Source organism: Micropterus dolomieu, linkage group LG13 (genome assembly GCF_021292245.1).
Source record: "Micropterus dolomieu isolate WLL.071019.BEF.003 ecotype Adirondacks linkage group LG13, ASM2129224v1, whole genome shotgun sequence".
In the NCBI taxonomy this organism is placed as follows: domain Eukaryota; kingdom Metazoa; phylum Chordata; class Actinopteri; order Centrarchiformes; family Centrarchidae; genus Micropterus; species Micropterus dolomieu.
The window spans coordinates 9633869-9690399 of NC_060162.1; the positions used below are offsets into that span (position 1 = coordinate 9633869).

Here is a 56531-nt window from a genome sequence, read left to right on the forward strand (position 1 = left end):
ATAAGCTCTCCTCCCGTCGTGCAGCGGGGGGAAGGCTACGTCGGACACTCTCCGGACTCTTTGCAGGGTGGACTGCAAAAGCATCTCCTCTGTGTCCTCTCGCTTCTGTCTGTTCTTCTTTGACAGGATCAATAACTTGTAACCCAGGAACAAGCAGTTCAGCAGAAGCAGAATGACCACGCAGGGTATGAGCAAAAGGACGACCAAAGTCAAATTTGTCACAGGGTAACCTTCAGTCTGATCTGATGGTGTGGTCTGACTTATTTGAGACATTTCATTCCAGAGGACGTAAAGGGTGACTTTTAGAGAATTGCTGGTCTCAACTGAGATTTCACGTTGTCTCTGAATGCGCAGGTGGTTTGGCGTGTCAATCAATGTGGACTACTTTGTGTTTTAAAGTATTTTTGATCTAATTGCAACATGCCAGCGTGCTTCTCCGATGTAAACAGTATCCAAACGTGAATATTGTCCTTTATGACCCTTGCCTTCATCATTGTAGATTGATACAGTCAGTGATAACAAAGCAAAAGCTTGATCAGAGATGACTAGCCTATCCAACGCGCATTCAGTTGGCAGCCACATAAATTACAGAGCAACAGGTGTGTCCTATTATGTGCACGATGTTTCGCGTTGTAATACCAACCAATTACCGCGAGATGGCAGCAGGTGGTCAGACTCCTTCATCACTGCATTGAGTTCTGCATGATTTTTGTGCTCTGTGGTACCATCTCAGGGACATGTTTATTGTATGTTTGTGACACAAATTCATCATTATTTGAGTTCATACAGGGTCTGTGGCATGGGTAAGAGCCAACATGGATGAGGAGGAAAGACACATTTAAATACAGCCCCAAATACCTTATTCTGCACTTGGTCAGAGGGGCACGCAGTAGTTGTCTTTCATTTGTTTTACTTTTGTGTAAAATGTTTGTTTCTGTGCCTTTACATGGGAAATGTTATAATTTTTCAGTAATTTTATTAGGTTTTGTATGTTGTGCTAATGTGTTTGGGCCTATTAACATACACTTGCTGGAGAAACTAAAATGATTGAGAGATGTATATTTGAAACTTTTTGTATGTAGCCTACTTATACTTATACTTGTTATAGTTTTCACGGTGTTTGTGGACAAATGAGATAGCGAGAGATAAAATAAATCTTCAAAAGACATCTGTATGATGCATGGCCTTTATTTCATGGGACCAGTGTAGTTACACTCTGAATTGTCATTTTATGAACTACAATGTCTAATACACTGGAAGAAGTATTCAGATCCTTTACTTAAGTAGAGGTATCTAAGAACTATTAGCCTACTTAAAGTATCAAAAGTGAATGTAGGCTACTTATTGTGCAGAATAATGCACTATATGATGATGTTGGATCAATATTCCTGCTGCATTAATGAATATGTTGCATTTTACTGCTGTAGTTGGTTAAAGTTGAGCTAATTTTAGCTTCTTTATATAAGGTAATTTAATCTACAGAAATGCACATTATTCTATAAGATCTTCATGTATTTGTAGTGTCCATTTATCTCTAAAGTCAAAGTATAAAGTTGCATATGGAAATACTCAAGTACCTTGAATTTATACTTCAGTACAGCACTTGGGACATTGTACTTAGTTACATTCCAGTTTGAGGACCTTTTTTGTAGTCCACCTATACAAGTATGCTGTCTTGCAAATACCTTATTTATCACAAAGAACAGTGCAGAACAGAAGTACATTTTTGTTTTTCTTTATTTTTCATGCTTTCAAACATGTCTCTATCAGGTAACAATACATCAATGTTGCAGAATATATATCTATCTATCTATCTATCTATATATATATATATATATATATATAAACATTTCAAATAATTCAATAGAACATTTGACAGATGAATCTCTCTTAGAGACAATGTTTTAAATTTTTGTACACAAAGTAGATCTTTGTACACAAGTACATTTTGCTATTGTAATAAATCAATGCAAAAGATCAGTCATATGAACACCATATAACTATAACAAAGTTGTTGTTTTTTTTTCTTCACATTTCTACCATTCCGGTTTAAGGAAGTCTATACAGACTTTATTAGCACACTGAGATCCTGCCATAGGTTTGCAAGTATAACAGTACATATTATCTTTTCATTCAAGAGAAAGGCTATTGAGTCAATGGACGCCCTCAGATACCAAAGACCCCATTCATCAGTTTTGAACTCACTGCTCCATGTAGCATCATAGTTGTTGTGCATCATGCCTAACACCTGCAGAAAGTCACTCCTCACTTAAGCGCTGCTTGCCATTTCCAAACACATAAGAGGTTGTGATTGGTTGCGATACTAGCACCTTGGGCAAGGCCGTGTTTTTGTGAACTGATAACAACACACACATGGTGAAGCTGCGTCAATCAGGTCTTTAAATAAAGCAGGCTAGCACTGGGCCAGGCTGTGCTTGATGATCTCGCGGGACTGTGGTGGGATCCTGTCGGGGAAGAGCACCTGGAACTCCACCACCAAATCGCCTCGCTGGGATGGGCTCTTGGGCAGGGGCAGACCTTCGCCCCTCAGCCGCCGGACAGCACCTGGTTTAATAACATCGCTGCATGGTAGAGGCATCATCCGGTTGTCAAGTGTTGGGACGTTTACTGTGCAGCCACAGAGAGCCTGGTGGGGAAAAAAAAGAAGACACAGTTAGTTCTGTAGACCTGTTATATTTGGGACATGTTTCATAACGCTTTTTGAGTGCCCTGACTGGGGTGAAGTACACTTTAAAAAAAATGAAACAATCAAATGCCTGATCTTTCAAAGTGTCAAGTTGCATAACAGATAAATATGGAGCGTCTGTCTTTCTTCTTTCTGTGTTATGCAACAAACCGGTGTTACAGATGTTATAATCGCTGCTCTATTCACTGGCTCTGTGTGGGAGTTAAGTGCTTTAGTGACTGAAGGGAGCCATAGGAAGATGGAGGAGCACTTTGAAATGCCAGTCTCTGTGACTGCTACCCTACTTATCTGTGTGTGGGTTGGTAGAAGTGAGAGCCAGCGACAGAGCGAGCCAAAAGAGCTGTCTCCCTGCCTGCCTTGTAGAGGCAGAGGAGTCTGTAGCACACATAGTAGCTGATAGGGAGAGTTAAGTGCGATTCGTGGGGGCAGTCTGTTCTGAGGCTAAATTTAGCTCCTGCCCTCTCTCACTCTGCAGGAGCTGATGAGGTAACAGAGGCGTTGGCAGGCTGCTGCTGCTGCTGTTCTGTTAGCGGGGGTTTGCAGCCCATTGTAAACTGGGGGCTCAGATACCCATAACAGAACATTGTGTTCTGTCCTAACATTTTACCCTCCCTGCATTTGGCACAGATTGTATTTTCTGCCCTATGTCTTATTGATGCCTTTCAGTAGTCCATTTTCTTTGGTATTTCAGAGAATGCATCATTCAGTGGTTATATAAAGGACAAGATGTGGTGGATGGATTTAGCCTTTCTCTGAGTAGGTGTTAGTAGTTGGCAGAATTGCATAGTATGTCTAGTTATAGACTCTGTGAGAGTGAAACTCTTAATTCTAATAGACCTTTAAGCCTTATGTAAATGCACCAAACTCACCTCTTTGAGGGTGATCTTGGCTGTGTAGACGATGTTGGAGCCATCTCTCTTGTAGTGGGTGTGCTCCTTGTCCCTGAGAATGAAGGTGATGTCTGCAGGGGTGCTGTTGGGCGTCTCATCTCCCTCCCTTGGGAAGGTGATCCTGGTCCCTGCTCTCCAGCCTTTCTTCACCACCACATTTAGCACCTTGTCCTCAGATCGCAGGCTGCAACCGTCTGGGTTGAGGCGGCTGCGGGCGATCTTCATATGCTTCGTGCAGCCATGCATCACCTCGTCTAGGGTCACCAGCAGGTCGTGCACCACCTCTTTGCCCTGCAGCCGCCGCTGGCCTCTTCGCAGACCGCCCTCATAGCCGGCGAATCCTCCCACGTGGCTGAAGGGGAACCGCCTGAAGGGGTTGAATAGGTCATCTTCGCTGTCAGCATCCGAGCCAAAGAAGATGTCAAAGTGGTCAGAACCATGGAAGAAGGAGGAGAAGGTGGCGTGGGGGTCACTGGGGAAATTATTGCGAAAAACGTTGCCTTGGCCCGCCATTGACATTCCATTTTTGAGGCCTAAAAACACAAAGAAAACAAAGAGTTAAATTAAATTAATTAAAATCTAGTATAGATGCACATGTTTAGCTGGTTTAATAGGAGTGGAAGTGTTTTAGTCATGATCCTCCCTCTGCACTTCAGTGTTTAGCCTTGATGATGACATGAATAGTTAACACACCAGCCTATGTTACTGTAATTAGCCAGATGGCAGTTCCTATTTGAGCTATTTATCCATGTATATGAAACAGTGTCAAAACTTCCTCTCACCTTCTTCTCCAAACTGGTCATATATGCTTCTCTTTTTGCTGTCTGTCAGGATCTCGTAGGCCTCTGCGATCTCTTTGAATTTGTCCTCTGCATCAGCATCACTGTTCTTGTCTGGATGGAACTTGAGAGCCATCTTCCTGTAGGCTTTCTTGATCTCGTCTTCATTGGATTCAGGGGAGACACCCAGGATTTTATAGAAGTCCTTGCCAGTGGGTTTGATGGACAGGCAAGGCGTGTCCTGCTCAGACTTGGTGCTTTCCTGTGGAAACAAGAACAATCAGGCATTAGACCATTTCCATGTCATATGCCATTGATCAAAACCTGGTCAAAGCATTTACTTTTTGGCAATTAGGCATGGACATCTTTAAATTGTTACATGCTGCTGCAAACTCTTTATTAATATGCAGAAAATCAGCCCCTGGCAAAAACACTTTCTGGGAAAACACCATTATCTCTGTGCCGCTGTGCAACTGCATATCCATGAATTGCATAAGCTGATGCACAGCACAACGTGAGAGAAGGGGGGAAATCGTGTGTGGGGGATTCGTGAGGGGTAAACAATTTACCCCCAACGACCGAGATTCTCTGTAGCAATTGGCTGAACGCGAATCAACGACTCTAGCATTTGAATGAATAGGCTACATAGCAACAGACATCTAATTCAACAGTGTACCAACACAGAAAGATGCCGGTACATCAACGGTTACTGTTTTACAGCGAACTTACTTATACAAATGCCTTGTATGAAACTTATGTATTCTATCAGCGTGCTTACCTTCTATAATTTGGGTAAATGATGATTTAATGAATGATTTACATGTTTCTAAATGACAAAAAGTTGAAAACAAAAACTCTCAAAAATGTACTTACCGCTGATGATGATGATCCTGAGCTGTCACCCCTGTGCATGACCCGCACTTTGCACTTGACATTGACATTTTTGTGCTTCATACCGAACTGAGTCCAGATGAGAACCATGATGGCTGTTAGATAGTTTGGGTTTTTTGGTCTACTTGTCGCTGTCCGGTCGCGCTGGTGCTGAAATCGCTTGGCTTTGTCGGGCTTCGCTTCGTCCTGTCTGAGCTCTCCTCGGCTCTCTGTTAAATACCACCGCGGCAGCTCCTTTACTATACACTCACCCACCCACGCAGCGTGACCGAGCTTTCCCCAGACCCTCCCATTTCCTCACGCGCGGCAGGGGATACCGGTGTTCTCAGTTTGCTCGGTGGAAAGCCATTGGTGCACCAGCGATGATCACGCGGATGTTGCAGCCTCCTTCTCCATCTCGAGGCTTGTTTCCGGAGTTCTTGAAGGCAGAGCCGAGCAGACAGTCACGACACGGTACAGAGAGTCCTTTTTGTGTTCACAGACGGAACAGAACAACCAGACATGCTGTTAAAAGACCCTGCTGGCTGCCCAGACAAACTCCAGACAGTCACCTGATTGAGCCCCTGTCCTCAAATAACTTTTTATGCACATTTTGTACATTTGAACATGAGCCCACGTGTTTTGAATATTAAAAAACCTTGATGTGGATGAGAGAATGCAGGGAATCGAACTACTTTTTATTTTAGTGGGGTTTTTTGGGCTACTTCAGAAAAGCTATTTTATGCATCTTACGAATTTAGTCAGACATGTGAAGGAGCATACTCTCAGGTGAGGCTATATGATCAATTAGTGTTTACATAGGGTTAACAGGATAACATAAACGCCTATACAGTTTTAATAAAATTCAATTCAATAGCAGCAGTGTTGGAAGATGTATTCAGACTCTTTACTTAAACAAAATGAGACTGTACCTTCAATGTGAAAGTACTCTATTAGAGATAAAAGTCCAGCATTCAAAATCCTATTTCTATAAAAGCACAGAAGTGTTATCAACAAAATCTACTTAAAGTACCAAAGTTAAAGTACTCATTCTGCAGAAAAAGGCCCCCATAAGTGATGAGACATTACATTATTAGATTGGTAATATGATTCGTCATTGTGTAAGTGGTATTTTACTGTAGCTGGTTGAGGTGGAGTTAGTTTTAACTGCTTTAGTTGGTATTTTAGTCCAGTGGTTCCAAACCTGTAGGATAATGGGGCAAGAAAGAATGACAAAACAAAACAATGTTTTGCTGCACAAATTAATATTCACAGTTTGAACTTTTCTCTGATCTTTTTTTGCATGATGATGAAACCATCTGAAAGGTCCAAAGGGGAACTTTGTCTGTGGTGGACATGCAATCAACTCATATATGAAATATGAAAAGAGGCTCCAGCTGTTGTTTTTCTGTAAGGGTCCACAAGCCAAAAAGGTTTGGAACCACTGGTTTAATCTTTAACAATTTAAAACTAAAATCTTAATCTGAAAAGAAAGTAGTTACTATCTGTCAAATAAATTTTGTAAAATGTACAATATTTTCCTCTGAGATGTAGTAGTAGAAGTATCTATATAGTACTGTACTTAACTACTGTTTGAGTAAATTTACTTACTTTCCGCCACTGAATAGCACAGCAATATATTATACTACCTTGATAAAATAAACATACATTGCCTTTTTTGGTTCTGTTGTTTTATTTCATTGTTGTTTTTAATTCCACTTCCCTAAATATATATATATATATATATATAATTTCACATAATCAAAAACAAAAAGTGCAACAATTTACAACAACAACATTTCCTTTAACTAACACTCTAAATGTGTCCAGTTTTATATGCTGTAGCTGAAATTAACTTGGACACAAACTGTTCTGTTAATGGAGTTTCACAGAAAATGTCAAGAGGCTTGACATGAATGGTTCCCAAATCCATTAGATTGTGCAGGTGGTCATTTAAATGCATCCACCCCCGTAGTTCTGCATAGAAACTATGTATAGCGCTATGGATAATAAATGCAATTGAATCACTTAATAACCTACAGCAAACAGCTGTGGAAGAAAAGGGCAGCTTCAAGTTATGTAAGTGAACGTGTTAAAAGCCTTGCGTTGCTTGGCAGGTGTTTGGTAGGTGTTCGAAAATCTTCCTCCTGTGAAAATTCAAGATATCACCTCAAAATCAAATTCACTGACTGATGGATGCTAATTGCCTTGTCTGATGTTGAGTCCATAATATTAAGGGAGTTTACAAATAGTATACGGCGTTGAACCTAACATTTTACATATTTCTTTTTTTTTTTAACGCAACTCCCTTATAACTTAGGCACTTTCAAGTTAAATAGGTTAATTGAACAAACATTTAACATACTCCAAATTTCACATATGGGGAAGAATTAGCAATTGCCATAAAAATAGGAATGTGCTTCCTTTTGTCAGAGCATCCCAGCTACTCTATATTTCTGATGTAGATTTTATTTGCCTCTCCCATTAGTAGATCGGGCTGGGTAGTGCTGAATAAGCATTATATCTTAGGAAATTACTCTATATGATATATTTTACTTTCCTGCAGTTCTATTATGAAGCAGAATAAAGTGAAGATGAATGTGGAAAAAATGACCCACTCTTTAAAGAGATAGTGTTTAATGTTAATCCCTACTAACTATAAAGGTCTTTGTCAATTGTATCTAAAAAGTGACATTATTGTTCTACTGGCAGACATACAAAATAATTATAGTTATGGCAAAATGCACCTTTATGATCCATGGTGCACACAAAAGGCCTTTTTCGGATTTAAATAGTTTGATCTATATCTTGTTTTTAAATAAAAACATGAAATAGAAAGAAAAACCCCTGCTCTCCCAAAACACTAAGACAACCCTCCCTTCAACTAAAAAACAATACATAACCCTTCCCCTTTTCTGAACCCACCTCAACTAATAATTTATGTACAGTCCCTATTCATCAAGATCTCTTGTGAGGATAAAAAAAACTAATACAGGAAAGTCCTTGAGGGCTTGTGTGATGATTAAGATAAATAATACATCTAAAAATGTCTCCCAGATCCACATCATCTTGTTGACTTAAAAATCATCACCACATGATGAAATGCAGCAAGTCATGTACTTGAATGTCGCTTTTACTCTCATGGAAAAACAGTCACTATTTCTATTTAGAGATGGTACTACAGGATTACGACACGGAGTCATCTCTGCAGCCGGCAGTGCAGCCATGGATATGGAAATCAGTGTCACAGGGAGCGTACATACATGGCTGTGCTTCCTCTGCTGTGATGCTTCATGCATCCAATGGGGGCTGGAGTTTCCTGCGGATTCTCCTTTCGTCCTGCAGGAAACGACAGACAAATTTGGTATGAACATGTTGAGCCCAGAGCGTCATGCACCAGATAGCAGCTCTTACATAGTATTCACAGACTGAGCAGGATAGAGTGCATCAGAACAAGCTCTTACATAGTGTTCATTCTTCCTGCCCACGGGAACAGTCTGACTGTGTGTTTGGCCTGTTTTTCACACATTCACGCTGTCGCTCTCACAGAAACACATACAAAGTTGCCTGTCAGTCTCGGTGATAATAATGCTAATTAAAGCACCAAGCTGCTCTGACACTATTATTGTTAGGTGGCGTGAAGGCGGACAGCTTACATACAGCATAGTGTTCCTGTGGTGTTGTTTGGTGTTCTCACATGCTTAATTGTAGATGTACTGAACATCTATATAGCAGCTTTGATCAACCTTGTGTAGGGAGTTGTATAAATCACTACGTGCAGACTCACCTACATGGCATACATACATACAGACAGAAGTACAATAAATAGAGATAAGTAAACGAGACCTAGTGTGCAAGGGTTGTAGCAATAATTTTAGGAATTATAAGGTCACGCGTAAGTTCCCCCAAGCAGACCCCTCCCCATTTTTTAAAATATGATACATTGATTTTTGGCCTTGTTAGTGGCATAGCTCTAGGGATGACAATGTCAGTCTGTTGGTCAACCACTTTGTTCCAGACTGAAATATCTATTACCTATTATCTATCTAAATAACAACTATTGGACTGATTGCTATGAAATTTTGTACAGACATGCGTGGTGCCCAGAGGATGAATCCTACTAACGTTTTGTGTAGAACCAGCATGCGATTCACCATTGACATTCATTGGATGGAGGACAATAAGGTTTGGTACAGACATTCTTGTCCCCCACAGGATGACTTTTTCTCTAGCGCCATAACCAGAACGACATTCTAATTTGTCCAATACAGTACTTTGGTTTATGACTAAACGTTTGCAAAAACAATGACCTGGATGTAGGGTTAGGATTAGGGCCAAACATCAGTATGTTGCCATGTTAGCGTTAGCATTTAGCTCCAAGCACTGCACCCCTGTGGCTTAGGGGTACAATGAACTGCAGTGTCCACATTTTGAACCTCTCCACTATTGCTATCTAATACAACGAACAAGTGATGCAACACTCACAGCCTAACCTTAACCTTACTCTTACAGAAAAAAAATTCACGCCGTGACACTCAACATATGTAGGATTTTATTGCCATGGTTGTGAACTCCCCACAGGTTGCCAGAATTAAATGCAGTGGACATAACTTAAGTGTCCGGAATGGTAGGTGATTACACTCATTTCCATCATCTTTGGACTTTCTCATACCATGATTTATATAGACCTACAATTGACCTACTTCTCCTGTTCTTGTGTCCTTTGATGCCCTTGGTATCTTCCCTCAGTTGATGCAGAACCATTTTTAAAAACATTTATAAAATACTTTGCCCTACATTGTAATTTGAGACTTGCTATTCTTAATTGACAGACGCTGGAGCAGACAGTCAGTACAGAGGCCCCAAGTGCATACTTTTTTCTCTGTGTGTATGCAGGTGTACGTGACTGTGTGGTGAGTTTTCATCCTTCACGGGTTTAGCTGGTTGGTGTGTTTTGCGGGAGCAGTAGGTGCTGCCTGTAGGGGACTCTGGGAGGTGAATCACTCTGCTGTGAGAACACAGCACTGACACAAAGGAAGCGGCACCAACCTCATCTCACGTCGTCCCACTGCCGACACTTCTGCTGTTCTTCAGGTCGCAGGATGAATCAACGTTGTGTAAAAAGGCCACAGAAAAATCCACTGATTAAGGTCACTTTCCCTACTGGCTACAGTGGATAAGAGAAAATACTAGTGGCAGCATGAGAAAAATTTCCCTCTGTAATGCTTTTAGAATATTAAGTAGAAACTGATTGATTTGAGTAGGTTTTGGGTTCGAATGGAGGGCGATGAAGATGCACATTAGACATTTAAGAAAAAAAAAACAAGTCATATTTTATTACCAGAGAATAAAATGAAATGTTCTCATTTTTAATTCTCCCCTTCACTTGTCTTGCACCTTCACCCCCGATGTACCGAACTCCCACACATGTCTGGGAGTGTGACTGTCTCCTATGTGTAGCACTGGCTAGACTAAAGCCATGTGCCTTGGTGTTCCAGATACACAGACAGGCAGATGGCAATACTAACACATTACAGATACTTACTCATAAATGTAAATATAAATGTAGACACAGACCCAGACAGAGCTGTGTTCATTTTATCAGCTCCCATCTTGGGAGCTCCTTTTCACACAGATCAGATCTTCTTGCTTGATGAAAAAGGAGAAAGGTTGTCCTCAAAAGAAGAGATGTGGACAGAAGAATAAGATAACGGCAGAGGAGAGAGAGCTTTGGAGGAAGGGGATGAAGAAAATGGATTAAACAAACTGAGGGAGATGCACAGCAAGAAGCCAAAACACAGGTAGAGAGAAACAATAAGAGAAAACAATAGGACAGATTGGAGCACAGAAGGCAGTGATACATTTTGCCTGGCAGAGAAGAGGGTGTTTTTGCTGGGGGGAGCACTTTATGAAATCTCCCCTAGAGATCACTGTGTGCACTGATGAAATGCTCTGCTGTATTTCAAATCAACTCACAACAACCACTAAAATTGTGCTGCTGAGACTAGAGGAAAGACAGTTTGCTTTGTAACAAATGTAAATAACACAAGACTCCCCTTAATATCATGTATATTATTGCTAACAAAGTTGGTTTACATATTGTATTCCTACATTCAAATCTGCTCAGCCTTTTTAGATTTCCAACAGTGGTTCTATCTTTTCTTGGAAAGTGCTGCCCTCTGCTGTGTAGAATCACTGTATTGCAAATATTTCTCACTGCAATGCCAGCCATTTTACATTTACAAATATTGTTGTGCAACAGAGGAAATACCAAAATTGTATATCACTATACTGTTCCTACATTTCAAAAAATTTTCACTCATAGGAGGTAAATGTCAGGACAAAAAGAGCATTTTCTCTAATCATACATAATCGTACATATTCACTGCAGCCACTCTCCACTGCCAATTGGACGTTTGGCTCTATGTTCTCCTTCAATGGGGCCTCTTCTTGGCTGCTGTTTTGCTGAGCTTTCTCTGAGGCTGTTAATTGTCACTGGTAGTGCCAATTTTCCTCGGGGTAGGAGACCACAAACAGAGGCAGTCTGCAGATGGCTGGGATCTTAGAGGAGGAAGATGAGAGTGGACAGGCGGAAAAGGCCATGTGTAGGCTGGAAATGCAAACTGAAAAAGGAAGTCATAAGAGAAAATGTCTTCATCAGTGCAGATCCTTGCAGTCATGTGTGCGCAGAAAAGTGCTGGAAAGAAACATATTTTACATTTTTAATGAAACATTCTCTGTGTAGCCACCCGAAGAAGGGTAGTGATCATTCTATTTGTTGATCTTACTACATATTAGAGCCAGAAGATGGGTTTGCCAAGTTTTGATATAGAAGACCCCACCAACGTCAATGCAGGATCTGCACCACAAATCAGAGAAAACCTCAATATTCCCCATGAAATTCATTATTAAATATCAAACAGATTTAAAAAGTGTATCAACAAACAAAGCCTATAGAGCATTATATGAGAAGGCATGCGATGGTTCATTCACCATAATGCCATGGTGCCCTTCGAAGAACCAAAGATCCTACTGTAGCCTCATCAGACATGATGCATATCAATGCAAATTCACTAGTTTTTTCATCAGACAGCATGCTAAGAGCAGAGCCTAACGTGGCATGGAAACAGATAGCTGGGCAGGAAAAAAGCAGGGCCAGAAGGATGAGACCGCCTGTCCAAGGACTGTGACAGTTGCACACCTGGCCAATACCAACTGGCAGCGACAAGAATAGCTGCAAACGGAAAGCCTCCTTTTACTCACCTTTTAAACAATTAGTAATTAACAACAACATTTAGTAGGGGTGATTGGCTCATGTAGCTGCAGCATGTGGACACACCAAAATATTAAAAGGGTGAATACTGGGAGGTCCCAATTGCTGGCAACTGAGGACAAAGCACTGGAGACCACCGGGCTGTGAACAGAGGTAGGAAATGGATTACTGATACTGGCAAACCTGTGTTTAAGGCAAACCATAACACGCTGACATTATGAAGGGCTAACTACGCACTTCAAATTGCAAAAGAACTTAAGGGGAGATGGATGTTTCAAGTGTAGTTTGAATAGTAATAATCTGTTCAGCCACTGTGGAGATATCAGTATCTACAGTCAAGAAAACTAACTTGCCTGCAAATTTGAGGACGTTGGTTTCAAGTAAAACATCAGTAAGCTGTATAAACTGTAGGTGGGTGATTTCAACATATTAAACCAGGAAATACACTGAACTTTTGACCTGGGGAAAAACATTGCATATGCAAAAAATCCTTTGACAGCACTCCTCAATGTATCATATAAAGAGGATATTGAGCTGGGGACAGGTCCCTGCATGGGAGCATAGAACCCTGATACATACCCTCCCACTCAGTGTTACTTTCAAGTCCAAGCCTTACATACGTTTATCATATTGACATTTCACTCAAAACCCCAAATGTCAGCCTCATTTTGGTGCCAGACGAAAAGTCAGGGATCATCAAAGTTAAGATAGTAGAAAGTTAAGACCCTTAGGCCTATACAGGATTCTTGCTTTGAAATGTCAGCTGGAGTCTGTGTTTTCAACCAGTGTATGGAGTTAACGTCTAGCTACCTAGAGTTGATCAAATCTGTCAAAATGGACGATTGCTGTGGCAAAGCTGCTTTTGTCTAATGTCTAAAATCAAGGAACCACTGATTCAAAAATAAAAGTAAGAATTTAAAGTGGTAAATCATCTGCCATTTTGCTGTAAATTGCTGTAAACTGCACATGTGCTGCATGGGAATGGACAGACTGACAGTAACTAAGGTGGGCAGGGCTTAGTGATGGGTCAGTTCTTGGGATATAGAGAAACAACTCTCCCTGGGTGAGTTTGAATGTGGTTCCTAACATTAGCTGCATGCAGTTGCCTTTGTCTCTTTCCAGCATATAGTATGCAGATGCCACGTGTATGCAAGCAAATTAATTAGATTAATTTTAATAAAACACTTAACGCAACATGGACATGAACACATTTGGCAATAACAGCAACCAGTACCAGATTCCACTGGCAGAGAAAACAGTCATCAGTATGCCGACCAGGGTTCTATTGTAGCCATATAAACCCACTGATACGGCTTCCCTGAGGTGAATGTGACAGATGCAGCCAACATGAGTGCAAAACTCAATTAAATGACAAACACACTATAAGAACAGCACAGTGTGAAAACTAAAGGAAGTGTAGCCCCAGGGAATATAAGTGGAAGAGACAGAAATTACTTTCTGGCTTCATGGTAGGAGGAAATTTTTTTTTTTTACAATGCAGTCAAATAAGGATACGGAGACATCATCTGACCTGTTTTGTCCCAGAAAGTTACTGTTCCATTCTATTCTTTTCTTTTTAAATCCAGCAGACCATTCAGAGCCCACTCCAAGTTCTGCAGGAAGAGGCCAACCGTGATGAGAAGCCCACTGAGAGACTTGTTGACAAACTTGACCTGAGACACCCCTCGGAAAATCCAGTCCAGCAGTTGGATTCCTGCAGCCTGCCCTGTCATAGCTCGATAATGAGTTCTTTTTGATCACATTACAAAATGGCTGAAAAGTCAAAGTGAGAAATTATATAATATTCAATATTAATTAAATTCATTCAAATTTACTACATGTGTACACTTTTGTGACTTGGAAGATTAGACGGATCATCACCTACATTTCACCCAATCTCCGCAGAGATGCATGTCCCAGGTCAAAAGCCCAACAGCTCTTTGCTGTAGAATTCACCACAATTGCTGAAGATATCAAATATCAGGTTTTCAGTAAACTACTGATATACTGTAACTGATTATATCAGCTTCATAATATTACTATTTTTAGCTATTACTATACTGTATATTTGACCACAATAGACATAATACTGTTGTCAAGGACAGAGATGCAGAGGTTGTGACTTACTCTGACTTTTCATTTAGCACCACGAGCAGGTCAAAGTTTTCTCTTCTCCAGCAACATTTTGATTCAAAGAGATGTATCCTAATCTTTGACAATCCCCTGACATGGGTCTATTGGATGGATTACCATTTTGTGCATTTTGTTCAGAAATGCCCCCCTTAGGATGAACTCTGATAACTTTGGTGATCCCTTTACTTTTCATCTAGCACCATCAAAATATTAATGTGTCCAATATGACCAAATACTTGCACAACTAATAACATCCCATCAGCCTCAGCTGCACTTTATGTTTAGTGCTAATTAGCTAATATTTGTATGCTCAATAGGTTACAAAGCCCACATGACCCAATCTCAAATGTTATGTTAATCAGTGTTTCTGCTATACTCATAATTTAGACCCAGATATTTTCAGATATTGTCATCAACTCTTACCTCTCAGATATTACAGACAAGCTGACGCCTCCCTGCACACAAACTAAATCCGTGTGAACATGATTCACTTTGCTCCTAAATGTGGAAACATTTCCAACAGAGAAGTGTGAGCTAAAACCTACCCTCACTGCCAGTTTGCCATATCGTTTTCTCTTCTTTTTTTATTTTTATATCTTTTTGAAGGCGCGATCAAAGCAGAATTTCCGAAGAGCTTCCCACTGTTACCGTCAACATCCCCAGTCACAGTTCTCTGCATGAAAGCCGGAGTTTGTTTGTGTTGTTTACTGAGCGGAGAACCTATTGATCTCTCAGCTTTGTCGGTAGCCTCTTTTATTCTGTGCTACAACACTTCTTAAGAATCAACAAATATGGGAGTTACTGAACACAACTCTGCAGTAACTTTTGTGATTTAATGTGTGATCATATAAAACAAAACCACGCTTATAAACTATGTCCAGAGGTAGTTCAGACCACAATACTGTTATCATCGAACCAGCATATTGTCATAGCTTTTCAAATCATTATCTTTTGATTGTTATTTTGTTGTGTGTTGTTTCCTTTGCTTGAGCATTTTGTGGCCCTTGGGAAATGTGTTTTTTCTCACAGTACTGCTGATTGTTGCTGTCTGTGTCAAAACTATGGTCACACTCATTTACTCTTGAAAACCAGGTGCAGGATAAAGATATCTTGTGGTGGCAGCACTGCTTTTAATTGTCTGCTTTTATGCAAAGTTCAGCCAAAATCTGGTTTCAACAGTGACTCTTCAATAAAAGAAAACAGCAACAACATCAAAGATCTGTCAGAATCACTTTGTAAAGAAGTTAAAAATCTGCTACTGGATGCTACTGATTTGTTGATTTCTGATTTCTTGTCAGTTTTAATGATAGTCAAGTAATGCAGTGTGTTATTAAATTAACCAGTTACATTTTTTAATTTCTGATTAATACAATGGGACTAGATAAGATAAAATAAGCCACACTGCATATGTTTTATCATTTAGAGGTGAATCCTTTAACTTCTAATATAATAAAAATAAACTTTTTTTTGGAGTTGAAGCTAAATCACAGCTTCTGTCTACCAGCTTCTAAGTTAATGAAGGCATACATATTTGATTAAATAAATCTGCATCATGTTATGTAGCCTGTTCTTGTCTATACTGAAGCATAAAAAACCCTGCCTTGAACAAAGACCAAAGTATCTCTATTCATCTCAGCAGCTAATCAGGGACGTACCAGTTTCACATGAAATTCTTGTTATGGCTGCTCATTTTCATGCATTCAAGTGGTTCATTGGTGGTATGCATGTACATTATATATGGCTTTATGATGTCTTGTCCTTTGGCATGTTCAAGCAAACAGTAGATTACATAAGAAACACATGCAAACATTTTAGAAGAAAAATAAATTGAACCCTCATAATATCACCTTTTAAATCAACTTCAATATGAATGCCACTATATTTTAAAGTCCTTTAATTCGACCAACTTCATGACTACATAGATATAAAATTATCAAGATCTCAGTTCATCTATCAGTAAGTGAGACAAGGAACAGTCTGAAATTTCAGTCATGCACAACTTAGTCTGGTTATCCTCTTCACAAAAGGAGTAAAAATACCATGTTGATGGTTGAACAAACACGATCAAAATGTAGGAAACATCAGTCTGAGGTGGATCCAAAGTAGGTTATGGTGGTGATGACTTTCCTTCCAGTTGTTTGAACATTTAAGCTAAAATTGTCTCAGTAACTACTGGGTGGGAGTAAAATACTGTTTTGTTTTCAATGGTGTTGATTTTATTTTGAAAATTTATAATGGGAAAGTGGGGGCCACTGGGGCCTCTTGTGCTAAAACTATATACCATGATCATCCACAAAGACAATGAATATTATGATCTCCATAATTAGCCTTATGTTGTGTTATTTTATCTTATGTTGTATGTTCTGTTTCATTTTCTTCTTACGTCACATCATTTTGCATCACGTTTGGTAAAAATCATTATAACTTACAATGTTTAGCATAATCAGCTAGCGTCTTTAAGAGATGATTAAACAAGTAGACACAATTGGGAAAAGGAAACCGACATCATATTATGCACACACAGTCTGAATCTTGTGGTCATAGTATATGCACAGAAACCGTACACATCAACACACAGACAGACACACATACACAAAACATACACTCACAGTGAAACACACGCTAACACACACACACAAGCATTCTTTGGAGATCTGGTGTCATATTTTTGTCTTGACTTTAAAGTGAGTCAACGCCGTGCTGAGTGCTGAACTCCTGGAAATCCTCTGGGATGGTGTCTGTGAAAGTTAGGCATCATTACACAAGCTCAGAATCTAAGTGAGGCCAAATTTATTCTATTCACAGCTGTTGTTTATTTGATCTTTAACAACAAGTCTTTTCAGACATGTTATAAAGGCAATTAAAAAGAAATGTATTAAAAACAAACTGCTTTGAGAACAGCAGAAAGACAAGACAAGTGCTCTTTAACACAGTAGGCTAGTTCAAAATACTTAAGTGTTTAAGTGTTTCCTTACCATTGCAGCGGTATTTCAAATTAGACCAGATGATGTTTTCTTGAGAGAAACAGAACACACCAAGGCGTCCTCCCCTCATGGTTGTGTCAATAGTCACTCCAGAGTCTGCCACCAGCTCAGTTCCCTCATAAAACCGTGCCCTAAAAAAAACATAAAAAGTAATTTTTGCTCATGTTGTGTGTTCCACTCTGGACATTTTGTGAAATACACGTATTCACTGTCTTTCAGAGTTAGATGAGAAGATTGATACCACTCTCATGTCTGTAGTTACTCTAAATATGTAGCTGGAGCCAGTAGCCATTTAGCTTAGTTTAGCATAATGAGTGGAAACAGGAGGGAAGGTATCAAAAAATTCCCACCAGCACCTTTCAATCTCCCTAAGTAACTAAAACAAATGATAGGTTTTTTAAATTGAAAAAAAAAAAAAACCTTTGCCAGGTGCAATGACTTCCTGGAGTTTTGTTGTCACTGTGTGGTTGCCAGTCAAGATTCCAGGAAGTTACTTGAAAAATAATGATGCGCATAATAACGCCATACTAAATGGTGCTGCGATATTCACAGGAAAACTTATATCTAATAGTTATTAACAGCAAATTACACCAATTTGAGAACATTTTACACTACAGCAGACAGCAAAAAAAAAAGCAGCCACAGCAACTACACAGTCAACAAACAGGAACTAATGCATGAGAACTGCAGGGAAATGAAGAGGGAGAGACAGCGCCTGGACAAGAAAGAGGTGTGAACCATGACCACTTCATCATAGTTTTTTTTAATAATGCAGCGCAGTGAGGATAGACATTTCATAGAGGAGACGAGCGTCTGTCTGTCACTGTGAACAGACTCCAGCCTGCAGTGTAGTTTATACACTTCACTGATGAAGCACAGAACTGCAGAGTAACATTAGGCTTCATGATCCAAGAAGGTTTTTCTATCACATCCACTTCTATATTTGCATGCTCCTTCTCTCTCGCCCACCTACTTGAGCTCTCTCTCTGTCTTTTTTTTTTAAATCAATTGATTGTTTTTATAATGCCAGAGGGGGCTCATACTTCTCGTGTCCATGTCTCTACACATTGGTTGAAATAAGCACTTTATTTTAAAAGTGCGTGAATTGTTCGATTTTTGCATGTCAGACGGGGTAAGGTCGCCAGTGCACGTAACCCCCTGTAAATTGTCTATTTACGTTTTTACAGATAAACAAAATACACCCTGTTAATTAGTGAGCTTAAAGGTGCTGGTTGATTTTAAAGGTGCTGGTGGATTTTGTTATCATCAGAGGGAGTCAGGCTTGCTGGATCCCCTCTTTCTAGTCTTTATGCTGAGCTTAACTAACCGGCTGTTGTAGCTTCATATTAAACAGACATGTAGTATTAAACTTCTCATCTCACTCTCAGCAAAAAAGCGAATATGTGTATTTCCCCAAATGTCAAACTATTTCTTTATCAATATGTGGACAAATATACACATTTTGTCGTACCTGATGTATCCAACCTGTGGCCGGTGCTGCAGGTACCAGCGGTAGGACACCTTGTCCTTCCAGCCTACATTTCTTGGGTCCTTCCACAGCAGACGAACCTGGTCGTTGGTGTCTCCTGTGTGCCATAGTGAGTTTCTCAAGTGCTCCCCGGGGCCTGATCTGGACTTCACAGCCTGACGAACAGTGACAGAGAAAAGTGAGGGGGGATGTGGAAGCAGACAGACAAGAGAAAGGCAGAAATGTGGAAAACATGTTGAGAGTTAAAAATAGGCGGAGGAAGAATCCGCTGCTGGGGAATTGTGACATGACATGGCTTTCACCTTAAGCTGGATGCCGGGCTCAGCCACAGCTCTGAAGGGTGTTGCCTGCCAGTATGTCTGTTCTGTCTGCTTCCACATCACCACGTAGAAGGAGGATGAGTCCTGGTAGCCAAATATGAAGCCTGCGTAGTCGTCATCAGTCACTGTATTCACGTGAAATGTGCCCTCAAAGTCCACTCCACTGAAAGCAGTGTAACCTGACAACAGAAAGCCATAAGGATATTATTTATGTTCAGGATTGGGCTGTGTGTGTTTTTTTGAGAATGTTTTAGTGACTGATACAAGAAAATATGTCTCACCAACAGCAAGTCCTGGATCACTATTCATGGTCTGAACAATTTCCATTCCCTGTGTGAGAAAGAGAGAGAGAATTGTTAATGAGGACTTTAGCACTTTTGCACTTTGGTGCCTTTATTTGCTCAAGTCTTATTAAGCTAATTAATTGTAACATTGACAATTATCATATCAAATATCATTTTTATTTGATATTGTGAACTTGTTAGCCAACAGAGAGAATGTCACAGAGAAACATCATTCATTTGGATTTCTGTCCACCTGATCCAGTCCAGTATTCACCCTCTTTTAGCCTTGTTTTTGGTTTTTAACTCCTGATGGCTATCTTTAGCTACTAAATGCTTCACTATGCTCACCAGCTAGTTGCTAACTGTGTCTGTCTACTTTTTAGTACATATTTACTTTCTAGCCACTGTACTGAAGAGGAACGTTTCAGCACTCGGTAATCTCACCTGGTTCAAAACAACCCAGTTGGGGTCAATCTGGGCATCACCCTCAGGGTCCAGCACTACAGTCTGATAGGCCCTGAAGTCAGTCAAAGTAACCTCAGCATTCTCAGGACAGTTGTCAATCCTGTCAATCACTTTGTCCTGGTCGAAGTCAGACTCACACACATCCCCAACTCCATCACCTGGGTGGCACAGTGGGGGGGGGGGGTATAGAGTTAAAGTGAAAAAGACAGTGGATAATTGTTTCATGATCAAGTTACAGGTGCAGACACTTGTTAGCAGTAAGTTTTTGAAACTAGCACAGATGGTGTTACATCAACGTCATTCACTACTTTTATTAATTTTAAAACTAGTGTGTTTCCTGCTTTGTCACAATGAGGTTTTAGATTGGTTTTAACAAAAATGTATAAAAGGCCTGCCTCCAATGGAAATTAATGTCCTTTTTAAGATATTGCAGAGCTGCAAGGCCTGAATATAAAACATCCCAAATATGCTGCCAATGAGTAAACAATGCTATTCACATTTTTCTTTAATTCTGATTTATTTTATTGAAGCTTACTCTAGTCTGCACCATGCTGCGTGAGTTTGTTCCCAAAATTATGCTATGCTGCACTAGCACAATCAGTGGTGTGTGTTTCTTATAATATGTCACATGCAGTTCTGAATCTGTCTGATTGATATGGATCATTAAATGGAAGGAAATAAGTGATTTCCTCCCTCCATACTGGAGTCAAGATACACTATTTAGACTGTGAATGTAAAACAGCCATGACATCAAGAAGGTCACAGGCTTGGTGGTTCTTTGCATAAAATCTTCATTTTGTGCTATTGGTGATCAATTTGGCGAATGTATGAATATCTTACCCAATGTGGGCATCTTGTTTAATGTTTTAAGCTCCTAAACAGTAATAATAATCCTTCAGTGTTTTTGTATATTCCAATGTTGGCTATATATGGGTAAAACTACCATTTCTACATTGTGCCTATAGAGGCACAAATAAAAATCTACCATCATTACCCTGAAGGTCTCTCTCGACTTTATATCACTGACCTCCATGACCTGCCCCACTTGATTTCAATTGACATTCCACTCCCACTGACTTAAGTGCCCCCTTTTGTTTTGTTTTTTTTACATTTTTATGTCCTGTCACAATGAGTCACAAATGGGTGCAAGTGCAGGCACTTTCACTCCAACAAAATTGCCACTTAAGGTTGCTTTTGCTTGATCTGCGTGGGCATGAAACTGGGGTCCAAAAGTGCATGTAATGGTCAGTCAGGAATAGTCCAGGGAGAATTGAAGATGAAATCATGAACATTTACCTCTGATCATCAAGCTGATTTTCAGCAAATACAGCAACAATAATATCTGAACATTATTGTAAACTGTTTTGATTGTGTGGTATATGACAGTGTGACGTATTAGAGACTAATAATTACTCACTGTTGTCATCAGTCTGGTCAGGGTTCGGTACAAGCCGGCAGTTGTCTGGTCCCGGTGGCAAAATATCAGGGACCCCGTCGTTGTCATCGTCATCGTCACACTCGTCACCCAGCCCATCTTTGTCGGAGTCCAGCTGAGAGCTGTTGATCACGAGTGGGCAATTATCCTTGGTATCCTGGTGACCATCGCCATCACTACAGGGGAAGAGACACGATCACACGATGTAAGTAAAAGCTGTAGTAATAGTACTTTATTAGAAAAAAAAGTTCAGATATCTGCAAGAACACAACACAGTGACTGCGACAATATTATTACCTGTCTTGGTTTGTGTCACAAGAGTCTCCAACCAGGTCATTGTCAACATCAGACTGAAACAAGAGCAGAGAGTTAAGCACCATTTTCTCACACATGAAGTTCTCAGATCCTTTATTTAAGTGAAAGCACCAATACAACAATGTATAAATTTGCATTTAAAGTCCTACTTAAGTAAAAGTGCAAATGTATTATCCGTAAAATGTTCTTAAAAAAGTAAAAGTACTGCATAAAAATGGCTCCCGTGAGTAATTGATATTATGGATGCATCAATGTGCAAGCTGCATTTTACTGTTGTAGCTGGTCGCGTTAAAGCTAGTTTTAACTATACAGTTTGGTTGTTTTTTAAGTGATATGAAAAGTAGCTACTAATTAAAGCTTCCCAAAAAATGTAGCGGTGTAAGAAGTATATTATTTTCCCCCAAAGTTAGCATAAAATGGAAATTAATTACAAGTATTTGAGTAAATGTACACTACTTTCCTCCAACTATCTTGCTATGACTGACCTGGTTTGGGTTGGGGATGTCGGGGCAGCTGTCGCAGGCATCTCCCACTCCGTCTCCATCCCGGTCCAGCTGGTCTGTGTTCTTGACACGCTGACAGTTGTCCAGAAAGTTGTTCAGGCCTGCTCGCCAAATTAACAAGAAGAGATGGTTAGTGTCATTTAGCAGAAATTATTTCACCCAATAATACCAAACATTCTCTGGTTAAAGCTTCTCAATTATCAGGCTTTGCTTAATTATTTCTCTTATGTGATAGGAAATTGAATATCTTTGGTTTTTGGACCGTTGGTCAGAGAAATCAAGTGATCTGAAGATGTCACTTTGCCCTTTAGGAAATTATGATGGACATTTTTCACAATTTTCGGTCTGTTTAATAGACCAATCGATTAATCAAAAGAACAATCTGCAGGTGGTTGATAATGGTCATCAGTTGCAGACCTCTTACTATACAGTTATTTGGATAAGAATCAATTAAAGTATTATGTTTATATTACATAACTTTATATTCATATTAAAGTACGCAAGATATTCTTACTTTCCTACACTACAGAGTAATTTATTTCCAAGTAATTGACAATCAGTCAATCAGTGAATTTATATTTTGATTAAGGAATTCATACAGAAACTGAGACATTGTATCCATACTTGTTTGACCAAGTTAATAATTATATGGCATGTTATTTGTAATACCAGCACTAGGCTGCACTGTTGCATTTGCTATGTCGGTGAACACCAGTTTGTGTTCAGATGCTATTTTTTATTAAACGCTGGGAGGCAGCAGCACCACCACAACTGCATAAAGGTCAAGCAGCAGTGATAAGGAAAAACTGTCTTCTCTCCTGTGGGGTTTTTTGAGGTGTAATCATGCTGGTGAATGATCAAAGCTTGTGTTTTGCTCTGGGGTCAGACTGCTACTGGCCTTGACTTTATTATCATTTTTTTCAGTGCTGTTTCGCAGGCCTCAGCGCATTTATAAAAGCATCCATAATATTACACAGTGATATTTCTACAACATGATTTAGAGAGATGTGTAATTTACTTTCTGCACTAGTGTGTTTTCTGTATAATTTAATGTAAGCAGGATGGAAATGTGAAGGAGAGAACAGAGTAATAAGTCATAACAGTGAGTGCCTTCAGTGATGCTGGTTATATAAGCATGAGCGTCAGTGTTAGTGATGTAATTTCTCTCCATACCATCTCCATCCATGTCGTCATCACAGGCGTCCCCTTTGCCATCGCTGTCAGTATCCCTCTGGTCAGGATTCTCCACCATGCGGCAGTTATCACAGGCATCTCCGTGGCTGTCCTTATCGCTGTTCCTCTGGTCCACGTTGGGCTTTAACCAGCAGTTATCCTGAGACAGACAGAGAACACAAAGGTCTCATTCACAGCATGTGTATTTTTGTGGGTGCACTTGTGTCAGTGGACAAACTTGTGTGCATGTGTTTGGGTGATGGTGTAAAGTATGTGCGTCTGTGTGCTTCAGAGCTGAAACAATTAGTTGATTAACCAATTAGTCGATCAACAAAAAACTGTTTTGATGATCAAAGTATTGTTTAAAGTTGAAAAATTTTGCTGAGAGTTAAATGAAAAGACTGTTACCACTGTAAATATGAAGTTACTGCAAGTAACCATTTAGCTAGCCTGGATCTGTTCAAAGGTAACAAAATCCGCCTTCCAGCACCCATAAAGCTCTCAGCAAAATGGCAGATAAGCATGCTTACCAAAATGTCAAACTATTCCTTTAAGCCATTCTCTCCATTTTCTTGTTCCAGCTGCTTAATATTGAAATGATGTGCTGCGTTAATTTTTCTCATGATTATAAATGGATTATATTTGGGTTTTGGACTGGTGGTTGGACAAAACAAGCTCTTTGAAGACGTCACATTGGGCTGAACGACAATGTGATGTGAACAAAATAATCTAGACACTAATCAACAGATTAATCAACAAATGAAAATAATCATTAGTTGCAGCCCATGTGTGCTTACATGCATGTGTTAAAATATTTAAACTAACCTGTTCGTTTGGTATACCGTCACCATCGGCATCATCATCACAGGTGTCTCCTTGACCATCCCTGTCGGCATCCTCTTGACCAGAGTTAGGAACGTAGACACAGTTATCCTGTGAAGAGATGTTACAGTAAAAGAATGGAAAAAAAGAGGCCTGCCTGTGACAGCAAAGTTGCATTTGCTGACAATTTGCTCTCTACCTTTTTACAGTTTATATCTTTGCATTTGAGTTTCTCATCTGGGTATCCATCAATGTCGGTGTCCTTCCCACATAGGTAGCCGTTGCCAGCCCAGCCAATTCCACACTGACAAGACAAATGAAACTCTTCAGAAACTCAGACAGCTGTATATGGAGTTGTATTTATGTACAGAGTGAGTGTGCAGGCAATATATAAAAGTGTGTGAGAAAAATACCTGACAAGAGACTGACCCGTCCCTCTCTACAGTACACAGAGCGTTGATATCACAGGGGTTGGTCAGGCTGTTGCCACAGCTGAGCTCTGGTTTACAGCCCTTCACCTGATCTCCTGTGAAACCCGACTTACAGCTACCGCAGTGGTAAGAGCCCTGTGTAGGAACAAGGATATCAGGTTTCTTTGGGCCGCAGTTGGAAAGCCACACAAAGGACCTGTCCCGCAGATAATATTTGACAGTAGTCTTACCACAGAATTGTGACACACTGAGTTTGCAGTGCAGCCTCCGTTGTCCGGTCCTTTGCATTCGTCAATGTCATCACAGACCTGAATTTGGTGCAGAAGCAAGTAAAATCTTGAGGTACTTTTTTTTTTGGTTGTATTTTTTACACAGCTATAATAACTAGTTATGTTTCAAATTAAGATTTTAAATAAAAAATATGATGAGCTTATAAAACACAACAAATTGTCAAAGATTAAACCAGTGGCTTGCTGCCTTTCTGGCCCATAATTCCTTATAGAATTTAACTTTGTCGAGTTGGGGCCCCTAGATGTCTATGAATTATTAGAAGTTCCACCAAAGAGAGATTACCCCTATAAACTTCTAACATGGTTTCATTTTAATATTTCTAATTCTCGTACATAATAAATTAATAAACTCATTACTGCCCAATATTTATTTTATAATTTCCTTAAAAGAGGAATGAACAAGGGGCTGCTCTTATTTGCCTGCATATTCTGTGCACATACCCAGAACATACACTGTAAGAAAGAAACTTTACTTTACACATTTTTCCTCCACATATTCCCTATCTACTCCTCCTCTCCCCCTGTACTTAAACATGGTATAGTTGACCATTTTATCAGTATCCTATATGTACTAAATAATTACACCATAATTTGAGGGCTGTAATCTAAAGCGTTACCCTGTATTTTCTTTTATAAACGCTGTAAGTTGCATGCATCCCTTTATCATTCTAGTCTAATTTTGTCTTTGTATCCTCCATATTTCATCCACTCTTTTACCTGCTTGTTGGTCTGAGCGAACAAAATGCCCACACCCTCCACTGCCAGGCCAGAGAAGCCTAGTGGACAGGCGTCACAGCGGTAGCCCGGGGCAGTGTTCACACACTTCACTCCAGGGAAGCAGGGGTTAAACTGGCACTGCAGAAAGGAGGACATGAGTTATGTTGAAGCTGCAATATGTGTATGGTTCTCACAGGGCTTCTCCCCGAAAGCTTTTAGGTTTGATGACACTTTTGCTCATGCAAAAAAGAGAATGCTGAAGGGGCCAGTCCTTGGAAAAGGGGTCAGTACAAACACGAAAAGAGAGACAGGCAAAGACACACACACACACACACGCACGCACAGATCCTTGTACTTCCGTCCTAGTGAGGACTTCATTCACAACAGTCATGTCTTAACTTTAACTCAAATTTTTACCGTTACCCGTGGCTCTCATTCCAGAGCCCTATTATACCATATTAGCGTCTGTGAAGTGCCTTCAGACTCTGTGTGCCACTTTGATGATCCCATGTTCTAAATCTCCAAAAACCTGGGGAAATCTGTATATACAATTTTCCGTAGACCTTTTGGAGACTAGAAATCCCTGCTCAAATTTATTGAAATTAGAAGTCTTATTTTCAGTCTGCAGTTTGGCGATACAAAACCTTTTCAGTCCTCATAGGACTTTTTCAAAAAATAAAGCAAAACATTACATGGCGTAATACTTACAGTTTCAGACAAAAATGTGCTTTACTGCTGTATCACCTAATTTTTATGTTGCTTACCTTTGAAAATGCCCCCAAATAGGCCTACTTAAAATCCCAAATAATTAATACTACTTGCAGGCTCAGTTTACTGCTTTGTTTCTGTGTGGAAATATATAAATTTTGTCAACAGAGCAACAGTATCAGGTCCACAATTACCTCATGGGGGTGCAACAAAATTTGTACTTTACACACTCTCCATTACCATTACATCACTGTTTGTCTTCTTTTTGGCATCAAATCGGGAATAATGGCCAACCTTGACATCCAAACCGTAATGGCCCACTGCCACCTTGATGATTGAGCAACATATATATTGCTATATTGTGAATGGGATCTATTGTAACTAAATACAAATACAGTGATGAGACACCTCTTTTGCATAAGGAGAGTATGTCAAAAAACAGATACTTGTATTATTATGTTAATGATAACAAGCCACCAGACTCCATGACAAAAACAGTAATTATACCTATCTAGTCTACCGCGGCCTCGATTGGTTAATTTGTTTGTGTTAGTGTGTGACTTTGGTGTTTTTAACCCTTTAAAACACCAAAGTCACACAAGGACACAAACAAACTAACTGATCGAGGCCGCGGTAGACCACAGAGGTAAATTACTGTTTTTGTCAATGGATTCTGGTGGCTTTGACGTGAGCAATATTGTTTTTGGTTTAACATACAGGATTTTACCCAAATAAAGGGTCTATCTCTGTAGGTATCTTTTCTACAATCTTGTCAGACACTTATAATAACAATCTTAGCTTGTTAGTGACAAAAGCACTTTAGTGGATGTATTTTGAAGGTGCATTGTAGCCCTGTTTTGCTGCTTCCAGCTGCAGCGCACTCGCTCAATACTGGACAAATTTCAAAGAATGTTGTCCCAATTAGACATAGACACAAAACATGAGAAAATAGGTTCCAGGTAAACAGAGTTTACCCTTTAAACTCACATTGATTCTCACAAAATTAGAAGTAGAGAAACACACACACACACACACACACACACACACACACTGAGCCTTACTTCGTCCACATCATCACAGTTGAAACCATCCCCAGTGTACCCATCAGGACATGGTCCACACTCAACACCATCTGCCGTCTCTATACACATATCGTTACGGAAACAGACACCTGGGGTACACCTGGGTTTCACCACCTCAGTACCACCCAGACCTTTAATTAACAGAGAAAACACATCAGTTTTATGTTGTTTGTTAAACTTTCCAACAGTACATATTTACTGGTGAGTGACATGGAGTTATTTGGCTCATCTTACCGCAGGCCTGACACTCTGAGATGGTGTTTCTGAGAAATGAGGTCTCTTTGACCTGGAAAAGGTCAAACATAAACAAGTTTATATGCAATCAGGAAAGCGGTCAGGGAGGTCAGGGGTGAGGAGGCAGGGATTAAGTGACCTCAGAGGAACTGTTAGTGGTAGTTACCTGCTGAATGAGGACGTCTTTCAGCTCATTTATCACCTTCGTTAACTCCAGCATTTGATTGGACAGCTGCTTCGTGTTGACCCCTAAGAGAAAAGGACTGTTATTTTATTGAACTGAAGCAGGGGTCGGGGATTTGTTTTCCCCCTGCTGGGATTGTTTTCTTAGGAAACATTTGGACGTCTCTGTTGTCCAGGGAATGGATCTTACCTAGAGTTTGGACTGAGTCTCTTTGTTGGAAATGGCAATCTTGTATTGACGCAACATTCTCAAACGAGTCCCCAACCACCAGCTTGAGCTCGTCTAAACTCTCCTGTTTGAATAAAACAGGTCAAAGTGGACAACTAAGCCATCTGGAAGCCTCCAGACTCATTATTGGAAACGTATTTATTATTGTATGGAAATACTGTAAGTGATGGGTCACCTGCTCTCTGGCTTGCATGGTCTTTAGCTCCACCATACCATAGCCTGCTGGCAAACCCTGGAATGCAGCAGGGAGATCCCTGACTGTCTCCACCAGCCTGCAGTCCAGATGCAGCTCCACCCCTCCTGGCCCCTGCTGCTGCATCCCCTTCAGGTGGAACAACAGTCTGTGTTGTTGGCCATCTGCCAGCACCAGGTTGTTGAAGGTCACTGAGCTCATCCTCTTGTCGCTCCGCAGGTACCGTAACACAGCTTTGATAGGACAAAGCAGGGAAAGAGGAGGCAATGGTAGCAAAGAAGAGAAAATAACGAGAGAGGATTTACATGGAGCATTTACTGTAAATGGTTGATTCATCCAAATTACAACAAGACTAAGGATCTATAGCTAGTCTAGCAGCAGCTGTTCTTAGGCACAGCGGTACGTTGAGCTAAATGGTAATGTCAGTATGCTAACATGCTCACAATGACAATACCCCAAATACAATGCAGAGAAATTAAATTGTATTTTACAGCTTTGAATACATACATTTGATAAATCCAGCAGCAATTTGACTTACCAGAACCACATCCTGATTACACTGAATAATCCACAGACCTCACTGTGAACTGTTTTTTTTTGTTTAAAACTACTTAACAAAGAACAGAACATGGTGAACTCACATGAACACATTAAGGTTTTAATGTAGTGAGTAGTTGTATTGATGGTGTATCAAATATATATGCTAAATATAAATAAATATGCTTCCTTTGTGGTGTAAAATTGTCTTGCTGCCACAAACTAAATTCCTTCCACCTCCATATTATTGGGGTAGCAGAAATCCCAGAGAGGTACATCTCATGACCTGAACAAATTCATCTAAAACTATCAGCAACTGTGGTCTTGATAAATAAAGTTTCCATTGATAACAAACTAACTTACTTAGATTTTGATGGAAATAAATAGGAATGTGGAAGTAATAAGCTATAAACACAGCAGTGATACATTGTATCACCTTATAAAGTTGATATGGTGAATATCTTAGTAAACAGTTGCTTATGTGCACATAAAATACAAAAAAGTTAAATATTCTCCCTATTTTTGGTCTCTCCTGTCTCTTTGGGGAAATATATGGCTCTTTGGATGCTAAATGCACCACAATGTTCACCAGCTATTTGCTAACTTTGTCTGTCTGCTGTTTGATTATGAGCAGGTAGTGTACAGTTGTTCTTTGAGCTGCTCTTGCTGCAGCTGGAAACATTGTTGATGAGAGCGGTGAGGGTGAGCCAAAACAGTGAGCCAAAACAGTAAAGTTATGGACTGCTAAACCAAAACAATGAGCTGAAAGATGCTAAAATGCTCTGTAGACCTGAAGGGAACAGCAGAATCTCATGATAATTCTCTGAGGGTTTGTCATTGTAAGCAACCCCTTGCAGTTCACACCCAGTCATTTAACCCATTGTTAACATAAAAATATGGATTAGTGCAGCTTTAAAATGTACCAGAGCTTCTTTTATGTTCTCATACCTCTGTTGAGCTTCCCCATCACAGTGAACTCAAAGTACTTGCTGTTGTCCCTGGGGTTGAACAGGCCAAACACAGTGGTTCCGGTCTTGGGCTGCAACTTGAAGGAGGTTAGGATGAAAGCCTCGTTCACCCCTTGCTCAGCCAGACCCCCCTGCAACAGGTCTGGCAGGCAATCAGGCGAGGTGAGCAGATCATAGACTGTTGACAGGGATGGGAAAGAGGGAAGTGGTGAAGCACACGAGTAATGGATGATGAGATATGAATATTTACAACCTGCAGCCACGCGCTGATCCCAGAGTAAACACATCCTGAGTCGACAAGAAGAAGACGATGATGTTGACCCAGTGTTTGTTGCTCTTGCGAGACACTGTGTCAATCAGTCAGCACAAACTTGGCAGACAGAGTTGGCTCAGAGAAATCACAAAGATGTGGATTTCAAAGCAAGTAAGAGCTACAGTATGCCCTGATGTATGATGTAAGCTGTTATTATTAATTTGTGTTAGATTCACACCAAAGTTGTTTGGCTGATAAAATGTATGAGAACTCTCATTTCCAGCCACAATTCATTCGTTGTTCTCACAGGCAGAGGTATTGCAGAATTTAGACATATTTACTGACAGGGTGCTTAGTGGGAGTGAAATGCCAGAGAGACGTGGTTTCGCTCATGGTTAAAGTCTTCCTTTAATTCAGTGACTTGGGAGCTGGGCAGGACACAAGAGGATGTGCAGTGAATCTCTAGTCCGCCATCTGCTCACATCATGAATACACAAGTACCCTGAAAGCAGTCTGCAAGGCCCACTGAGGGAGGGAGCAAAATTGTTCCCAAATGCTCCCAGAGATTGGCTGTCGTCAGCCAAGATTGTGAAGCATGATCCCCAGATGAGATCTCGCCTTTTTTCTTTTATCTCTCTCCGCAGTCCCTCGTGCTCCGTCCTGCACATGCCATATTTCAACATAACACGGGGGATTTAGAAATGTGACTAAGCCACCAAAAATGCCTGCTTACACAATGTTGTTAACAGCCCTTTCACCAAAAATGAGGTGAGTCTGGTGATAGATCTCTTTTTGACTCCTATTGGTCCAATAAAATGGCAAAAGTCTAAAAATGAACAAAAAATCTCTTGGACAGAGGGCTTTGGGAGGTGAGTCAGGGTCGCCTTACACCAGAGATCCGGTGGGAAATTGTTCCACTTCACTCCTCGATTAACCTTAGATTTCAAGCTTCATAAAACCAGTTCAGCTGAAAGCCATAAAGTAATCCAGTGTCGTGTCCTCTCTGTAACACTAGCATAAATCATGGTTACAGATTACTATCAAGTGCACAAATGGTCAGCATTCTTCATTTTACTGCTTAATAAATACTTCACATTTGAGGACTTGCATGTAGAAATCTGTGATTTACTGTATTGTTATGGTTAGAGGTACCTAGTCAGCCATTAGTAATGATGAAGAAATTACATCATTAACATCAGTGTGTCATTAACATAAACAGTGAAGTCACATTTTCGCATGAGTAACCTGGCAGAGATTCATTATTTCATGATGTAAAATAGTGTAATAATAATATTATGCACTCAGTTGCGTGTTTTTAGTTCGAGACAAAAACATTTAAACCTTCAATAACAGATCTTTTTGGCCATTTGGGTGCAGTGGAAACAAGTTGCAAACACAACATTGATTTCGTCACCTTTTAAGTTAATATGTTGGGCTTGTTAGCAAACAATATCAGTTCAATATTTCCACTCTTTAAGCTCTGTTTTTGGTCTCTACCAACTCCTGAGGGAAATATCTGGCTCTTCAGCTGCTAAATGCTCCACTATGTTCACCAGCTAGTCGCTAACTGTGTCTGTTTGGTATATGGTTCTGAGCAGGCAGTGTACAGGTAGGCAGGTAGGGATTTGGGATTTGCGCTGAGAGTGAACCAAAAGAGTACATTTGTGAGGACCAGCTCAATAACAAGCTGAAAGTCATAAAGCTGAGGGGAGCTGCTGATAATTATCTGCGGGTATATCACCATGAACAACCTCTTTCACATTGTCACGTTGCTTTGACATTGTTGTTTGAGACATTGTTTTAATAACAAAACATAGATTATAGCTGCTTTAAAGATGTGCTTTGTCCCTGTGCAGGGAGTCTTTCTGCCAAAGGTAGAAAGTGAGTTTCGAATTCCAGTAATCTTAGCTACCGGTGAAGTCTTCCTTGAGGCATTAATTCTGATCAACAACCTTTTACAGAGAATAACTGTTTGGTGCTACTAAAATCTTACTTACTTCAGCTTTAAATGTGTCTCTCTCCTATTGAACACAGTGAATTTCAGTCATGCAGACAATGAGTCATTTTCAAGGGATATGATAGATGATGAACTCCATTAATCTGGACTTGCTTTATACATAACATCAGGCAGCTATTGCCAAAAGATTGTAGGGATTAATGGATGCATGAAAGCTGTGCCATCAATCACTGGAGAGATTTGTAAGAAGCTGATGAACTATAAACACCAGTACTTCTACATGTCGTCTGCAGCTTCGGTTTGTGTGTGACCTTGAACAAATTTGTGTGTGACTGTCAGAGAAAGAGAGAGAGAGGAGAGTCTATGAGTGTGTGTGACTTGAAGTTCAATATTGCGCCCAGATCATCTCTGATTATTCCCATGTGTGCAACCTATCTGGAAATGTTTGAATTAATAAGAGCCAGAAAGCTGGATCTCCCGGGGTAATCAAGCAGATCTGGCTGGACAGTTATGAGAAGCAGGGTGACTTTACAGAAAGATGGTGGTTTACTAGCTTTATTCCTTGTCTTTGTCTACCTCCTGCCACAAACACAAAACTGTATTCGACTGCCTCATTTTTTCCACAACTGACGTGGATATTGAGCATTTTATTCGTACCTCAGTGAGTATTACACACCATGTTTAATCCTTTGTGTTCTTTGGGTCTGCATATGATATTCTTTTTCACAGTGTCTGCTTTATCCATTATGCATTGAACTCATACATAGTGTGTTAAAATACCCAGTGGTGGAGCCATTAAATCTTTTTTGACAGATAATGAAAATGGAGGATTACATCACAGCCAGTATGTCAGAAAAATGCTGCATTCAAATAGAATCAAAGACATATTTCTTTGTGTGTGTGTGTGTGTGTGTGTGTGTGTATGTGTGTGTGTTAAAGTGTAAACAACAAACATAAAATCAAAAAAGGTGATTTTCATTTCTTCAGCAGCAACCACAGCAGTTGCAATCAGTTATTACCAATCAATATGACGCATTTTGTTAAAATCATAATGACATTTAAATAACTGAGATAAAAAGCAAATTGAAACACTTCAAATAACACTCACCCAAAGCCTGGGCTTCCACGTGTAAGCACAGTTTTAACAGCAGCTGTGAGGCCAGAATCAGGGCTGTCCACACACCCATTTTCTCCTTCCAACTGGTCCCAGATCAGCAGTTTCTCTGTGGTGACTTATCAGCGTGTGACACAGCGTCAGTTTCCCTTATGTTTGCGCTGCTGTGAGTGGCGCGTTTGAGCCCTTGCCTCCTTTTTGAATCAGAAGAGAGACAAGACTGTCATGGTAAGCCTAATGGAAGCTGCTGACAGTTTTCCTGTGTGTGTTTTTCTGAATTGGTGTGTGAATGTGAAAATCGCAGGAGTCTTACTGAGGGAGGAGCATCAGGGGCCAGGACCTGCTTTTAAAATGTTCCTCAGACGGCCCCATACAGAGAAGGAGTGACCTGGAGAAAGTCTTTGCATTGGCTCCTACTGGCCACTACCAATTCCCACACAAATGTTTTTACACTAATATACTGTACACAAGTAGCTTCTAATCCAATCTAGCAGCCTATGTTTGGCCACTGAAATCATGTTTCAACTCACATTCAGCCCAGAATATTTTTAGGCTGTTGAGTTCATGCTTGGGGCGAATTTCCCAAAAAAGTCCTTCCCACCTCCAGCAATCATACTTAGTATTTTTTTTTCACACTGTCTGAAACACAGGCAGATTATTTCACTTTCTCTCCAGGGATTAGATGTGACACCTTTCCCATGTGCCCTTGCTTTCCCCGTCCATCCCGGGGCAAAGTCAGGAAATGAGGGCTCTGGAGCCCGCGCCTTAACAAGCTGTGTTAACCGGTCAGCAGAGCTTCAGACAGCCTGTTGGCTCACACGGCCTGCAGGTCGTCAGCATGTCTGGCACCATGCGACTTGTCACATTTGGCAGAGATGAAGAGGCTCAGGTCTTAATGATGTTTATTTTTCCTTTTCTCTTTGAATGTTGCATCTGATTTTTAATACAACCAAGCCTTATTGAGCGCTCACAAAAAAACAAACACTGAATCTGTATTAATGATGTTTGAATTCTGCACTAATTCAATAAAAGCCAAGTCTCAGTGACTGCAAGTTGATGTTCCCACTTAAAAGGACAAACACCAGTATCTATAGCAACAAACAGCAGCAAATGAGTCATACTTTCCATACATCTACCTCAGGTGTTCCTTGTGGTTAGTCTGTATACCGCTGCTCCTGTCTTTTGTTGTGTAGTGATATGGACTCCATCCAGTCAGCAGCAGGAGTTTTATCAGCCATCTGATTGGTTTTCAGATTAAGCCTTTACAGCCGTTCTACACAGGGTTCTGGACTACAGAAAGTCCCACAGACCTCCATGCACGGTCTGCAGCTGCGGTCTGGAGCTCAATAGACCACATCAGCCTGCTGGAGGACCTGGGCTGAATCACATCATGCTGTGGTTGATGAGGTCAGACAGTGAACGCTGCAGCTGGCTCGGAGATAAAACCAAACCCCAAATGTCTCTGACACCATCTCCTGACTATTTTTATTCGTGATATCAATATGACCAAATCCTGAGACTCAGATTCAGAGTCGTAACTCAGCTTTTCCTTGTATGGCTATTTGGTAACAGACACCGAAGATTATAGCATTGCTGTGACCACGACGACAACAAAATGTACCGTGTTACCAATGAGTAATACGCAGCCGAGCTGAAGCACTGGGTTTATGCAAAATAAAAAAACAGTAAGGGCTGTTTGTGCTCTCAGGGGAGGTCTGACAATTAGCATTTTTCAAAAGCTTTGAACCGAAAAAGAAAACATGACAAACTGGTCAGAATCAAGAATGATTAAAAGTGGATAATAGGAAACATGTGGTACATTAATCACAAAACAAAGATGTTTTGCTTTAATCCACAGAAGAAAAAAAGGGAAACATGCTGACATACAAATATTTTATTAATTGTATTTATTCTCATCAAATCCACCCAGAGAAAAATCTTTTGTGTGTGAAAATCTTTTTTTGTGTGTGTTATTTACCTACAGTATGTTCAAGTTTCTCCATCTTTGCCATAACACACTATAAACACTTTTTTCACAATCAAGTCATGCGGTTTTCCTTATAATCGTCTTCTGGTAAGCTATTGTAAGATAATTTATGGAGCTCTTTATTTGGCAGTGGTACGCTCTGCAGAAATGTTATTATTTATGTATGGACTGTATAAAGTAGGATTACTCACTGTCACTACAAATAGTCCATTCTTCTTATACTTTTACACAAATGGTGCACGTGTTTTGAAAAATGTTGTATGTCAAAGAAATCACAGTATTAAAGAAAATAATGACTGTTCTTTCATAAAACAACTTACATTAGTACCCTTGTGTTTGAGGAACTGACACAGACTTTAACAACTCAGCAAACCACAGCTGGTGGTGACCATAAGTCTCCTTGCTCCTGCGCTGAGTGCTTAAGTGCTCATTACACTGTGGGATGCAGTGTCTTACAAGCTCTGCACTGTCTTACCTGATGAAGTTATGTAACAGCAACAAGTCAGCAAGTCAGAGAGGTTTGATCTAATACCTCATTAAATCTTCAGCATCTATCAAAACTACCCTGTCTGGTAGAGGGGACTCACTCCAAATCCCAAATTACAGCATTAAATTACCTGAATTTTTAGTATTAGACAGATGGTAAATCTGAACTCAAGGCAGAGGCTTACTAAATGGACCCACATCCTGCAGCATATTTAGACTGCAAATTCTTCATCCAAATTGGTATGTCATGGTGGATAGAGCTGTCGAGTTTCCTGGAATCGTGTAACACAGCGTAGAGGGCATGAATACAAATTGTACATCAAATGTTAGAGATCCAAAATTAATCAGAAAATATATTCCGAGCTAATATGGAACAGATTTTTTTTCATAAATGAGGCACTGCTCATTACAATTGGGCCTCAAGGTATACACACCAAATTGTTGCATATAAATGCATATTTGTTTGAGCTGAATATGAGTTTAACTATTAGTCTGGGTTGTGTATTAAAAAAACTGATTTTTTCTCTTCCTTGGAAAATGACGAGACATGGATGAAATCTTTTCAATTCCATTTACCTGACCGAAATGCCCGCCTTCACATCTCTCTGCAAAATCACTCAAAATGATCTCAGTTGTGGACACTGCAACATAAACCTGAACGCCCATCTTAGAAAAACATGGCCATTACGATAGAAGATTGATGATAGAAGCAAAAGGTTTTCTCAGAATAGTCTCAGTGCGATGGGGAAACATATCGTTTCTAAAACAACAATGTGGTTTTCAGTGTCTCTGTACTTGATGAAGGCCCCCGCAACGCCGCCGGTAGAAGTTGCTTGATGGTTTTGCCATGTGTAAACTGTGAGTTCACTCTCAGACCATCTCAGACTATCCAGCTGCTCCTTCAGTCTCTCACACCAGCTGGATGCGTTAACTCTCACTCACTCCATCTCAATGCCTGTCTCACCTACACCTATACACCTCATACTCTAGATGGAGACTGCTGTAAAACATCACTTCAGATACATGACACCGAGTGAGCCCCGCAGCTCTCTCTCTGTTTTTCACATGAACACCCCCAATTGTACCTTGTCCCAGTTTTCTGACCATTCTCTCTTTCTTTTTACTTTGTAAGCTACGCTAGCAGCATGGCTTTAGGGATGGTAATATCAGATCAAAATGCTTGACACATTTTGGATGGATTCCCACTAAATTTGGTTCAGACATCCATGTCCCCCTCAGGATGAATTGTGATAACTTTGGTGATCCCCGTTACTTTTCATCTCACAACATCATCAGGTCAAAATTTAATTTCTTCAAAAACTGTTGTTTATGACTAAATACTGCAAAACTAATGAGATTCCCATTAGCCTCAGCTGTACTTTGTGTTTAGTGATAATTAGCATCTGTTAGCCTGTTAAAACTTTAAAGTAAGCATTTTTAGCTTTTAGCTTAAATCATCCTTAAGGAGTCACTAGCATGACTCTATGCTCACAGCCAGGTTATGTTAGAAAAGACTAAAAAGACTTTGTTCGATGTGTTGTCCAACCACATTGGAAATCAAAAGTTGTTCCAGACTGCCACACTCGAAGGCAGAGTGAACAGTTGGCCACAATCCTTCCTCACCCCCACACAGCTGGCCAAAAAAAACCGGCGTGAAGTGGGTGTGAATTGAATTGTCAGTTTAAGAAACTTACAGAAATTGTATGCCACAGCCCCCCTAATTCTGATGTTGAAAAGGTGTGTGGGGAGGGGTTTCCAAACCTAGACCATCTCTTCTGATGAAGCCTACTGGCTGCTTTAGTCTTGTTTTATCCCTGGACCTCACCTGTTACATATACCTACATACACTTAAATGTAAAAAATACTGTATGTCCCATTTTGCTCCGCTCAACATGTTCATAAAGAATTCTTCGTAACATGTATCAAACAATTGCTTCAGGATATGAGGACAAAACACACCTACACTATACTGAGCGGCTTGTTTACACAGTACGAACAGCGCTGCATTGTGCTCCATTGAGTCTTATTCCAGGTGCTCTCATTAATCCTTCATAGTTCTGGCACTTTGAGACCGAGCATGTCTGGGCTAGAAAAGTCCGCCATACAGTGGGAAACAGCACATAGTGGGAGAGCACACTGGGTCATTTGTTCAGACAGACAAATTGCTGCTGCATTCTCAAGAGTGACAGAGGGTAAAAAAAATGCAAGAATCTCTGTCTGAAAATGTTTCCGGCAGGGCATTCACTGCGCATACTCAATGTCAGATAACATAAATTCTTTTTTACCAGTTTGGTAAGCAGTGTGTTATTATGTGTTTGATATTTGAGTGAGAGTCCGTCTTATATGTTATGTGGTATTATAACCAACTACTCCGAAAAAAATAAGTGGTTCATGAGGGGGAAGTGGGCCACATGTGGTAAAGTGAAGTTATTTGAGATGTAGGCTCAAATTAGTGACCTTGTTTGAATGTTAAGGCTCAGACGGCGTGCCAGTTTAACTGAATTTCTTTGTCACATCCAAACTCTTTGAAACTGGACTCTCTATTTCCTGTCTAGCAGTGTAGGACCGGGAAGATAATGCATTTCCCAGAGAAAGATGTCCAATCTCTAAAGCGCAGTCCAGGAAATGAACGGATTTCTTTCAAATTCTGTCTCAGCCTCAGTCTCCTCTATCTTCATCCGTTACAAGAGACAAATCATGGGGATAGATTTTCTTTCGTAACATTAAATGCTTCGACTCCTTTTTTGTCACGACATTCTATCTGAAAGTCTGGTATTTCACTTTTACACTCGGAAAAAAATCACGTGGAATTTAAGGCTGTTCGCTGTAGTAGACTAATTGTCCCCTTTTTCAGGGAGGATATTACAGGGTCGACAGATCTTAACACGGTCCCCTGCTATGAAGAAGTTACTGAGGTTCACAGCAACGGAGGAAATAACTGAGTGAGAACATGGTGATTTACAACAGTCTGTCGCACCTGTGACTGCCTGTTTTCCCCAAGCTTAGGATAAATTGTTTGAATCTGGGACAATCCATGATGCAGAACTCTTTTTTAAAATAGCTTTCACTGTAATTTCTTATCGGTTGTGATAAAACTGTAAGATTTAGGAATACTGCGACAAAGCTACAATGTTATCTGACAGAACAAAGAACTACTGGAAATGTTGTAAAAAAAACAAACAAATAAACACCACTTAAGCCACATAATATATTTTGATTTAGTTTTCTTAGCCTTTTATTGAAAATGTGTATTGGTTTTGTCCCCTTTATTGTTGTAAAACTTAAAGTTTACAGCTGTCATCATCTTTGTGTACAGTTACCATGGTTACAGGATTAAAAGTTACCTTCTAATTATAGTATGTGTGCTGGTCGGCATGTTTTCACGGTCCCAGTTGTTTTGTTGCTGCTTCTTGTCTGATTTTCAGTAGGGCAGTAGTCGCTTTTAGTCACTAAATCTGTTACTATTTTCCATCCAAGAAACATTAAAGTAGATAAAATTAATGGCAGAGACATGAAGTTACTGAAATGCACAATGCTGTATATAAATTGACACATCAAACAGCTAAATCCATTTTTCAAGAAGAGACATTTTGGGTGGGAAGGACAATCAGGAGCATATTATGTGAGTCCAAAGGTTGTTCAATAAGACTGCATTAACACAGTAATTAGCTTCTGTATCCACTCATCTGTCTTTCACATCATTTAGTTTGTATTTGTTGAATAAACTTATATTTAATTTTTGTTTTAAAAGGTTAAGTAAATATACTGTGCTAATCTGGGATATGTTTAAACCTATTTGACATCTGTCTGACTGCTCTTGTTACTTTTCCCCTTCTTTTATTATTTTGGTGAGTATCATATATATATATATAAAAAGAAGACAAGTTGTGATACACCAGAATTTAACAAGTTTACTGAAACTTTAATTCCACATTGCAGCCAAGGATAATGAATAGACATTTCCTAAGCACCTGTAATTGTTTCATTAACCGACAAAGTACTTCCTTTTCTTCGTTGTTGTGTAAATGTGATGCCAAAACATCTTCTAGTAACTAGGCATAGTTTGCATGTGTGCATGTTGGTGAGTTACGTGAGGATGTCTGGAATGGAAACCAGGTGCTTTTGTGCTCTGCCAAGACAGGCTTGTTGTTGCATCGTCAGCTTGGTGTGTCTAGAAGTAGCTTAACAAGCTCAGCAGGAACCCTGACATCAAACACTCCGCTAATGGCTGATAAACTCGTTGGGCTTGGTCAGGCCGGACAACAAATGGGCACGTTTATGTTCAAGGCGGCACAGCGAAACTTCAGTGTGCTTTTCAGGCCCTGCTTTTCAAATCCGGGCCAGCTATTTTCATGAGATGTTTAGAGGAAACGGGTTTATAGTTTATGGGAAAGCAATAAAAAATCAAATCCTTGACTGGTCAAAGCTGCAGCTTGTTTAAAAAAAGAGAAAAGCAAGACTTATGTGAGGTAAGGAATGACAAAGGCAGATGGAAAGAGACAGGCTGGTGTGATGTCATAACATTTCTGCAAGAGGTCAGTTAGACAAGAGGAAGAGTCATCCCTGGTGGCTAGCAAAAAAACAAACCACTAGTGAAATACACATCAAGAGGTTATCAGGGTAAATCAACAGAGATTTACCTCATATGGAAAAGGGAATGAATTTTAGATGCTGTGGTTAATTTGCAGGTTATGAATAACACAGTAGGTTGTCTTTCACTTAAGGTTTTCTCTGAATGACTGCAAATGATTTCCAGAGAACCATATACCAAAGCTAAAAATACATTATACACATACAGTATAAGTTACTTGCCCAAACTTATGTCAGCAAATCTTTGTGCATTGCTGAATAAAAAAAAAGCTTCACTTTCCTTCATTTATTAAACGAGATGAACATGTGTACAACAAACACTGCCAAAATGAGACTGGAAGGGAAGAATAAAAGACCCAAGAGGCACATTAAGGTTTTGAGGAGTGAAGTTTAATGGGATCGTGATTGTCTTTGTCAAAGGTCAAATATTTAATTGGTTTACGGGACAAAAAGCACAACCAGAGCCACTCCTACATTCACTCAGCCAACTAAAACTCTCTACGTTAGAAACACTTTCAGGCAGAAAAAACCCACTAACCACTTTTACTGTAGTAGCTCAGTCTTACATAGGGTCATTACTTTTGACAAATGACAGACATTTTGCTTTTTCATAGGTTGGGGCAAAAGGCTACCACATATTATCTTTCTCATTTCATCCGAACATACGGTTCCCAACTAACCATTTTCATCTCCTCCTATCTAAGGGATTTATTGTTCTAGCTGGGTAAAACTCTCTTTCTCTCCTTTCTCTTGTATTGGGACAGTCTCTCCTCTCTGATTATACTTTAGCTGGTTGAGATCAGTGTTACTCTCCGGGAGAGTAATAGTGACCTCAGTCTGACTCATTGGTCGGCATCCATCTGCTTCCTTGGCCCTACGACACACACAGACTGAGAGAGGCAGACAGAAAGACAGACTGGCAGAGTGCTGCTTGGTAGACCCGGTAGAAATGAACAGAGAGACAGAGGTACAGACGGGAAGGGTCCTAAGGTTGCCCCATGACGAAAAAGGAAGGAGGCAAATTAGTGCGGTAGAGAGCGTGGACTGTGACCTTATTGGCCAGACCTTGAGTAGGGGCAGTGGCATAGTGGCATCACAGCGTGCTGGTTGTGGAAGCGGCCAATCTCTTTCCTATGTAGATCCTGAAAAGAGAAAGCAGTCATTGATAATTGCCCATTTGCTAAACCCCTCCCCAAAACACCAGTTGTGCAATCATAGCTTAGCAACTGTAACTAGCTTCAGCAGGCCCGTCAAGCTTTGGATTTCTCAACATGTTTAAGTGGCGTGCATGGGGTTAAGAGGGTTAGTAAGAGTGATAGGCTTGGGCGGCATCTATTTTTCATACCTGCATAACTTCTTGACATTTAATCGGGGTAAACGGTATACAGTATTTAAGTTAAAAACAAAACAAAAAACAAAGTAAAAGCTGAGCTTGTCATAGAATTCATTGTAGCATGTATGACATTATCCAGCCTACAATGCTGTGTGTCTAATATGCAATCAGCCTACTTGGACAAGTCTTGCTGGGTTTAAATATGTATGGCCTATATATATATGTATATATATAGGGAATAGAGCTACTGTGTGTGTGTGTGTGTGTGTGTGTGTGTGTGTGTGTGTGGTTTACCAACAGCTGGAAAAGTGAAAGGGGTTATCGCGTTGTTGTTGAAGATGACATCAGGCATTTTCACGTAGCCTGCCAGCCGACATTGAGGGCGTGCACTACAATACATCACCTCAACACAGCATCTTCATATCAGTTTAACAGAAAGAGGAGTGCCTGTGGGATTTCTAAATACCCTGGTAGACTGTAATACTTTGATACCGCCCAAGCCTAAACAGTGATACTCTTTAGTGATACTATACAAAGCGTTGGTGCCTATATTTAGCATTAAATCACAACAGCAAAAGTGTAAGGAATTACTTAAACAGTGTGTTTATTGGCTCTAACTAGTATGTCTGCATAACTAGCTTACAACCCAAAGTAAGCATTGCTTCTGATGCCAAGGAGCACTTCCTTAACTAACTACATTTGTTTGTGGAGTAACAGGTTACATAAAAAACTAAGCAGGTAAACAGGGCTGTGTTAGAACAAAATAACAATTTGATCTTGAATAATTATAGTATGTATTATAATACAAGGACTAACACAGTGCAATACAAGAACAATGCTTTTTAATTATTTTCCTCTTCTACATAGATCACCGGCTGGTAAAGATGCTAACTTATCAACATGCAGCTTTTTTAGCCTGATATCACCTATGTAGCCGTCAACTCAAGGACCCATTGTTTCAGAAAATTACTAAGAATTCTGAGTAGTTAATGTCTCAGTGTTTGAGTGTCTCACCCGACTCCAAGTGTGATCAGGTGTGAAGCCAGCAGTGAGGGACCAAGGATGAGGAGAACGTCGGAGGAGAAGATTCCTCTCTTCATCACCTCTGTCTTCCTAACACTGAGGGATGCCTGCTGCTTTGGGTGCTGAAACACAAACTCTCTGTAAAAAGAGAGCAGGACGAGGAGCCAGAGATAAGAGATGCAGGGAGAGGGAAAATAGGAGGTGGAAAAAAAATAAACAGAGATAATGAGAACACAAGAGAGAAGAATGAGAATGCAAGAAAGGTAGTGCTGCGAGTCTGAGACCATTAAGAGCTACTACCTGTCAAATAGACTTATTGTATTGCAGGAGATTTAATGTCAAGAGTGGCGGTGTAAATAAATATGAGGGTGATTCATGTGTTTCTCAACACTCAAAGGTATAATCTGTAAACAAAATTTAAGTCAACATTGGAACATGCTGTCAAAGTCAAAGTGAAGAGACACACGAAACAACAATCAAATCACTATTTTTTATGTTTTGTGGGGTTTTGTGAGTAAAAACAGTCCTATTTTTTCAACTAGTGCCAAAAGCAAAAATGCAGAATGTTTTTTAATAAGATATGAATACATTTGTTTAGATTGAGTTACACAGAGAAACTATTTCTTAACAAACAAACAAACACATTGTACGGCAGGAAACTCCACATGAAACCACAAACTGTATACATTCTGTTTATGTACCTATTAGACTAGGCCAGGCTAGTTGTTTTCCCCTGCTTTCAGTCTTTATGGTAAACTAAGATAATCACTTCCTGCCTCCAGCTCCATAGTTAATGCACAGACATGAGTGTGGTATCGATCTTTTTGTCTAACTCTAGGCGAAAAAGTATGATTCCTTCAAAACCACTTAACACTTCTACATCTTTGTGGTATCCTAACAACCTAGTCAGATATCACAGCAAAGATATAAAATAAAATAAACCAAATTGCAATTAATGACTTTAAAGGAGCACGACTTACTTTGGTGGCATATTTTCAGGTCTACTGGACCAATCCCACACCCAATCAGTGTCCCCTCGCCGCTCACCTTCCTCCTGCATCATAGATATGGAATCAAATGATGTGCAACAGTAAAAAATGAAGAGGAATAGGAGTAGACACAGAAAATCAGGACAGAGACAGTGATGTGAACCTGAGGAACCTAAGCATATGTGTATGCATGTGTATATGTTGAGTAACATGAGTTGAAGTAGTTGAAGTCATATGTTACATGAGTAACATATGACTTCAACCTCAAAAAACATACCACTTAGCAAGAAGCAACTGCTTAAAGACTGTTCAGAAAACAGAACAACTTGTTTCTTGGATATCAAGGCACCCTTCAGTGTGCTGACAATGAGTTTTTAAAATTCTGGCAGAAAACTACCTGACTACATAAATGCACGCAAAAGTTCCATGTGTCTGCAAGCCCATTTTAAACTGTAGCCTACTGAGATAAATGGAAATGAGTGGCTGGAAAGTAGAAAATCAATACCTGTATGGTGACACAGTCACTGTCCTGGTCACTAGTGGGTCTTGGGGAACCAGCGGACTGTGGAGTCCCCACCTGTGGAGGACTGTGGCCAAAAACAGACATTTACAATGTGGGTTCAGTATCAAGATTTGGACAGACTGCAATTTAACGGTGTCTATAGTTCTTAGTTTGTAAAGCAAACAAACAGAGAAAGTAAACACAGATTGTGGAAAAACAAGCATAGTTCCACTGAGCACAGAATGAAACTCATTACTGTGCAAATTATTTTTACACCTCGCTGTGCAGCTCAACCCCCCAAACCCCCAAACAAAACAAAACAAAATCCACACAAACAAACTGCTCCATTACCTGTCTCTACTCCTTTCACACTCGAGCTGTGCCTCCAGAAGGATCCTCTCCAGCTCCCCCTGCAGGGCGGAGGAGATGCTGTCCTGCGGCCCCGCCAGACTCTCCCTGCGGCTCACGGCTGCGATCAGCTCTTCCAGTTCGACCCAGGAGCCTGATGAGGAAACAATGATGAGCAGACTTTGTAATCAGCCAGTCAGCAAGGAGGCAGAAAACAGTATCATACACATTGAATTGTAATGAGCCAGAAAGGAGTCATGATGAGGAAAATAAACAAATCTATAGCCTTAAAATTGAGCGCGTTTATATTGAGTCACTTTTATATAGCACTCTGCTGAGAGTAGCTCTGTTACTGGGAATCAAATTATGACATGATATGAGTACTGGGCAGGAATTAAATAAAAATATCATATCATATCATATGGGTTGTAAAATGCATTAAACTTCTCTGCATAAGTTGATCAATCTTTTTTGTCTGTTCTCCATTTGAACACACACACTCATACTTTTTGATTCAGTTTCTGAATAATATGCAATACATTAACTGAATGTTGCTTGCTTTCCCCCCATTTTCACTTCATATAGTCCAAATTATTGGTGCTTTTGTTGGGTTTTTGTTTAACTGACCGCTGCAGCTTATGTTGTCCCCAAATAACCTACCAATCCTCCTCTGAGGCTCAGAATGAAGCATACCGACAACCTTATTTCACTCAAACAATGAATATTTTTGAAACAATTACTAATTTTAACCATATCAGGCAATATATATCTTTGGTGTGGAATGGACAGTGAGTGTACAGGTGTGACCAAGATGCCGCTGGCCAGCTCCGTCAATTTGGAGCTTCAAAACGGTTCTTCAGAAACCAACGGGTCACATCACGGACACTACGTCCATTTTTATATACAGTCTATGGTTATTGCACACTGATATACGGTAACATATAAGCAGCACCAGGGCTGTGACATTAAATGACCTGAGACGCTGAATGCAGCATGGACATCCAGCTGGACAGTGCTGTGTTACACCCATGTAGAAAAACACACACTCAGACATAGAATGAAAGCCAGAGTCTGTTTCTTTCTATCAGTGAGTTCTGAGCACACACACACACCATATGAATTAATGGACACAAAGGTTCATTGGGTACATGAGCAGGAAGAGATTTACACATGCACTCTGGTGTGTATGGTGTGCATACAGCCACAGCCAAACAGTAGGGCAAGGCTAACTAAGGCTGACAGCATGCTTGCTTACATAAGATCTTATTTCTGTTAGAGATTAGCCGTTCACCCTCCCTTCCTCCCCTTGTTTCTCTCTTATCATGCTGTCTGTATGCCTCTGTGACACAGACAGCCTTTACAAAATATCAAGACATCATCTGCCACCAAAGTATGCTTCACTATCATGTGATCTCTCTAATATTCATTTTAACCAGGTTTATGACACTGTGTAATCACACAAACAGCAGCAGAGAGTAGGCATAGAACTGGAGAGAGGGAGGGGGGGAGGGCAGAGTGGGGAAACCGTGCCATTGCCCTAGTTATTTATTTTTTTTATAGAGGGGAGTTATGACATAACAACTGCCTTGTTGCCTGACTTATCTATCTGTCGCCATTCTGCAGCACTAAATCGGTTTCTATGGTGCAATCCTGTACACATTCATCTGTGCCACTGCCAAATCAGCTTTACGTAATGTGGACAAGAGCTGGATGCTAAAAGACTCAATGAATTGCAGCACAACAGTTTCATTTTTGATTTGCAGGGCTATGAATGTCTGCTTCCAGTTTAGGGACAGTACAGAAATGATAAGGGACGGGTCTGAGTTTTTTCTTGCCTCGGATTTGTATTTTATTTTAGCCTCCAATAAATGCCTTCTGTGTGCAACATGGATACAAAAGTGCATTTTGTGATGTATAGGGGACACAATTTAACTATAAGTGCGTTTCCATCCATGTATTTTTAGGCACTTTTTCAATTTGTGCCAAAAAAAAAAAAACCTTGAGTGGAAATGTTCCAAAAAAAGTTGCAATATTTGTTTTTACTCTTGGCTGAGATGGAAAAGTTGATGTATCACTAAAAACAAAGTGTGATGGTCCATGTGACTTAAGCTTCAATCAAGCTGCCACTGAAGAGACGACCAGGAGACTGTAATGTTTTTCACAATAATACATTCAACAAACTAAAATGCAATATTTCCGACATTTTCCACATTGTTTTTCCATCGTCTGAAGTTTGACTGGTGGTCTTTTAATTAGATTGTTGTCTATTCTTCAATGATTTAATGTCATAGGGACTGGAGAATTAAGGCCACCAACTCTTTATCTTGATGCGCCCAACTCCTGTTCCCCATTATCATTGTTCCACATGTTTTACCCAGCATCCTATGTGCCAAGCAATGTGCACACAGCCCAGTAGAGCTATAAGCGTCAGGACATCTCCACATCTTAAGTGGCTTACAGAGATACAAACAGGTGAGTCAGGGAATCCGTTTAATACAATGACAGTGTCAGTGGCAACAATAATGCCAACTACTGGCAGTGCCTTCCTTCCTGTTAGGCATCCTCTCACACCTGCTCTCAGTCTGACATGCTGTTAGTAGCCTTTCATGTCTGCACTGATCAGCAGCTGGATGTCTGCATGTCAGACCTGTAAAAACACGGAGCTAATAAATGGGGGTCATTGCATATTGTTTACCCCCTTTGTTGATATTTGCGTAGTGAAATTAAATCGAATGTGCACACACACACAAACACACAAAACTGCCTCGACTAGCTGTGTAATAGCTACACGTGAACAAAATATCTGCTACGTGGCTGTAACGGCAAGTAAATAAATCAGTCATGATATAACTGCAAAACAACGGCCTGGTCCATGCACCACCATCACTCACCGTAAAGTCCGTCCTCTGGTGTCTGCGAGCCGGAAAGAGACATGCTGGAACGCCGGGTGCTGTGCTGGATGGAGAGAGAGAGAGAGAGCTCGGGGAGATGCTGACACTGACCGAGGAGGACAAGCAGGTGCAGATGAGTTTCTTCCCTGTACGCTTTTCTCTCAATCACTCTTGTGTTTGTTGTGGTCTAAAAAGGACACTGGGCACCGACGCAGCACTAATCCGCCTCACCACCACCCCCCTCCCGATCCACCCCTCTTCTTCTCCCTCCCTCCCCTTCCCTTCCCCACGTGTCAGGAGGAAAGAGGTAAACAAAACAAGCTGAGAGCTTAGCAGGTAAAAAGCCACACCGACAACAAGGTGTGTGACGCAGCAGCGAGTGTGTTCCCCCCAAACTACTGTCCCTTTACCCTAAGGTTTTGTAAAGAGAAAAATCCATCTCTGGCGGGCTCATATGGAATTATAAAATATGAATATCTTCTATTGCTAAAGGTTATTCAAAAGATGCTCATGTAAGAAACTTAGACTAATAGGCCTGCAGTAATACTGGTTTATAATAATAAGTTGACAAAAAAAACTACTCATAAACCACAGCAGAATTTAACTCCTCTGTAGACCTTACACATACTCAAAATGTTAATCCAGGTCACTGTTGATGACCATTTTAATTTAAAGATTAGGCACCTTTATTAAGAATTTATGAGTAGTAGCCAAACTATTGCTTTATTAATGGCTTATAAATAACTTTTTTCAGGTTTAGAAAAATCCCTCTGGCTCATGTTTATCTTTCTGTTCGGTAATAATGCAGTTGCAAATGATGGCAATTCATCAAAAAATAGTGAGTCTAGAGTTATACATTTTAAATCTTAAGAAGTTAACTCGTGGACGTAGTTTTTTCCAAAGGGTTAGTGGTTCACCAGCCTGTCTGCCCGATAAACACAACTATCTAAAAAGAGCTGTTAATAGCTTTTTAATGTGGCATACTCAAACACATAATGTTTGCATAAACAACATCCTGTTAAAAACATTTTCAGTATTAATGACTGCACATTTATTTTGTGGTAATAGTCAAACATAGCGTTTTTATTTTGAAAAAAAGTGGATACACTTTTACTTAAATGAAGGGGTCAGTTTACAAATGTGGAAATTTATCTCAGACTTCTTGTGTAGAAATAGATGGTGACACCACAGGCATGGTTCATGGGGTCGCCAAAACCTAAATATTTTATCTTCTTGGTATATTCACAGCAAATTTCACAGGAAAACCACTGCTTTTTATGTTTGCTATGGACCAAATAGTTGACCAGGGGTCATTTTGTTAGGTGGTCACTAAAAACACTGGAAATCATCCACTGGGAACCACGAATGTCCATGCCACATTTCATAGAAATCTAGCAGCAAAATTACAGATTGTTTGTGAGCAAGGGTTATGGTTAGAAAAAAACTCCAACATGCTAGCAGGGCCACATCACAGACCCCCTCCCTAAAAATACATCTGCATAGATAGTCTTTACAAGCAGCTTATTGTGACCCATATTTCACAGGATAATGGCGCAAGCTCTGGGTTAACCCTGCCCTGGAGTAGGACCAGCAAACCCTACAGGCTAAAGTCGTGGTTAGCCCACACTGTAACATGTTTAATAATAAAAAATAAACTAATCATATATTAAAGACTTCGTCACCTCTCTAGTCCAGGGATGTTCATGCAAAATGTCCTAATTAAAGTTCTTACTACTGAGCCGCTGTTCAGACAGTGTCTCCTGTAAAGCCAATTATTTCACATGCATCTGTTATATTAGAAAAAGTAATGCTTTCTGTGAGAAAATTAGGTTAAGGTTCACACCGAAATATAGAAAATATTTTTAAAAAGCACTCTCTTTTTAATCTTTGGCAAGCTGCATAGGATGAAAAGTACCCTTTGATGTGTGCCTTAAAAACATCAAATGAAAAGGACCAAGGCAGATCAGGATGTTCATGGTTGCTGCATCATCACTTTATCAGCATCATGTACCTGGAGAACACGCGAGAACTCAGTGCTATATTTAAATATTTTTCTTTTAATGAATTAGATCAAGAATGTGTTGATTTTTCTGTTTGTATCTGAATCGAATGAGCCCTGTGGCCAGTGATTCATCTATTTCTGTGACATTCCTTTAAGACGCTTGGCATCAGTGACATCAGCAAAGCACAGACTCAATGCTGGATTTCATTCATGTAGCCAAGAGCAAACAGAGACGTAACGCAGGAGGACGCACACACTACATGTATACTCCCATGCAAAAAGAGTGCTCATCGTCACGTTTTTACCTCTTTATTCTGATATATACTAATATTAACCATACAGTGAGCACAAAAAACATATGAGTATCAAATGAGACATTTGAAGCAAATAGATTTTTTTGTTTTCTGAATCATTTGTAAAGGGAATTGTAATGTAACTTATGTGATACTTTATGAACAACATCACCATCTGGTGGAGAGAGCCACCAGAAAGCTCTGTCCTCAGGCCATTTCATATACCAGCATCAAAAACTTTCATGTGTTATATAGATTTATGTTTCACTGATTGAACTATGACAGATTTCGATGCTTTGAACTCTTTTGTAAATCACTTTCTAAGACTTATCTGAGGTAGACAGGAAGACCAAGCATTAAGAATGATGCAATGCATTGTTAGTGCCTTCTGATGCATAGCAGCAGCCATAAACTGCTCCACTTTCACTGTCTATCTTTTCACCCATTTATTATGTTGCCAAGCAGCATTTCTCTTCTGACCTCCAGCCTTGTTTCTAGACAAGGGGACAGACAGAGAAAGTCATTAATCGGACCAGAAACAAAGAAGGAAAAGTTCCCTCATCCATCAAAGGAACTTAAGATCTTTGACAATGTCCTGGGCCCCGCGCAGATCAAAGAGAGAGACGCCAGTTGTTCTCAGGTCCGGCAAATGAATCCCCACCTCGTTCATCCATCATGCTCGGAACTGAGATAGCAAAATAATAAAACCTTTTTCAGGTAATGGCCCCAGTTTGATCTCACCATTAGGCATGTCCCCTAATCTACAACCTTGTATTGGGCTATGATTGATGACTTGATCTGAGTGTACATTAAAGGATCTGCTTAAAATTCACCTTCTATAGCTGGTCAGACACAGAAGCTGATTAATGAGTGCCAGAGAAACTAGTAGTGTTCTTTTGGTGACTCTGTGGGCACTGTGAAGACAAGATCTGATTGGCTATGTGCAGGGAGCTTTGGATAATTCTGATAAATAGTAATTATAGTTCCTTGGCAGCTGAGGTTGATGGGAATGTTTTTATTTTCTCAGGTATTTGGTCATAAAGCAAACCAAACAAAAATTTGACCTGATGGTGGCGCTATAGATGTAAGGTCAGAAGATCACCAAAGTTGTTGCAATTCATCCTGATTTGGACACGAACAGCATATTGTTGAGACATTTCACTCAAAACCAAAAATGTCAGCCTCATTGTGGCACTAGAGGAAAAGTAAGAATATCATTCTTGGGACCATGAATATCGGTTCAAATGTTGATGTCAATCCACCCAATAGTTTTTTAGATATTTCAGTCTGGACCAAAGAGGTGGATCCACTGAATGACTGGGCACCAGACAGACTTTGCCTTTCATGCAGCCATGCCACTTGTATGGCACTAAAAATATGTTCATGTTAATATTTTCAACATTGACACCAATAAAAGCACATTACAGTATACTGACGTCGCTGTCCTGTAAAAGCCATGTATCTCTAAAACATCAACTTTTCATGAGCCGATAAAAAAAATGTCCTATTTTCAGCTTTGTGTCAGATAATACTTTGGGGTTTATTTACTTTAAGAAGTAGGATCATTTTCTCAGCACATAAAGGAGCAATCATCAATCCATCGATCTATCTTAAAAATGAAAAATCGCCAAATTTGGAGATACATGTTTTTTACTAGACAACAATAATATGCAGTAAATGTGATTTATTTATTTAATTTAAACTGCTATAAATAAAGCTAATATTGTTTCTTAAAGGTGATGACTGTAAATTTTAATTTTGTCAAGGAAATACAACATCAGCACTAAGTCTATCGTGGCCCATTAGCATTCTCATTTCTATTGAGAAGTATATGAGATGTATTTCATCTCACAAAGTGGTGTGCAGACAGCTAATGTGTCTGTGCCTGAAAGTCTCTAAAACTATAAAGAACTGCCTTTTAGCTCTCCCAAGATGGCTTGACCATCACGCAACTCCACTATAATCACCAGTGGGATGAGCTTCAGACATCGTCAAAATATAATGGAAACTAAACGCCACCTATAAACACTGCCAGCAGAAACCCTTTGTCGTCTGTAAACTCAAGGTCCTCTCTGTAGCTGATAGACTCTGCCTGTTTGGAAGTCTCATAGAGTCTGTCCTCCTTTCATTATCCTCCGCTGCTCCATCTGCTGCTTCACCATGTCTCCAACAGCCACAAACATGCACTGATTCTAACATCATTCGTCTTTCAACTGTCACAGTTGTCAAAATTGCTGCAGTCGTGCAAAGCAAAGCTCTCAGTGCAGCACATGACCCTGAACACCCCATCAAACCAATGCGTCACTCTGCTTCAGTCCAGTTGCAGGTGCAGAACCTGGGGCCTGTTTGTAAGTTATCTGGATAATAACAACAGATTTTCGTTTTTATTAGTCCATGTTACAGATTTATGGGGGCTCCATGTATATGTAGTTTTTTTAGGTAGTCAATCTGTCAATCACCACTCTGGTCCAGACTGAAGCATGTAAGTATCAGCGGTTGGAAGTAACATTTGCTCTAGTGAGGTACTTGTACTATACTGTACTATACTATACTTAAGCATTTATGTTACTTTACATCTCAGTACACTAGAGAAAAACAAAATGTTTTACTCCAATTTAAAATCTACGGTTACTAGTTATTTTTCAGATAGTAGAAGTAGTTGCAAAATTAGCTCCACCTCAACCAACTGCAACATTAAAGCACCATTTACATATTAATGCATATTGTAACAATGACAGGGGCCAGTTAATGCTCCTAAATGTTTACTCAGTGCAGGACGAGTATATTTATATTGTATACTTTTATTTAAACTTGCAATAACTGGCTGTTTCATATTTTCACAAGATCACGTTATAACAAAATATTTATTATTGTTATATGTTATTATGACAAAATGTATCATTTTAATTTTTCCAAGAAACATTACTTTATTTTGTTCTATTAAAAAAATAACTTTTTGTTTCTTGCAAACATGATATGTTGGCATGTTGTTATAACAAGAAACTTGTGAGGGCTCCCATCAATATAGTTCGTATGTGCTGCTGAATAGTTACCACCACTATGTGTAAGAATTGTGTATATAAAATATACGCAATGTTGTGCATGCACTTTTATTTTAATAGCTATATTCATGTATACTCCATGTATTCCATAGGTATATTCCATTACATCCTATTATGTATCAATATTGCAGAGGATGGCATTTCCATTCAGCTCTTATCAATGTAAATTCTGTGGGAGAAATTTCCATTTAATGGTATTTGAAATCCATTCAGATGATCATTCCCAGAAATGAGGTAAAGTGTAAAACATCTGAGAGATGTAAAAACTAGATTCACTGGGATGTTAATGTAAGTGTGATGGAGAGAGAGGAGATTGGAACAGATAAGTGATCAGAGCTGATAAAATGGAATGAAATGTTTCAGCCCTTAAGACATTTAGGTGTAGACTTTATCTCTGTATCTGCGCTGTACAGAGTGGTTTCTACTAACCAGCCTCAGGTGACAACAGCCAGTGCAGGAATGACGGGGTCGGCGTACAACAATAATTAGAGAAAAAGAGAAATCAATTTGTTCTAGTCATCAAGCCTGGACAAAACATATTCCCCATGCTCAGAACTTTCAACAGAAGACTACTTAAGTAAAAATACATGATTCATTTAATACAGATGGTGTTTTGCCTTTAAATTTGCATGCAAAACTGCAAACACTTACGCATGTTAATTTAAAGAGGCCTAAAAACACTGGAGCGGTTTAACCTTCAGTGATTGTGGATCTGCCTCTGCTTCAGAGGACTATTGTCCATGTGTCTCTATTATCCTGCTGGTCACGGTTCCCCGGCTCTGCCACCGCTCATATGGGAGATATCTGTAGAATAATTCTACCTGTCTGTTCCTATCTCCTTTCTTCCTCCGACTCTCCCCCTTCTTTCTCCCTCTCTCTATGCATGACCTTTCTGCATTTCTCTCCAGCTGACCGTGGTGTCCTGCCAACTCTTTCCTTTTCCTCACCTCACACTAGCTGCTCTCTACCACCACCCCCTTAAACCACCCCGTGCCCCTTATTTTCACCCCCCACTGACTGCTTCTTCTCTCCCTGTCCCTTAGTTCCGCCCCCTGGATCACTTTGCTCCCCCTCTCTCCTCCCTTCTCCTCCTCTCGCTGTCTCCCTCTTTGCCCTCTGCAGCTGTACATACTCTGCTTTTTAATTAGACCGACTCACTAGCTCCACCTCCCTCTGCCTCCTACTCTCCATCCCACACTCCTACCCCCCTCTCCCTTTGCTTACAAGGATACAGGGGGCTTGCATGGCGACACGGAGAGGGGGTCATCGTGGAGAGACGCAGAGAGAAAAGGGGAGAGAGGAAAAAGGAACAAGACAGGGATAACTAAGAGGAGCATCTGAGAGGATAACTGCCTGTTTGCTCACTCTTGTCTTCATGCTCCCCCTCCTGTCCATTCACTTCCACTCACAGCACAAACGCTCAGACAGCTAGGTAGGCACAGCGGAGCACAGAGCTCTGAGGGATGGATAAAAAGGTTCCCACGTGAAAGACATGAATCCACGGAAGAAGAGGAGGGTGAGATAGAAGAAGACACAACCAGAGAGGAAAGGAGAGAGGTGAGGAGGAGAGGAAAGGGAGACAAGAGAGGAGCAGATGGACTCTACATTAGGGGAAAGCAAACAGTGTGAAGCTCACCGAGCAGCAGTGACAGAGAGGTGGGAATAAAAAGCAAACATGAACGCCAGAGGGATGGAAGAATGGGCTGAAGAGACGTGAAGGAATAGCAGAGAAGAGGAGCGAGCGTTTGTGGGAGAAAGAGACAACACAGAGGGAAGCAGGAAGAGAGAGATATGTGGTATGTGTGACTCAGTTCTGTGTCCTGATGGAAGATAGTACAGCAATCTCCCCATCAGTCTTCTCCCAGCATCACCATAGAGATAACGAAGTGAGAAAGATCAGAGCTGAGGCAAGATTTAAAAGCATGAGAGAAGTATCTGTTTATGTTTTGTGCAGTGGATATTATCAATAAGTATCTTTTACTTGATGTTTTGTTTAGTCTCTTTTTACATTCTGCTGAATCTTGCAATGAAAAGAAAGCCAGTGTGTATCCCTGTGCACACAAATGCATGCATGTATTTTGTTCTGTGTTTGTGTTGTGCTAGTGTTTGGCAAGTGTGTGTGTGTGTGTGTGTGTGTGTGTGTGCACATATTTATTCTGACAATGGAGGTGTGTTCATCTGCTCATAGTGTGCCTGTGTGTGTGAAATCTAGTAAAATGGGATTGTATGTGTGTGTTTGGATACTGGGATTTGCTTTACTGCAGGTGTGGGAGTTATTTTCCAAGATTGTGCAGCTTTATGAGAAGCTTTAAAGAGTGAGGAGCTTAGATTGGTCTGTCAGTGATGTAGCTTTGCAGATTCCAGCAGCGTGCTTTCAATGCATATTTGTCATCAACAGGGTGTGTGTGTGTGTGTGTGTGTGTGTGTGTGTGTGTGTGTGTGTGTGTGTGTGTGGGTGTGTGTGTGTGTGTGTGTTGGGGAGGCGTGGGGGGGGGTTGCAGAAAGTTGAGGAGGAAGAGGCACTGAGTGAGGGAATTCGTATGGATCTGTGTTTCTGTGTGTGTGAATAAGTAAGGTCCAGTGCATCCTGTTCTGGTTACGTGAGCATTTAATTTTTAAGTAAAGTCTGAAATTGTTTATGCATTTTGATAACACTAATGCACTTTAACGTTATGATAACCTACATACCAGTAATAGCTTAATGTTGGTTGCACATCTTTCATGTTTCTCAATTCATTTATCGTTTAGTAATCTTGTCATTGACATGCATGATACAAACGTAATTGAACGTGCACTCTGTCATGCACACCATCAAATACCAGTGCATGTAATCACAGGTGCACATTTGTACACACACATTTGCTGTGTGAAGAAATGCTGTGCTGTTAATCCTGCCTGTCGCCGCACAACTCTTTTCTCCTGTTCTCCTACTCCCTCTTCTCCACACTACAGTATATTTTCCTTTTATCTTATCTCATCAACGTGTCTTTTAAGGGGTCAGCTATCTCCATCTCCCAGCTTCCTCTTTTCTATCTAACATTTAATCCTTTTCTCACATTGCGTATAAAACTGTCATCTGTCTCCTCCTTAATTTTCTCACTTTAGCCAACAGAAGTTAATGTACTCATATCTTATACTTTTACTGTCTTTTTCTTTCTCCACACTCTGAGAATCTGTCTGTCTGCTGGCCAGGTGTTTTCATTGGGCTGGCTTGGCTTTATAGGTAACAAACTATGATGTACTCTTGGGACATTAGTTTGGACAGGGACATTGCAGTACGACAGCCCAGCAGAGAGTAACCCCCAGGGAGCGGACTGCACTATACGTATGTACCTAGCATGCTGCTGTGCATTGGACCTGTCAGTCAAGCCACCTGTCTTGTTTTGCTGTTGATATTTCACACAGAGACCTTTGGAACATTTAACCTCTCTGAATTCTGTGGAAGAGTGGAGAAGAGGCGCACAAAAGCTGGAGCACAAAATAATTACCAGCCAGAGAAACAAGACAAGGCTGCAGAATGCGTGCAAGAAAGAAAACAATGTTTACTCTGGCTTTCTTTCACAGATACTCAAACATTCTCAAATTTGCTCACAGTTGGCTAAGTATGCTTATCACAATCCATTGGCCTACATATAGGGATTTCATACTAGGCAGAGGATTTTGGTCAGAAGAGGACAGATGGAACAA

At 40.2% G+C, this 56531-nt stretch overlaps 4 protein-coding genes, 1 long non-coding RNA gene and 1 pseudogene across 7 annotated transcripts in view; 1 reads left to right on the forward strand and 5 right to left on the reverse strand.

The window, feature by feature from the left end:
* The window catches only part of hwa (huluwa), a 3955-nt gene extending 3382 nt beyond the window's left edge, over positions 1-573 (reverse strand). Inside the window, exon 1 of one of the 2 annotated variants that reach the window (XM_046067148.1) lies at positions 1-573. This exon is cut by the window's left edge and continues 318 nt beyond it. In XM_046067148.1, coding sequence (XP_045923104.1) covers positions 1-273 — 273 coding nt within the window. In that variant the 5' untranslated portion in view covers positions 274-573. The other variant, XM_046067147.1, reaches the window with a different exon arrangement.
* Positions 574-2042: 1469 nt separating this feature from the next.
* On the reverse strand, positions 2043-5385 carry zgc:122979 (uncharacterized protein LOC641576 homolog). The gene is made up of 4 exons (XM_046067081.1): positions 5250-5385; positions 4380-4638; positions 3577-4130; positions 2043-2647 (listed from the first exon to the last, which is right to left on the reverse strand). The coding sequence occupies exons 1-4, from the start codon at positions 5355-5357 to the stop codon at positions 2414-2416; spliced, it is 1155 nt and encodes a 384-aa protein (XP_045923037.1). The 5' UTR covers positions 5358-5385; the 3' UTR covers positions 2043-2413.
* Positions 5386-8537: 3152 nt separating this feature from the next.
* Positions 8538-14252, reverse strand: LOC123982203 (annotated as a pseudogene).
* A 2277-nt stretch (positions 14253-16529) lies between these two features.
* On the reverse strand, positions 16530-33591 carry thbs4b (thrombospondin 4b). The gene is made up of 22 exons (XM_046067278.1): positions 33333-33591; positions 29995-30192; positions 28492-28742; positions 28278-28380; positions 28071-28153; positions 27905-27956; positions 27650-27801; positions 25881-26018; positions 25104-25181; positions 24856-25008; positions 24642-24746; positions 24446-24553; positions 23621-23780; positions 22430-22548; positions 21927-21979; positions 21612-21805; positions 20174-20352; positions 19727-19775; positions 19428-19624; positions 19108-19280; positions 17628-17767; positions 16530-17390 (listed from the first exon to the last, which is right to left on the reverse strand). Exons 1-22 carry the CDS (start codon positions 33409-33411, stop codon positions 17332-17334), a joined length of 2823 nt encoding a protein of 940 aa, XP_045923234.1. The 5' UTR covers positions 33412-33591; the 3' UTR covers positions 16530-17331.
* LOC123981987 lies at positions 21643-24998 on the forward strand. Of its 2 annotated transcripts, XR_006827873.1 has the most exons (4): positions 21643-21834; positions 21949-22576; positions 23647-23804; positions 24717-24998. It is a non-coding gene; the product is annotated as an uncharacterized LOC123981987 (long non-coding RNA). The 2 variants fall into 2 exon arrangements; XR_006827872.1 differs by lacking the exon at positions 24717-24998 and having other exon boundaries at positions 23647-24232.
* Positions 33592-40769: 7178 nt separating the features above from the next.
* zgc:73226 (uncharacterized protein LOC402792 homolog) lies at positions 40770-47672 on the reverse strand. Its single transcript, XM_046067279.1, has 6 exons — positions 47488-47672; positions 44600-44750; positions 44252-44333; positions 43738-43811; positions 42749-42895; positions 40770-41543 (listed from the first exon to the last, which is right to left on the reverse strand). The coding sequence occupies exons 1-6, from the start codon at positions 47528-47530 to the stop codon at positions 41495-41497; spliced, it is 546 nt and encodes a 181-aa protein (XP_045923235.1). The 5' UTR covers positions 47531-47672; the 3' UTR covers positions 40770-41494.
* Between the last annotated feature and the right edge of the window lie 8859 nt (positions 47673-56531).

What these genes read in the sequence shown, in the direction of transcription:
- zgc:122979 (XM_046067081.1), bottom strand. Translation starts at nt 5,357, where the DNA reads ATGGTTCTCATCTGGACTCAGTTCGGTATGAAGCACAAAAATGTCAAT. An exon ending in TGACCAGTTTGGAGAAGAAG is followed by an intron (nt 4,131 to 4,379) that starts GTGAGAGGAAGT and finishes TTGTGTTTTTAG; the next exon opens with GCCTCAAAAATGGAATGTCA. An exon ending in CCAAGATCACCCTCAAAGAG is followed by an intron (nt 2,648 to 3,576) that starts GTGAGTTTGGTG and finishes TTTCCCCACCAG; the next exon opens with GCTCTCTGTGGCTGCACAGT.
- thbs4b (XM_046067278.1), bottom strand. Translation starts at nt 33,411, where the DNA reads ATGGGTGTGTGGACAGCCCTGATTCTGGCCTCACAGCTGCTGTTAAAA. An exon ending in CGTGGAAGCCCAGGCTTTGG is followed by an intron (nt 30,193 to 33,332) that starts GTGAGTGTTATT and finishes CCCTGTCAACAG; the next exon opens with TCTATGATCTGCTCACCTCG. An exon ending in TGACCAGACTGATGACAACA is followed by an intron (nt 20,353 to 21,611) that starts GTGAGTAATTAT and finishes TGTGCCACCCAG; the next exon opens with GTGATGGAGTTGGGGATGTG.
- zgc:73226 (XM_046067279.1), bottom strand. Translation starts at nt 47,530, where the DNA reads ATGTCTCTTTCCGGCTCGCAGACACCAGAGGACGGACTTTACG. An exon ending in TGTGAAAGGAGTAGAGACAG is followed by an intron (nt 44,334 to 44,599) that starts GTAATGGAGCAG and finishes TTTTGGCCACAG; the next exon opens with TCCTCCACAGGTGGGGACTC. An exon ending in CCTGAAAATATGCCACCAAA is followed by an intron (nt 42,896 to 43,737) that starts GTAAGTCGTGCT and finishes CTCTTTTTACAG; the next exon opens with AGAGTTTGTGTTTCAGCACC.